Source organism: Bos javanicus, chromosome 5 (genome assembly GCF_032452875.1).
Source record: "Bos javanicus breed banteng chromosome 5, ARS-OSU_banteng_1.0, whole genome shotgun sequence".
NCBI classification, from domain to species: domain Eukaryota; kingdom Metazoa; phylum Chordata; class Mammalia; order Artiodactyla; family Bovidae; genus Bos; species Bos javanicus.
The window spans coordinates 100,274,374-100,335,321 of NC_083872.1; the positions used below are offsets into that span (position 1 = coordinate 100,274,374).

General features: G+C 38.4%; 2 protein-coding genes across 7 annotated transcripts; both read left to right on the forward strand.

Moving 5' to 3' along the window:
* Positions 1 to 19,278: 19,278 nt before the first annotated feature.
* On the forward strand, positions 19,279 to 39,947 carry CLEC7A (C-type lectin domain containing 7A). Of its 6 annotated transcripts, none has more exons than XM_061417904.1 (7): positions 19,296 to 19,589; positions 21,699 to 21,797; positions 23,016 to 23,153; positions 24,365 to 24,516; positions 29,476 to 29,594; positions 33,859 to 33,993; positions 39,859 to 39,947. In XM_061417904.1, the coding sequence occupies exons 1-6, from the start codon at positions 19,487 to 19,489 to the stop codon at positions 33,989 to 33,991; spliced, it is 744 nt and encodes a 247-aa protein (XP_061273888.1). In that variant the 5' UTR covers positions 19,296 to 19,486; the 3' UTR covers positions 33,992 to 33,993; positions 39,859 to 39,947. The 6 variants fall into 6 exon arrangements, with proteins under 6 accessions (XP_061273890.1, XP_061273888.1, XP_061273891.1 ...); XM_061417903.1 differs by lacking the exon at positions 39,859 to 39,947 and adding an exon at positions 35,899 to 35,988 and having other exon boundaries at positions 19,298 to 19,589; XM_061417902.1 differs by lacking the exon at positions 39,859 to 39,947 and having other exon boundaries at positions 19,300 to 19,589; positions 33,859 to 35,354.
* A 229-nt stretch (positions 39,948 to 40,176) lies between these two features.
* CLEC1A (C-type lectin domain family 1 member A) lies at positions 40,177 to 60,380 on the forward strand. The gene is made up of 6 exons (XM_061417901.1): positions 40,177 to 40,291; positions 50,808 to 50,906; positions 52,515 to 52,691; positions 53,879 to 54,030; positions 56,403 to 56,521; positions 58,531 to 60,380. The coding sequence occupies exons 1-6, from the start codon at positions 40,177 to 40,179 to the stop codon at positions 58,703 to 58,705; spliced, it is 837 nt and encodes a 278-aa protein (XP_061273885.1). The 3' UTR covers positions 58,706 to 60,380.
* Positions 60,381 to 60,948: the final 568 nt, after the last annotated feature.

Below are 60,948 nucleotides of genomic sequence, written 5' to 3' on the forward strand. Positions count from 1 at the left end.
AACCCCTCCCAGCATCAGAGTCTTTTCCAATGAGTCAACTCTTCGCATGAGGTGGCCAAAGTACTGCAGTTTCAGCTTTAGCATCATTCCTTCCAAAGAACACCCAGGACTGATCTCCTTCAGAATGGACTGGTTGGATCTCCTTGCAGTCCAAGGGACTCTCAAGAGTCTTCTTCAACACCACAGTTCAAGATGTCTAGCCTTGACTAGACGAACCTTTGTTTGCAAAGTAATGCTTTTGAATAAGCTATCTAGGTTGGTCATAACTTTCCTTCCAAGGAGTAAGCATCTTTTAATTTCATGGCTGCAGTCACCATCTGCAGTGATTTTGGAACCCCCAAAATAAAGTCAGCCACTGTTTCCACTGTTTCCCCATCTATTTCCCATGAGGTGATGGGACCAGATGCCATGATCTTTGTAACTTTTTTGCTCTCCACTTTCACTTTCATCAAGAGGCTTTTGAGTTCCTCTTCACTTTCTGCCATAAGGGTGGTGTCATCTGCATATCTGAGGTTATTGATATTTCTCCCAGCAATGTTGATTCCAGCTTGTGTTTCTTCTAGTCCAGCGTTTCTCATGATGTACTCTGCATAGAAGTTAAATAAGCAGGGTGACAATATACAGCCTTAACGTACTCCTTTTCCTATTTGGAGCCAGTCTGTTGTTCCATGTCCAGTTCTAACTGTTGCTTCCTGACCTGCATACAAATTTCTCAAAAGGCGGAGCAGGTGGTCTGGTATTCCCATCTCTTTCAGAATTTTCTACAGTTTAGTGTGATCCACACAGTCAACGGCTTTGGCATAGTCAATAAAGCAGAAATAGATGTTTTTCTGGAACTCTCTTGCTTTTTCCATGATCCAGAGGATGTTGGCAATTTGATCTCTCGTTCCTCTGCCTTTTCTAAAACCAGCTTGAACATCAGGAAGTTCACGGTTCACATATTGCTGAAGCCTGGCTTGGAGAATTTTGAGCATTACTTTACTAGCGTGTGAAAGGGAAGTCTCTCAGTCGTGTCCAACTCTTTGTGACCCGATGGGCTGTAGCCTACCTACCAGGCTCCTTTGTCCATGGCATTTTCCAGGCAAGAGTACTGGAGTAGATTGGCATTTCCTTCTCCAGGGGATCTTCTGGACCCAGGGATCGAACCCGGGTCTCTCGCATTGCAGGCAGACGCTTTACCATCTGAGCCACCAGGGAGATGAGTGCAATTGTGCAGTAGTTTGAGCATTCTTTGGCATTGCCTTTCTTTGGGATTGGAATGAAAACTGACATTTTCCAGTCCTGTGGCCACTGCTGAGTTTTCCAAATTTGCTGGCATATTGAGTGCAGCATTTTCACAGCATCATCTTTCAGGATTTGGAATAGCTCAACTGGAATTCCATCATCTCCACTAGCTTTGTTCGTAGTGATGCTTTCTAAGGCCCACTTGACTTCACGTTCCAGGATGTCTGGCTCTAGGTCAGTGATCACACCATCACGATTATCTGGGTAGTGAAGATCTTTTTTGTACAGTTCTTCTGTGTATTCTTGCCATCTCTTCTTAATATCTTCTGCCTCTAGTAGACCTAACAAAAGCAGAAGATATTAAGAAGAGGTGGCAAGAATACACAGAACTGTACAAAAAAGATCTTCACGACCCAGATAATCATGATGCTGTGATTAGTCACCTAGAGCCAGACAGCCTGGAATGTGAAGTCAAGTGGGCCTTAGGAAGCATCACTAAGAACAAAGCTAGTGGAGATGATGGAATTCCAGCTGAGCTATTTCAAATCCTAAAAGATGATGCTGTGAAAGTGCTGCAGTAATTATGTTAGCAAATTTGGAAAACTCTTCAGTGGCCACAGGACTGGAAAAGGTCAGTTTTCATTTCAATCCCAAAGAAAGGCAATGCCAAAGAATGCTCAAACTACTGCACAATTGCATTCATCTCACATGCTAGCAAAGTACTGCTCCAATTCTCCAAGCCAGGTTTCAGCAATATGTGAACTGTGAACTTCCAAATGTTCAAGCTGGTTTTAGAAAAGGAAGAGGAACCAGAGATCAAATTGCCACCATCCACTGGATCATCAGAAAAGTGAGAAAGTTCCAGAAAAACATCTATTTCTGCTTTATTGACTATGCCAAGGCCTTTGACTGTGTAGATCACAATAAACTGTAGAAAATTCTGAAAGAGATGGGAATAACAGAGCACCTAACCTGCCTCTTGAGAAATCTATATGCAGGTCAGGAAGCAACAGTTAGAACTGGACATGGAACAACAGACTGATTCCAAATAGGAAAAGGAGTATGACAAGGCTGTATATTGTCACCCTGCTTATTTAACTTATATGCAGAGTACATCATGAGAAATGCTGGACTGGAAGAAACACAAGGTGGAATCAAGATTGCCGGGAGAAATATCAATAACCTCAGATATACAGATGACACCACTGTTATGGCAGAAAGTGAAGAAGAACTAAAGAGCCTCTTGATGAAAGTGAAAGAAGACAGTGAAAAAGTTGTTAAAGCTCAACATTCAGAATACTAAGATCATAGCATCCGGTCCCATCCCTTCATGGCAAATAGATGGGGAAACAGTGGTAACAGTGGCTGACTTTACTTTGGGGGCTCCAAAATCACTGCAGATGGTGACTGCAGCCATGAAATTAAAAGACGCTTACTCCTTGGAAGGAAAGTTATGACCAACCTAGACAGCATATTAAAAAGCAGAGACATTACTTTGCCAACAGAGGTCCGTCTAGTCAAGGCTATGGTTTTTTCAGTAGTCATGTATGGATGTGAGAGTTTGACTATGAAGAAAGCTGAGCACTGAAGAATTGATGCTTTTGAATTGTGGTGTTGGAGAAGATTCTTGAGAGTCCCGTGGACTGCAAGGAGATCCAACCAGTCTATCCTAAAGAAAATCAGTCCTGAAAAGATCATTGGAAAGACTGATGTTGAAGCTGAAACTCCAATACTTTGGCCACCTGATGTGAAGAGAGCTGACTCATTTGAAAAGACCCTGATACTGGGTAAGATTGAGGGCAGGAGGAAAAGGGGATGACAGAGGATGAAATGGTTGGATGGCATCACCAACTCGATGAACATGGGTTTGGGTAAATTCTGAGAGTTGGTGATGGACAGGGAGGCCTGCATGCTGCAGTCCCTGGGGTCGCAAAGAGTCGGACACAACTGAGCAACTGAAGTGGGCTGAACTGAAATATTGCTTACTATCCTGTTTTATCTTCCTGGTGGCTTATTAACATTACTCTTTTTTTGTTGTTGTTATTTTAGTAGTTGTTTCAAGATTTATATATCGATTGTGACTTACTGCAATCTACTTTGAAGTGATGGGGCTTCCAGGTTTCTCAGTGGTAAAAGAATCTTCCTGCCAATGCCAGGAAATGCAGGAGATAGTGAGTTGGATCCCTGGATTGGGAAGATCCCCAGGAGGAGGAAATGGCTCCAGTAATCTTGCCTGGGAAATTCCATGGACAGAGGAGCCTTGCCAGCTACAGGTCTCAAAGAATCAGACAAGACAAGCAATTCAGCATGCATGCATGCAGTTGAAGAGATATTATACATCTTCATGTATAGGAATCATCTAGGAATGGAACCTTAAAATATTCTTCCATGTCTTTTCTCCCAGCCTTCACCTTAACATCGCCATACATTTTATTTTTATATCTGTTATCATTTTTGCTTAAATAGTAAATCATCTTTTAATGACATCTAAACAATAAGCAAAAAAATCTTAAATATTTACCCATGGAGTAAACATTTTGGGTGCTCTTCATCCCCCCCCCTTTTTTTTTTAGATCCATATTACATCATGTGTTATTTTTATTTTTCTTAAAGGACTTTTATCATTTCCTGTAGTGAAGGTCTGCTTGTGAGGAAATCTTTATTCTTTTCCATCAAGTTTGAAAATTTTTAAGTTGCTTGGCATTTTTAAGTTGCTTGGCATTTCAAATATTTTTTCTGCCCTGCCTCCCCAAACACCCCTGCCTCCACTCCACCTCTCTCTCTTCCCCTCTCCCTGCCCCTATGCACACACACACTGTTCAGGGACTCCAAATATATGAATATTGGGCTGCCACAGTGCCATCTGATGCAAAGAGCCAACTCATTGGAAAAGACCCTGATGCCTGGAAAGACTGAGGGTGGGAGGAGAAGGGGGCAACAGAGAATGAGATGGTAGGATGGCATCATCAACTCAATGGACGTGAGTTTGGGCAAACTCCGGGAGCTAGTGAAAGACAGGGAAGCCTGGCGTACTGCAGTTCACAGGGTGGCAAAGAGACTGAACAACAGCAATGGTGTACTTTCTTCTTTCTTGCTTGCTTACTTTCTTCCCTCCCTCCCTCCCTCCCTGTCCTCAAACCTTCCTTTCCTGCTTACTTTCTTCTTGCTTACATTCTTCTTTCTTGCTTGCTTACTTTCTTCCCTCCCTCCCTCTCTGTCCTCAAAACTTCCTTTCCTTTTTAAAATTATTTTCTCTCAGTATTTCAGTTTTGATTGTTTCTATTGTTATATCATCAGGTCCATGAATCTCTTGTATTGAGTGTCTCTCATTAATACACACATATTTCCCATCTCGCACTTCGTAGTTCTCATCTCTAGAAGTATGCTTTAAAAAAATCTTCCTTGTCCACAAATGTACAGAATAAATATAAGGATACCAAGGGGGAAGGTGGGACAGAGGAATTGGGAGATTGGGATTGACATATATATACTACTAATACTATGCCTAAAATAGATAACTAATGAGAACATACTAATAGCACATACTATCTATTCAACACTCTGTAGTGACCTAATTGGTAAGGAAGTCCCAAAAAGAAGGGATATACATAAACATATAGTTGATTCACCTTGCTGTACTGCAGAAACTGGTAAAACATTGTATAGTAACTATATTCTGATAAAAAACCAATTTTCAAAACCCTGCATTTACAAAGCAAAAAAAAAAAAACCAGAATCTTCCATGTCTCCATGGAGCACTTTTAATCTAGGGGTACCAGCCCTTCATGTGGTGGAAAATCCTCATATAACTTTATTTTTATTTTATTTTATTTTTAGTTGGAGGATAGTTACTGTACAATATTGTGCTGATTTATGCTATACATCAACATGAATCAGCCATAGGTATACATATGTCCCTTCCTTCTTAAGCCTCTTCCCCACCTCCCTCCCCATCCTGCCTCTCTACATTGTCACAGAGCACTGGCTTTGGGTTCCCTGTATCCTTGTATAACTTTATAGTCAGCCTTCTGCATCCTCCATTCCAAATGCAGATTGAGTAGTATGGTAGTATGGATTTAGTGAAAAAAAAAAATGCATGCATTTGTGGATTCATGCATTTCAAATCTGTGTCATTCAAGGGGCTACTGCATAATTGACTTATGATGTTATATCAGGTCAAAGCTAGATATTTTTTTGTTCTTATAAATCTTCCTGAGTTTTATTGTGGAGCAATTTAAGTTGCATAGAAACGGTGAGATGCTTATGGCTATTGCTTTTATGATTATCAGGCAGTACCAAAGAAGTTCTCAGTCTGGGGTTAATTATTCTCCATTGTGAAGGAAGAATTTTCTGAGTATCCTACCCAACAATCCATGAGCTGTGATCCTGTCTAGTCTTGTTGTTGGGAAAGGGCAGTGTTTCCTGCCCCATGTGAACTTTGGCATTATCTCCTTTATTTTTTTTTTTTAATGATTATTTATTTTTGGTTTCACTAGGTCTTCACTGATGCGCCTGGGCTCTCTCTAGTTGTAGTGAGCAGGGGCTACTCTTCCTTGCAATTCATGGGCTTCTCATTGTGTGGCTACTCTTGTTACAGAGCATAGACTCAAGGCACCAGGGTTTCAGCAGTTGTGGTATACAGGCCCAGCTTCTCCTCGGCATGTGGAATCTTCCAAAACTATGGATCAAACCTGAGTCCCCGCATTGGCAGGTGAATTCCAATCTACTATACCACCAGGGAAGTCCTCTTTTGTTTATTTTTGATGGTTCTTTCTTATGGCTCAGCTGGTAAAGAATCCACCTGCAATATGGGAGACCTGGGTTCGATCCCTGAGTTGGGAAGATCCCCTGGAGAAGGGAAAGGCTAATCTCCAGTATTCTGGCCTGGAGAATTCCATGGACTGAATAGTCCATGGGGTTGCAAAGAGTCAGCCATGACCGAGCGACTTTCACTTCACTTCTCCAATCCCTCTGGTAATTCTCTCACATTATGCTCTTATGTGTAGGAGATTCTCTGCAAGTGTATAGGATTCTTTCTGTGCAGCTCTCCCTTCTCTTGTACTTTCCTTTGAACTCTTGCTGCCTTTTAGTCTTTCTCAATTCAGGGGTTTTCCAGCAAATGCCTCAGTTCCCCTTTCCCTTGTGTGTGGCCTGCAAACTCTATAAACATGATAAGCTGGGCAGTCCCGGTACTCACCTTGTTTGTTTCCAACTCTCATGGATCTCTGTCCTTCTTTATCGATAGCCAATGTTTTAAAAACTGCTGATTCGTGCATTTTGTCTGTTTTGTTTGTATCTATCAGGTTGGAAGGTAAATCCTGTTGTCAACTGAAAAAAATTGCACAACATGAGAGTTGTGACTTAAGTTCTATTTGGGGCAAAATGAGGACTATAGCCTAGGAGGCAGCAGTTCAGGTAGCTCTGAGAAACTGCTTCAAAGAGGTAGGGGGTGAAGATCAGTGTTATGTATGATTTTAGAGAAGAGGAGTGTGTGCAGTCAAGCACACATTATGGCAGATGCTTGCTGCTAGTCACGAAGAACAGATGTCACCATTAATGATTTTAGTGTTTTTCTAAATACAAGGAGATGCAAGAATGGGGGTCATAAAATCTTCTCCTGACCTGTTCTGCCAGTTTCACCCAGAACACAGAGTGCCTTTTTCTGGATCTCCACCCTGAATTCCTTCCAGGGGGTGTTGAAGGTCAGCAGCTGCAGTGGCTCATGATTTAAACCTTGTTGAGGTAGATGGCAAGTGTCAATTTATAGTTGGCACAGCATTTGTTATTCCATTTGGCTCTAGGCAAATGTCCAAGAGAAGGATTTTCTAAGTAGGGACTTTAGTTTCTCTTTCTGTTGGAACTACTGGTATCTCTGAACAAAAACATGTTTACCTGAAAGGATCTTCGGGGCGGGGGGAAAAATCTGGTCAAGATTGGAAGATGAATTTCTTGCCTCTGTGTCTGGTATAGAAATTTCAAAGTTGATGACAGAGCTATCTTGTTTAGCCAAGCTGACAGGGCCTATGAGTCATTGTTCAGTCACTTCTACTATTTCTGTCTCTAATTCTTCCAGACGTTGGCAACTTGTCTTCCTAAACTTTAGATTTGGAGGAAACTGCCCTAATCTGATCTATTTTGGGGATATGTCTCTCAGTTTACGTACTGCTTCTTAATCCCAAACATAGAAGGCAGTGGCACCCCATTCCAGTACTCTTGCCTGGAAAATCCCAGGGACGGAGGAGCCTGGTAGGCTGCAGACCATGGGGTCGCTAAGAGTCAGACACGACTGAAGCGACTTAGCAGCAGCAGCAGCAGCATCTTTGTTATTATTTAAATTAGGGCTACAACCACAGCCTTGGCCTGCAGTTTATTTAGGTATGCCCTGAGGGTTAAGACTGGTTTCTACATTTTTAAAGTTTTATTAAAACAAATATGTTTTGTGGCAGCCTGGATGGGAAGGGTGTTTGGCAGAAAATGGATATATGTATATATAGCTGAGTCTCTTCACTGTTCACCTGAGATTATCACATCATTGTTTGTTAATCAGTTATACCCTAATACAAAATACAAAGTTTAAAAAAAAAAAGCAAAATAAATATACAGCAGACTGTAAGTGATCCACAGAGTCTGAAATATTTATTCTCTCGTCCTTTGTTGGAAAAGTTTGCTGATTCCTGATGTAAATAACTTCATGTTTATGCCATGTTTATTTTTCATTAAAGGAATGCACTCTAAATTTGGACTACCTGATTTGAAATCCCTTTTTAATATATCTTTGCTATATAAGGAAAGTTACTTAGCATCTTTATTAACTTGACTTCCTTAACTGAAAAATAGGAATAACTCTAATAGCTCATAAATTCTCATGTTATATCTAGTAGTTCATAGATATGTGAGGATTTAATGAAATAATGTTTATATAATAGCTCACACAGTGCCTAGGATTTGGTTAGAGTTCAAGAAATGTTAACTTATTTATACTATTAGTTGTTGCTGTTTTAATAGGCTCATACAAGTGTTTCTGTTTTTGGTAGAGGTTCTTAATCTCATACAGTAAATTGACCAAATAACTTCTTAACTTAGGTTTAACTGTGTTTATAAAAATTGCTTAGAATTATTTGTTGTTGTTGAAATAGTGTCCTGTGGATCTTCTCCTGACTTGGCATTTGTTTCCTGAACCATAAAGAGTATTGTTCCACAGTTCTTCAATTTCTTATTTGTAGAGATTTTCTGAGTTATTAGGGCTTGCAGGGCATTTGGGTTAATGGGAATAGATGGCATATAAATGAATATTATTTCAAATATAGAATTACTTTAGAGTATTTCACAGAGTTAGACTGTTCTGGTTTGGAGAGATGAGCAGAATATATATGCTGTCCTAGCTCTGTTGTTCAAGTTTTTAAATTTTAACAAGTACAATGAGCAAATTTAAAGTATCTAATCCTGGGACTTCCCTGGTGTCGCTAAGACTCCACACTTCCAATGCAGGGGGCTCAGGTTTGATCCCTAATCAGGGAATTAGATCCCACATGCTATACTTAAGACCAGGGCAGAGCCAAATAAATAAACAAATATTTTTAAAATACATAATTAAAATAAAACATCTAATCTTTATACCTTATGTCTCCAAATGTACCTTCTTTTCACCTTTATTTACTTCCAAAATCCCCTCAACCTCGGCCCCCATGATCAGTCAGATTCATTCCAGTGGTGTGCAAGGTATTAATCTGTGAAGGATGCCATAAACCAGAAAATTAATGAACCACTCATTTCCTGGAAGCAAATTTTTAAAATGAGACAGAAGAACATGGTCCTAAGCATATACACAGTTGGGAAAACTCAGAATTTTAAGTAAGGGTATTAGGCATTTGACTTCCATGGACCATAAGAAAATCTCAGGGACTTTGACAATTATTAAACTGGACATTTGTAGAACCCATTTAAACTTAATGGTCCAAGTTATACTCCAGTGAACATACCTCAGCTCTTCCCTAGTTTTTTACTCCATTAAGAAAGAGCACAACTGATAGATAATTTATAATTTTCCTTTTAGAGAACATAAATAATTTAAGTTTACTAAAGCATCCTATAAGGCTGACAGCAGGAAACTACCTGAATATATTCATAAGCATCAAACTATTTGTGTTTATTAAATTCTTTTCTGGGATACTCTTCTACAGCACTGTCTTTTATTTATTTATAACAAACCCCAAACATTAAAAAAATTAAGTGAACAGTTTTAATATTATGCCTATCTTATTAAGCATGCGGGTTATATATTGGAAATGAAGTAGGATGCCTAATATAGAATTTCAAAATACCTGCTTATATACCTAAGTGACCTAAACATCTGAATAATAGTTTCAGGCTGTTTTGTTTTCCCCAAGTTATTCTAATTTACTGTTACAAAGAGATGTCGATTAGAAATTATTCTCACTTTTGGGTGAGAATTTATTCATTTAACAAGTCTCATTCATATGTCTTCTTTCTTTAGTGCTAACAGAGTAGGTAGTAATTAACATACAGAGAGCTTATTCCCAGGATGCTTATAATCTAGTGTGTAGGAAGAAAATAAAAATAGCTACATATATACAGTTTTATTCTCTTAATGTATGAAGCACTACTTTACATGCTGGGAATTTGTAGTGAACAAGACAAGCTTCCTGCCCTCCAGGAACTAACACATTGTCAGGCATTGAAAATTAAATGTAAAATAAACATATTTGGTAATTACTGGGGCTTCCCTTGTGGCTCAGCTGGTAAAGAATCCACCTGCAATGAGGAAGACCTGAGTTCGATCCCTGGGTTGGGAAGATCCCAAAGAAGGGAAAGGTTACCCACTCGAGTATTCCGGACTGGTGAATTCCATGGACTCTATAGTCCATGGGGTGACTGCTCACAATAGAATAACTCCCAAAGCCATAACTTATTAGGAATAAAGAAACATAGATGATTTTAAGCAGACTGAAAACCACATTTTTTTTGAAAAGTTACTTTTTTATTAGGAGTCCGATGCAGCCTGCAAAAATTCAATTTCACTCACAAATGAGTAAAACATTAACTTCCTCTAACTTGCCTTGAAATTCATAATATAAAGCAGCAGAGGGCACCATCTCCTCATGCACCCTGCCCGATTTTGCTAAATTTTTTGATCAATTCATATTGACTCAGTTCAGATCACACACCACATGGAATCTATTTTCATTTTTTAGTTACCCTGTAACTAAGGGTACCTAAAAAGCAACAAGGTAAGATGATTGATTCATTAGATGGAATGCAGACTTTGAATCTGGTAGTTCTGCCCAAACTTGGAGATTGTTTTCCCCTCTCTGAAATTCAGTTGCCCTATCTCAGGTGGCCTCCCCTCTTAAAAAAAAAAAGAGTGGAATACACTGGGGGTGTGTGTGTGCTCAGTCGCTCAGTCCTGTCTAACTCTTGCGATTCCACACACTATAGCCTGCCACAGTTTGTCCTTTGTCCATGGGGGTTTCCCAAGCGAGAATACTGGCATAGGTTGCCATTTTCTCTTCCAGGGGAAATTCCCGACCCAGGGATTGAACCTGGGTCTCCTGAACCCCCTGCATTTTTTACCACTGAGCCACCTGGAAAGCCCATATAACAGATGAAGAACTTCCAAATATTTGATGAGTTCAATTGCTTTTTTTTTTTTCTAGATAAAATTATATATTAACTTTCCAAATATAAAACAATAAAATCAGAGATGCTCTGTTTGTAGCGGTACTGGGGCAGTCTAGACACTTTCCTATTTGACTTGTACTACATCACATTTTGCTATATTTCTCTTCCTTTTAAAGATGATACTGAGTTTAAGGGTATAGGAAAAAAAAAGAAAATATAGTAAACATAGCTAACCAAGACATTAATGGCCCATACAGCAACAAAAGCAAATACAATGGAGAAAGAAGAGCCACAGTGGGTATAAAAAAAGAGAGACAATGCCACATGTAACCTAAAATGCACAAGCAAACGTACATACAAGAAAAACCTCCCATTTGAAAATAATACCTGTCATACTTTGTTTTTTCCTTGCTCTCCAAAGGCAATTTAAGGACAACTTGATTGTGATTTGGGATTAGAAATTGGAATCGCCAATAGCTTAGCTCTTAGTTCATAAGAAGCATAACTGCTAGCCTTCTTATCTATTTCCCCCAATAAACAGGACTGTTAAGATGCTGACTTAGAAAATGGACACAGAACACAGATAAAGACAGAATGCTTATCTTTTTGGGGTTTATATAGGTAGTTTTCCGACTCGACTGAGCGACTTCACTTTCACTTTTCACTTTCATGCACTGGAGAAGGAAATGGCAACCCACTCCGGTGTTCTTGCCTGGAGAATCCCAGGGACGGGGGAACCTGGTGGGCTGCCGTCTATGGGGTCGCACAGAGTTGGACACGACTGAAACGACTTAGCAGCAGCAGCAGCAGCATAGGTAGTTTTAGACTATAGTATATGAAGGCACTTATATATATTTGTACATGTTTTATTATTTTTTAAGTATTTGTTTACTTATAATCTTTTTTATTGGAGTATAATTGCTTTACAATGTTGTGTTAGTTTTTGCTGTACAATGAAGTGAATCAGCTATATGTATACATATATCCCCTCCCTCTTGGAACTCCGCCCCCTTTAAGGTCATAACAGAGCACTGAGCTGAGATCCCTGTATATACAGCAGCCTCCCATTAGCTATCTATCTTACACGTGGTAATATATATATATATGTCAGTGCTACGTTTCCAATTTGTCCCACCCTCCCCTTTGTAATCTTTTATACATATATTTATTGATAACCTACAGTGACTCAGAAACGAGTCTAGTTTCTTGGGATATATGTATGAATGAGACAAGCAGATTTCTAATTTATGGGGACTTCTCCAGTGGTCTGGTGGTTAAGACTCCCTCTGCCTTCCAATGCAGGGAATGAGGTTTTAATCCCTGGTCAGGGAACTAAGATCACATGCTGTGTGGTGTGGCCAAAACAAAACAAACAAAATCCTAAATCATGGGACTTACAAACATCTGGACATGGAGAGTCTAAGTATAAACAGATGAGATATATTCAACATTGGTAAGTACTTCGAAGAGAAAAAGAAAAGCTATATGTTGTGATTAAGAGTGAAAGGAAAGTGCTCTGGCTATATTCTGCTTCATTATCAAGAAAAATCTCACCATGCAATGTTCTCAAGGCAAAGCATATCAGCCAACATGTATGTGCGAAGTCCCTGACCTTGATGTGTTTGTGTGATCACTTACATGTAGAATCTAAAAAATACCACAAATGAATTCATTTACAAAACAGAAACAGTCTCCTGGACATAGGAAAAAAAAAAAAAACTTATAGTTTCCAAAGGGGAAGGAATAGGGGAAGGACAAATTGGGAATATGGGATTAAAAGATCCATACTATCATATATAAAATAGATAAACAACAAGGACTTACTGTAAAGCACAGGGAACTATATTCAATATATTGTAATAATCTGTAATGGAAAAGAATTTAAAAACCAAATATATACATACATACATACATATATACACATATATATCTGAATCATTTTGCTATACATCTGAAATTAACACAGCATTGTAAATCAACTATACTTATTTTTTTATAAAAAAGCCAGTATTTCAAGACCATGGTTAATAGGGGGGAGACAGCTAAGGCATGAAGTTAAAAAGCTAGTCAGACATCAGATTATTTAGACCCGTATAGAATAGAGAAGATAAAGCCAATGAGTGTTCAGCAGGCAATAAGGAGGTGGTCAATTGTCTTAGGAGAATTAAAATAATAACATTTTCTAGAAGTCACTTTGCTTTTTATAATTATCACGTGTTAGCAATACTAAACAACATCAGTGATAAAATATTCCCTGAAAATGTCTTTGTCGCCCAAAGTTTTAAACAATTATGGTGATAACAGTTGAATTTTAGCTTTCCGTTTATCTATTTATCTACACAGTAGTTATTATTCATGGTTGTTATGTTGTATAGAGCCACAGAGAATACTGAACAACCATTGTTTCCAGGGGAAACACAAGATTAGTTTCCTCTGAGTGTCTTATTCACAACATTTTAATCAACAAATTTGTAACTGAAAGTAGAGTCTGGTTGCTTGCTGGCCAAAAGCTAATAAAGAGGTCAGTTTGGGGGAAAGGGAAGTTTGCTTAATTTTGGATGCCAGCAAGTGTGGGTGGAGGAGTGGGGGTGGGGGTGGTGAGACAGACGTCAGTCCAGAAGTCTTCGCCCAACCCATAACCAGTGGGCAAGAGCTTTTATAGGCTGAGGGAAGGGGCTACATGCAGAAATGGCACAGTCAGCTCAGACAGACCAATCCTGAAACTTGTAACTGGTAGTCTGACCAGCATCATCTTGGTTGTTTTAGGTTTGGTCCCATTTCCTTGAGGCCAGTTCTAGGAATTGTGGAAGCTTATGTCATGGTTACAGTCTCGCCATTATGTAGTTAACGTCTTCACATGGTGGGAGTTTCAGGATTTATTATCTAAGACAGCTCACAGGATATGGCCCAGAATATTATCTATAGTCCTTGAAAAGGAACTAAAAGTCCTTGACTTTGCTCACGGACTGAACAATTATTGTTAGGTCTCTTTGATTGTTTTCCTTTGTTTCTGCTTGTTTTCACTTCTCTGATTAAACTTATTCTTTGTCTCAAGTTTTCCACAGACAAAGGGAGGCTGAAGACATGTGGAATAAGGACCACAGGGTCTTGTTCTGTTTCAGGGAGGAGGTATATGTTTACGTATAGCAGATTCACTGTGTTGTACAGCAGAAACTAACACAACATTGTAAAGCAATTGTATACCAATTAAAAAAAAAGAGTTTTGCCTCAATTAAAAAATTTAAGGACTCTAGAAAGCGTTCTATGTTATTTGAAGTAAGCATAAATTTAACACTGGAAAGAGTGTTGTGAATAAAGTTAAGTGATTTTTGTGGTCTGCCCAAACCAGGGCATTCTTAACTAATTTAAATAACTTTTTAGGTCTTCACCCTCCAGATATAATCTGAAACCAGTTAGGATGGAGATTGGGCCTTATGCTTCTTTGTATCCTGGCTACTGGCTCAGTTCATGTTTAATTGTTTAGTGGATGAATGGAGGAAGGAAGGGAAGAAGGAGACCCAAGTTTGCATTCAAACTAGAGGTGAAATTTGAGGATTTTTTTTTTTAATTTGTGATAGGTAAGTTATTTGAAATGTGTCCTGAAGACATGTTTTCTTCTTCTACAAGGGTTCTTAAGTGAATGCCTAGTTTATTTTGAATAATCTTGTTTTCTATATAACTCATTTATTTCTACATATTTATATATTTATTTCTCTTCACTCATTTATTTACATCAGATCAGATCAGATCAGTCACTCAGTCGTGTCCGACTCTTTGCGACCCCATGAATCACAGCATGCCAGGCCTCCCTGTCCATCACCAACTCCTGGAGTTCACTCAGACTCATGTCCATCGAGTCAGTGATGCCATCCAGCCATCTCATCTTCTGTCGTCCCCTTCTCCTCTTGCCCCCAATCCCTCCCAGCATCAGAGTCTTTTCCAATGAGTCAACTCTTCGCATGAGGTGGCCAAAGTACTGGAGTTTCAGCTTTAGCATCATTCCTTCCAAAGAAATCCCAGGGCTGATGTCCTTCAGAATGGACTGGTTGGATCTCCTTGCAGTCCAAGGGACTCTCAAGAGTCTTCTCCAACACCACAGTTTAAAAGCATCAATTCTTCGGCGCTTAGCCTTCTTCACAGTGCAACTCTCACATCCATACATGACCACAGGAAAAACCATAGCCTTGACTAGACGAACCTTTGTTGGCAAAGTAATGTCTCTGCTTTTGAATATGCTATCTAGGTTGGTCAAAACTTTCCTTCCAAGGAGCAAGCGTCTTTTAATTTCATGGCTGCAATCACCATCTGCAGTGATTTTGGAGTACAGAAAAATAAAGTCTGACACTGTTTCCACTGTTTCCCCATCTATTTCCGGTCCCATGGGGACCGGATGCCATGATCTTTGTTTTCTGAATGTTGAGCTTTAAGCCAACTTTTTCACTCTCTACTTTCACCTTCATTAAGAGGCTTTTCAGTTCCTCTTCACTTTCTGCCATAAGGGTGGTGTCATCTGCATATCTGAGGTTATTGATATTTCTCCCGGCAATCTTGATTCCACCTTGTGTTTCTTCCAGTCCAGCGTTTATCATGATGTACTCTGCATAAAAGTTAAATAAACAGGCTGACAATATACAGCCGTGACATACTTCTTTTCCTATTTGGAACCAGTCTGTTGTTCCATGTCCAGTTCTAACTGTTGCTTCCTGACCTGCATACAAATTTCTCAAGAGGCAGATCAGGTGGTCTGGTATTCCCATCTCTTTCAGAATTGTCCACAGTTTATTGTGATCCACACAGTCAAAGGCTTTGGCATAGTCAATAAAGTTTCCAAAAAGTCACATTGGACTTATGTCTCAGAATCTCCTGTTTCCTTTTCCTGATATAACACTCATTCTGGTAAACCTATCAAAATAGGTACTTATTTAGGAAGGTTATTTTCAAGATTTAGTTCTGAGAGCAAACACTAGCGTTAACAACAGTTTAACATATGTAGAAATGAGAGAACTCTCATGCACACTAAGTCGATTCAGTTGTGTCCAACTCTGTGCGACCCCATGGACTGTAGTCAGCCAGGCTCCTCTGTCCATGGGCTTCTCCAGACAAGAATACTGGAGTGGGTTGCCATTCCCAGGCTAACTCAATTGTACTGAATGTATGTTGTTTTCTTGGTGCAGTAGTCAATTTGACTTGGTTCAATTAATTGTCTTTTTATTTTATAAAGTATATTTTCACTTCTAATAAATTTTCTCAGATTTTTCATTTTTCTCGAAGAAAAAACTTGCTGTATAAACACAGTTTTTCATTAACTCTCACTAAGATTGTTGCTATTTACTGGGTTTTGTTTGTTTATTGGTTAGGTGCTTTGTTGCATTAATGTTTAACCTGTTTCTTACATTAAAGTTTAACCAGGGGACCAGGGGTATTTTTCTCTGAATATGCAAACTCTCGGGCTTCCCGCTGGCTCAGATAGTGATGAATCTGCCTGCAATGTGTGAGGCCTGTGTTTGATCCCTCGTTATTTGGGAAAATCCCTGGAGGAGTGCATGGCTGAGAGTAGGACTCGACTGAGTCACTAAAACACAGCACATGCAAACTCTTACTCTCTCCTGCTCTTTTTTTTTTTTTAATTTGGCCATGACTTGCAGCCTGCAGGATCTTAGCTAAGCTGTCAGGGACTGAACCCGGGCCATGGCAGTGAAAGCTCTGAATACTAACCACTGAACTGCCAGGGAATTTCCCCTTCTGCCTTTTAAAATGCTGAGGGATTATTTTTTCCTAATTGTCAATGATTTGTGTATTCACTGTTTAATTGTTTCAGTCCCAGACAAACGAAAAGACTAATGTTTACATTTATGGAAAATTTTCTTTGATAACTTAGAAAGCCAATTGTTTCTGTAGGATTGTGATTGAATAGAGGGTAGCAGTTACAGAATCTAAAAGCTAATCTGTAAAGATTCTCCCACTGAGTGTGCGTGTGTGGCATGGGGGGTGGGTGTTGGAATCAATAGTAAAATCTTTTTGTTACTGTCTAGAATATTCTCTCCTCATTTCTATGCTCTAGCTCTATTTAGTTAACTGAACTTTCTTCTTTGAACCAATTTATTCATTCAGAAAAATCCTATGTTTTCTCAAGGGCTGCATCATAGAGCTGGACATCTGATGGAGGTTGAGATTAGCTCCATCCCACTACTTTGCAATGTGTCTTGAAAAGTTAGTAAACTTTTATGGCAAGTAGGTACGAGGGAGAAATGTCTCTCTCTTTTTTCTTTTTCCATTGACCTCTCTTCCATTTTGCTATGTATTGATGAGAACTGTAGAACTCTTGGAATAGAACCATTCTATCCAAACCTCTGCACTAAGGGATTTGACAGACTGTAACTTGGTTTCCAGCAGTTTAAGGCTGTGTCCTGCAATGATCCCAGGTCCCTTAAAATGCCTGCCTGAGAAAACTTAATGTTTCCAGGAGAATTTACTGCTTGCTCCAGTCAAAACTTGGTAATAAACAGATAGACCTCTGAGACCCCTCGTAGAGCAGTTACTTCAGAAATCCTGCAAATAAAGTCCTCTCTCTGCCCTTTGACATGTAAATCTACCATCTAAAATGTTCTTCAGGGTCCTGACAGCCATCTCTGAAAGCAAACATGTAGGAACCTAGGGAAACAACACGCCCAGTCCCCATGGGAGGGAGGAAAGTGTCTAACTTGGGTAGGAACACCACCCTGCTTCAACACCAACCACTGTCTCCTGTCAAAAAGGGAAGTTTGTTTCTCTTCTGAAGAAGCAGCAATTAACAAATCTGAATGGTCTAGTCACATGGATTAACCCTCAGAGCCTGTTCCTTAGCACACTCCAGCCTTTAAAAAGTCTCTTGTCTTCTTTTTTGGGGAAGTTGAATTCAGTTTATTCTGGCCGCTTTTCTGTTGTAACCGTGCTACTGAAACAATTACTGTCCTAACTGCTTTAATAAAGTCTGGCTTTATCTTTGATAGCAACCAGATGTCTGCTTCTTTCTGCCTGCCTCCAATTCTTGTGAACAGATGGTACCTCTCTAGTTTCTAGCAATGACAAGTGTTTTCCGTATCTCATTAACTTGGGCATTTCTGTGGAAATTGGAAAAGAGGAAACATTAAGCATGTAACACAATATTTCATTTCCTGAATTCTCCATAAGCTGTCACTTGTAATTTAAGTGTACAGAATGGTGAAGGAGGCAGTATAGCATAACAGGAAAGATCATGAGTTTTACAGTAAGAGTAAAGTTTGGTTTGATTCCTTGCATCAATATTTTTATTAGCTTCTTAAAATTATACAAGGAACTAAAATTTCTATGTCTCAGTTTTGAAAAGAAGACTAAACAACAAGGTCTGACAGTATAGATCAGGGAAGTACATTCAATATCTTGTAATAAACCGTAATGGAAAATATTATGAAAAATAATATATATTATATGAATATCTTATATATGCATATATAAATGAGTTGTTGTAAATGATAAACTAGCTCAACATTGTAAATCAACTATGCTTTTAAAAAAAGAAAATAGTTCTAATTTATAGGTGCCTACCTCCTAGACTTATTGGAAAACTGAGATTGTATAAGAACATGTGCAATAGATAGTATCAAGCTTATTATTGAATAAGTAATTTTCTACCTTGTATCATTAACCTCTGACCAGCACTGAAGAGATTTGCTTCCTCTCTCTGTTGTTACAACAATGTATCTCCTTATGGCATCCTCCATACACCCATCTGTGGGTTTGCTCTATTATTCAGTGAGCTTCTTCACAGGTATCATTGATCCCTTTGTCCCCCAGCTACTGTCAATTTAAAATATGAGCATTTGATAAATGTTTATTGATAGAGCCAGTACATGAATGAATGAATGGTTATAACACTGTATTGGTGAACTCAACGAACTAAAATTGTTTTAGGTTTACATAGGTCAAATCCTTTAATGATGTCCAATTCAGATGTGAGAATAGTGAAAGCAGCATAAAATATTAATTGGTTTATTTTTCTTACGTTTGGTCTGAAACAAAGATCTATCTATTGTGCTGCATTATAATTTTTTAAATAATTAAAAATTTATTTTATTTTATTTATTTTTAGCTACACTGGGTCTTCATGGCTGCACAGGCTTTTCTCTAGTTGCAGAGAGCATAGACTACTCTCTGGTTGCTGTGTGCGGGCTTCTCATTGCAGTGGCTTCTCTTGTTGCAGAGCACGGGCTCTAGAGCTTAGGTTCAACAGTTATGATAGGTGGGCTTGGTTGCTCCTCAGCATGTGGAATCTTCCTGGATCAGGGATCGAATCCATGTCTCCTGCATTGGCAGGTGGATTCTTTACCACTGAGCCACTAGGGAAGTCCTACCTTATAATTTTCTGAGGAGTCATCAGTCTCTGAAACAGGATCTAAAGGTACCAATGGGAAATTACCACAGTATAGTTTTTCATTTCCTGCTTTTGGGTATCTGGTTGGACTACTTTAGCTCAACTTGTTTAAGCCTAATAAATGCATCTCCCACATGATCTGACTCACAGATCCTCTTTTGTCCACAGGCAGTTGTCTTAGGAGAGAGAAGAAATCTCTCAGATGCTGTGTCAATTCAGGAACCCAGTAGAACAATGGAATATCAATCTTCAGTAGAAAATTTGGATGAAGATGGATATACTCAATTAGACTTCAGCTCTCGCAACATCACCAGGAGATCTGTAGTCTCCGAGAAAGGTATATATATTTTTGTTTCTGACTTCAACATTCGCATTCTTATAACTAAAACTAGAAGTGGAAAAAATTGGACAGACTTCTGATTTTCCAGGCTTTTATTAATGTATTTTAAAAGGTTTTCAGAAGTCACTGAAGATAATTTGAATGAGCACTAAGACTGTTCTCTGGGCAACCATTCAATGGCTAGTCATTAGCACAGTTGATCTTTGGATAACACGGGTTTGAACTGCACAGATCCGCTTATACATGAATGTTTTTCAAAAGTAAATAGCACACTACTAGATGATATGTAGTTGGTTAAATCCATGGATGCCAAACTGTGAATATGGAGAAACTGCAGATATAGAGGGCCAACTATAAGGTAGAGTGTGGGGAGGACCAGTGCCCCTAAACCTTGTGTTGTTCAAGGATCAACTGCATTGAAGTTAATTATTATGATGATAGAAAATACTCACACTTTTTCTGTTCTATAGAGACAGATGTTTCAAAAGTAAGGAGTTGATGATAAATGTGATGAAATGCAAAGATGAAGGAATTTCAATAAGAGTGACTTGTTTGACAGAAAATAGTAAATTGTAGAATGAAGGTTAAGGGAATGTAAAGAAGTGCATATGAACAACATCAGGATATTGGAGTTAGAAAAGAAAAGAAAGAAGACAGGAAAAACAACAGGATTTTGTGGAAAAGGCCAAAGGGTGGTCAGAGGTCAGGGTTTAGATAATAAGAACCTACTGTATAGCACAGGGAACTCTGTTCAATGTTATGTGAAAGCCTGGACTGGAGGGAGTTCAAGGGAGAATGGATACATGTGTAGATATCGCTGAGTCTCTTTGCTGTCCACCTGAAATATCACAACATTGTTAATCAACTATACTTCAATATACTTCATTTTTTTGTGCTTAGTCGCTCAGTGGTATTTGATTCTTTGCAACCTCATGGGATTTCCCAGACAAGAATAACCCCCACCCAGAGATCGAACTCATGTCTCCCATGGCTCCTGCATTGCAGGCAGATTATTTACCACTGAGCCACCAGAGAAGCCGTACTCCAATACAAAATAAAAAGTTTAATTAAAAATAAAAGAAGTCAAATGGTTTAGAATCCCAAATCTGATTTTTTTATGTGTATCATGAGATTGATTTGGGAAAAAAAAATTTAAACAAAAAGTTCTAAAAAAAAAATGTTCTTTGTGTAACAGTGAAGAAATATATATGAGTTAGATAAAAGATTCCATTATCAGGACATGAATCTTAGACATTATGTAAAAAAAGTGAAATCTGGAGAAGGGCGTTAAAATATTTCTCTCTTCACTGAGTGAGCAATTTAATCTCCTCTACGAGTCTTCTATTTGACAGTTCTCTGAAATGCTCTTATTGCTTATTCTCAGTCTTGATGTGGTGATATTAATATAAAGTGAATTTCCTGTTATCAAGAAAGAGATTATTCACAGGTTTTGACATCAGCATTTGCTTTCTTCTGCTTTCTGGTCATTCCCATTGCACAATTATTTTCCTCTTGTCACACAGTTTTGTTTTCTTGGGCAACCTACTGGGGAAGAATGGAAAAACATGGTGAAGCAAGAGATAGGAAGGCATGTGTGTGTTTATAGGTGTGTGTGGACAAACTGTGGGTTGCCTATAATGTGCTAGTAGTCTCTAAACTAGGTGCTTTTACTTGTGTTGATTCTCACAGTCATTCTTTGATGCATCATTACCCTAATTTTTCACAAAGAGAAATGGAAAAATGGAAGAAGTAATTTGCCCAGTGACAGGCAAGAAATAAGTGAAAGAGGAAGATTACCCTTCCTAACCAGTGTTATTTCTGTTGCATTAAGCTGTCTCTTCTAAGAATGGATGGGCATCCTGGTAGTGTCAAAACCTATAGATATCAATGTGGAGCTGAAATTAGGAGTGTACAGCTCTCAAGGCACTGTGCTCAAATTACAGTTGCTGACCCTGAAGAGGTACACTAAAGAGGGAGAAAAATTCAGACTAACCCTAGATGAGTAGGTTATCTGGGTATCAGATTTTGATGAACTGCAGAACTGAAGTGCTCAGTGATTAGTCATCCTGTTTCTTGATTCAGTTTCTGCTCCCTTTGGCTTTCTAGGGCTTTGTGCTGCATCCTCTCATTGGCGTCTGATTGCTGTGACTCTGGGCATTTTATGCTCAGTGATGCTGGTGATAACTGTGGTCCTGAGTACCTCGGGTAAGTATTGGTGGGGAAGATGAACAGCAATAGACATTTAATAAGCATTTATGATGTTTCAGGCGCGCTTTTAAGGAAACTTTTTTTTTTTTTAATGTGGGCCATTTTTAAGGTCTTTATTCAATTTGTTACAATGTTACTTCTGTTTTATGTTTTGTTTTTTTGGCCCTAAGGCATGTGGGATCTTAGTTCCCAGAGCAGGGATAGAAGAATTCATACCCCCTACACTGTAAAGTCAAGTCTTAACCACTGGACTACAAGGGAAGTCCCTCAGGTACTCTCTTAAGAGTATAACATAATCTACCTGGATCTGAATACCGACCCTTTGAATTGATGTTATGAGTTCTAACTTTATTTCTAGGGTCATAAACTAGTTAACATTAGGACCATGATTAGAAATGCAGGTGATCTGTCTTGATAACTCATACTCTTATCTACAAGATCTGCTTGAATAGCTGGTTTCAAAGCTGTGAAATTCCTAGGATAAATTAATGAAAGGAAACCAGTGGAGGTGAAGGAAGTGCAATTGGTGCTTATCTTCCTAAGAGATTAATTCCCTAAAGAATTTAAGCTATTTTTTACATCTCATGAATTAAGGAAATTGTTTTACACCTGTCTTTAAACTCCTTTGGATAATATCAGGAAATACTCAAAGCACTTATGAAATTCTAGGTAGTTATTTTGTAATAGATGAATACATTTCCTTAGATTTTATCATTCATGAATTCCATTTTGGATAAAGTATTATTGTGCCTTTGAAAAGGGTATATGAAAACATGAAAGATTTCTTAACTAGTCATGTGTTTATTGAATACATTCTATGTTATAGTCACCTGGCAGATTCTCAAGGAACTCTCATTTTTAAAATATTATAATAAAGAAGATTTATTACTATTTCAAATCCATCATGGTACCAAAGGACTATATTCCATTTGCCTCTTACTTTCCCCCATCCTCCTATCTACTTCATTTTTATCTTTTGTATTAAATCTTCTTTATGGAAGTTATTTCTTTTTTCCATCTATTCAAGCTATCACCTATATATCTACCATCTGTCTCTACCTCTCCATCATCCTCTCCATTATTTATCACTAATCAAGAATTCGTCCCTTTATATTCCAACAAAAATATAGGTTTTTGAATTTTAATTCTCAAACATAGTAAAAATGACTTTTTTTTTTTTTTTTCTGTCATTACTATTGTTGTTGGTATATGAAGGTATTTGGAGATCCAGTTCAGGGAACAACCTGTTGAAGAGTGACAGCTTTCCATCAAGAAATAAAGACAACCAGAGTCAACACACACAATCATCTTTAGAAGATAGTGTGATACCTACCAAGGCTCTCACGACCACAGGCAAGGGCAGAATTAAGGATTAATAAAATCCTTGATTCAGAAGGCTTAATTTTTGGTACCAAGGCTTGGAGCAGGGGATGAAGAAAGTACTTTTACATGTGGTGATTCTGCATTCTAATAAAGCCCACAGCAATATTATCTCAGTAAAATAAGTCTTCTGTAATATACAAGGGCTTCTCTAGGGGCTCAGATAATAAAGAATCTGCCTGCAATGCAGGAGATCCAGATTACAAAGTGATAGCATAAATACCTTATGAACTTAGCTGAATCTCCAACTTAGTTGGATTTTTTTCACGTCACTGATTTTTCACATATTTAAGCTTTTAGAGGTTTGTGTAATTTGATTTGAAGAAACATAATGTGTTCTCACACCATAGGGAAAAGACGTTTTAAAGTGATATAGTTAAAATAAGAAATAGGACACCAGAAAAGGTTAAAAAAAAAAAAACAGAATAGAAAAAGGAAAGAAGGTAAAGTGTTGCTAAGAATTTAAAGGTTCATAGATATGTTTAATATCTATAAACCTAAAAAATGTTTCTTTTTTATGTAAATTTATTTATTTTAATTGGAGGCTAATTACTTTACAATATTGTATTGGTTTTGCCATACAAAACCAGTTAAGTTTGTTTTTCTTTAATTATGCAAATTAATTGATTTAATTACCATTTTGTATACAGTAGACTTTAATTCCTAATTGCACTGTTATTGAGTATGACAATATTTGGACTTTAATTTTCCATCTCTGGACACATACCTCTTCACTGTCTTTATCACATTACTCTGTAATGTGAATGAGTGCTCTAATACTTTTCTTATTTGGTGAATTGCATTCTGAAATAGATGTCACACTTGTAAAATAAGTCAACATGAAATTATTGTGTATCTCAATGACTGACATTGCATTGGTTTATTTTGAGAGTTATCATGGAGAAAAGGAGTTCTGAGCTGACTGTAAAGGCATGCAAGACAAGACAAGAAAGAAAGGAGAGTTGATAGTCTAAAACACTGTAGCCACTCAGTTATTTTTTAGCTGTAAATGAATAAGGGGTTTTAATATGATCCCTTCTGTAAAGTTATATCTATATAGTTTGAATTGAAAATGAAATATATTCATGGCAATTTATTGATTATTATGTCCTTAGGATTAATGGTACCTGTACTGAAGTACCATTCATAGTATGAAACTCACTGTATTTATCTTTTATTTCCAGGAGTTTTCTCTAGCTCTTGTCCCCCTAACTGGATCACACATGAGGATAGCTGTTATCTATTTAGCACACTATTAGATTCCTGGGATGGAAGTAAAAGACAATGCTTTCAACTGGGCTCCCATCTCCTGAAGATAGACAGCTCAAAAGAGTTGGTAAGTGTAGATTTTGGTTGTAATATCTGTGGTCTATACTGAGCAGAAAAGTAGAGGTAGTTTCCAGATAACTATTTTCCCTAAGAGAAAGTAACTTTACGTATTCTCCATAATTATAATAATAGCATATATTGAGTAAAGTATATAATACACGCTTTTCTTTTTAATTAATTAAAATATGAATACATTTTGGATTTCCCTGCTAGCTCAGTTGGCAAAGAATTCACCTGCAATGCAGGAGACCCAGATTCGATCTCTGGGTTGGGAAGGAAATGACAACCCACTCCAGTACATTACACTTTAAAATTAATCCTTTAAACACAACTCCAAGTTGACTCTAATAATCAAGCCACACTCATTTTTGTGGGTTTGGACTTTAGGTTTTAAATGTGGTACAGTGAAATAGAAGGTTCTTCCCCTTATCACCATAATTATCAAGCTATGATAATATATACTTATAAATAATTTATTCCTTGCAAGATACTGGGAAAGGCAAAGAGGTTTAAACTTCTAGCCATGCTCAAGTAATTTTTAAGAAAATAGAAACGACTCAACAGCTGTTAAAAGTTAAATATCTTGTATTGGCACCAAATGCCATAGAAATTCAGAGAGAGAAATTCCTGTAGACATAAAAATTGCACAGAAAAAGAGCAACTTACAATGCATCTTGCCTGAAGGATAGAACTCAGATGAGATACGAGGAGGAGTTAATAGTCAGGGAATATTCTACCTTATAAATCTGAACAACCTACAACTTCTATACTTACTTTTACTACTCTCAATTTTTGTGTTTCTGTTTTGTTTTCCCCACAGTTGTAGTTGACATAAAAATTAATGGAAGTAAATGTATGGCAAAAAAAAGGGGGCATGGGACTGGAAGTCTGTCTGGCTTTTAGACCTTCCTATAATTGCCACTTTGTTGAGTTATATTTGTCAACAATTCAAATATGATCATTAACCCCTAGGTTACTTATTCATAAAAAGTGTAGTAGAACTAAACTGTTTTAAGATAGTCATCTGGGCTTTCTATTTTGTTCCATTGATCTATATTTCTGTCTTTGTGCCAGTACCATACTGTCTTGATAACTGTGGCTTTGTAGTAGAGCCTGAAGTCAGGTAAGTTGATTCCTCCAGTTCCATTTTTCTTTCTCAAGATCGCTTTGGCTATTCTAGGTTTTTTGTATTTCCATACAAATTGTGAAATTATTTGTTCTAGCTCTGTGAAGAATACTGTTGGTAGCTTGATAGGGTTCCTTAAAAAACTGGAAATAGAACTGCCTTATGATCCAGCAATCCCACTGCTGGGCATACACACTGAGGAAACCAGAAGGGAAAGAGACACGTGTACCCCAATGTTCATCGCAGCACTGTTTATAATAGCCAGGACATAGAAGCAACCTAGATGTCCATCAGCAGATGAATGGATAAGAAAGCTGTGGTACATATACACAATGGAGTATTACTCAGCCATTAAAAAGAAAACATTTGAATCAGTTCTAATGAGGTGGATGAAACTGGAGCCTATTATACAGAGTGAAGTAAGCCAGAAGGAAAAACACCAATACAGTATACTAATGCATATATATGGAATTTAGAAAGATGGTAACGATAACCCTGTATATGAGACAGCAAAAGAGACACTGATGTATAGAACAGTCTTATGGACTCTGTGGGAGAGGGAGAGGGTGGGAAGATTTGGGAGAATGGCATTGAAACATGTAAAATATCATGTATAAAAAAAAAAAAAAGATAGTCATCTAACTCTGCGAAGCATTTCTTGACAAAGGCTATATGAACTTATATTTTCAATTAAAATTGTGGCGATGATAGTAGCCTGTCATCCATGAACATGGCCTACAGACTCTGTCGTTCTTGGATTTATTCTGGTAGATTGAATGCAGGAAGCACAATTTTGACATCAAGGATTTATTTATTTATTTATTTATATTAAATTTTATTGGAGTATAGTTGCTTTAGGATGCTGTGTTAGTTTCTGCTATAAAACAGAGTCCCCTTTTTTTAAGATTTCCTTTCCATTTAGATCACCACAGACCATTGAGTAGAGTTCCCTGTGCTATATGGTAGGCTCTCATTAGTAATCTCTTTTATACATAGGCATGTATGTATGGGACTCCCCTGGTGGCTCAGTGGTAAAGAATCTGCCTGTGATGCCGAAGATGCAGGATACCTGGGTTCCTTGGGTCAGGAAGATTCCCCTGGAGAAGGGCATGGCAACCCACTCCAGTATTCTTGCCTGGAGAATCCCATGGACAAAGGAGCTCAGCAAGCCACAGTCCATAGGGTGGCAAAGAGTCAGACACGACTGAGTGACTGAGCACGAGCATTGAGCACAAGTATATATTTATATATCAATCCCAATCTCTCAAGTCATCCCTCTCTCCTTTCCCCCTTGGTATTCTTAAATTTGTTCTCTATGTTTGTGTCTCTATTTCTTCTTTGCACATAAGTTCATCTGTATCACTTTTTCCAGATTCCCCATATCAGCAACATTATATGGTATTTATTTTTCTCTTTCTGACTTACTTCATGGTGTATGGCAGTCCATCTCTAAGTCCATCCATGTCTCTGCCAATGGCACTATTTCATTCATTTTTATACCTGAGTGATATTCCGTTGTTTTTACGTACTACATCTTCTTTATCCATTTCTCTGTTGATGGAAATTTAGGTTGCTATAATGTCCTGGCTATTCCAAATAGTGCTGCAATGAACATTGAGGTGCATGTGACATTTCGAATTACTGTTTTTTCTGGGTATATGTCCAGCATTGGTATTGCTGGGTCATATGGAAGTTCTACTTCTAGTTTTTTGAGAAACTTCCATACTGTTCTCCATAGTGGCTGTACCAATTTACATTCCTACCAACAGTGTAGGAGGGTTCCATTCTCTCCACAACCTCTCTAGAATTTATTGTTTGTAGTTTTTTGATGATGGCCCTTCTGACTGGTGTCACCTCTGACTGGTGATACTTCATCGTAGTTTTGAATTGCATTTCTCTAAGGCAATGGCACCCCACTCCAGTACTCTTGCCTGGAAAATCCCATGGATGGAGGAGCCTGGTGGGCTGCAGTCCATGGGGTCGCTAAGAGTTGGACACGACTGAGCGACTTCACTTTCACTTTTCACTTTCAAGCATTGGAGAAGGAAATGGCAACCCACTCCAGTGTTCTTGCCTGGTGAATCCCAGGGATGGCGGAGCCTGGTGGGCTGCCGTCTATGGGGTCACACAGAGTCGGACACGACTGAAGCGACTTAGCATAGTTAGTGATGTTGAACATCTTTACACGGATTTGTTGGCCATTTGTATGTCTTCTTTGGAGAACTGTCTCTTTAGGTCTTATGCCCATTTTATTCTGTTGTCTGTTGTGCTGATACTGAGTTGCATGAGCTGTTTGTGTATTTTGGAGATCAACCCCTTGTCAGTTGTTTTGTTTGCAAATTTTTCTGCCATTCTAAGGACTGTCTTTTTGTCTTGCTTATGATTTCCTTTGTGGTACAAAAGCTTTAAGTTTAATTAGGTCTCATTTGTTATCTATTTTCATATGTTTTTATTTTCATTATTCTAGAAGGTGGGTCAAAAAAGATCTTACTGCTATTTATGTCAGAGTGTTCTGCCTATGCTTTTCTCTAAGACTTACAGTGTTCAGCCTTACATTTAGGTTTTTAATTCATTTTGAGTTTATTTTTATATATAGAGTTAGGGAGTGTTCTAATTTCACTTACCATTGCAATAGAAAGGATAATACCTCAGAATAAACCTAACTTATGGAGGCAAAGAAAGTGCAGAAGAATTGATGCTTTTGAACTGTGGTGTTGGAGAAGACTCTTGAGAGTCCCTTGGACTACAAGGAGATTCAGCCAGTCCATCCTAAAGGAAATCAGTCCTGGGTGTTCATTGGAAGGACTGATGTTGAAGCTGAAACTCCAGTATTTTGGCCACCAGATGCGAAGAGCTGACTCATTTGAAAAGACCCTGATGCTGGGAAAGATTGAAGACGGGAGGAGAATAGGACAACAGAGGATGAGATGGTTGGATGGCATCACTGACTCTATGGACATGAGTTTGGGTAAACTCTGGGAGTTGGTAATGGACAGGAAGGCCTGGCGTGCTGCAGTCCATGGGGTCACAAAGAGTTTAGACACGACTGAGCGACTGAACTGAACTGAACTGATGGAGGCAAAAAACCCGTACTCAGAAAACTATAAGATACTGATGAAAGAAATCAAAGATGACACAAACAGATGGAAAGACACACCATGTTCTTGAATTGGAAGACTAGTACTGTGAACATAACTATACTACCCCCCAAAATCTACAGATTCAATGAAATTTTCCTATTAAATTACAAAAGGCATTTTTCACAAAATTAGAAGATTTTTGCAATTTGTATGGAAACACAAAAGAGCCCAAATAGCCAAAGCAATCTTGAGGAGAAAAAACAGAGAGGGAGGAATCAGGCTCCCTGACTTCAGACTATACAGTCATCAAGATAGTATGGTGCTGGCACCAAAGCAGAAATATAGATCAATGGAATAGGATGGAAAGCCCAGAATTAAACCCATGCACCTTTGGTCACTTAATCTATGACAAAAGAGCCAGAAATATACAATGCAGAAAAGACAATCTTTTCAATAAGTTGTTCTGGGAAAGCTGGGACAGCTATATGTAAAAGAAGGATCTATTCTTTGTTGGCAAATTAAATGATAAGGACTCTGAAAAAATGAGATATGCTTTTTGAGACAGTGAGTGGCATTCAAGAATTGGCACGTCTATCTAGGCTGATGCCAGTATACGCATGCATCCTCCATCAAGGTGATTCAATCTCTGTCTCTCAAAATCTCCTAACAGTCTTTCTCTGTATCTTACCTGTCTCTATCATCTCTGTCCTTCACTGTCTCTCCTTCTTTCTCCTTGACTTGTATTTATGTTTCCTTACAGGAGTTTATATCAAGGCAAGTGTCTTCCCAGCCTGATCATTCATTTTGGATAGGGCTTTCTCGCCGTCAGACAGAAGAACCATGGCTCTGGGAGGATGGCTCCACCTTGTTGTCTAACCTGTAAGTATCCAGAGAGACAAAGCTTCATACCTTCTCTCAGAGAGGTAAGAGCATGTCACACAGTTAAGGATCCAATCTGTTGGCCATAATAAGGAAGAGAGAGAAAAAGAAACATAGGGAAGAGACACCAAGCCAGGGAAAAAAAAAGTAAAACAAGAGAATAGAGGAGGACTTACAGGTCAAAAAGTGTTGAGTGGTCACTTCAAGATATCAACACAAGTGGTTCCTCAGCCTTCTTACCAGGAGGGCGTGTGTTCGAAGCTTCCCAGGAAGGAGCAATCACTCAGTGTAAAGATGTGGTTAAGAGCAGGGCTTTGAAGTCAGTTTTCAGCCTAATTCTGGTCCTCTCACTGTGTGGAACCGGACAAGTTGCTTAATCTTATTTGTGTCCCCCTTTCCAAATCTGTAAAGGAGAATGAAAATAATTCCTACCTCTATAGATTTTGAGATAAAAGTAAGATCACTTGGCACAGTGTCTGGCACATGCTTTTTACCATGGGTTCAGATAGAGAAATTGTATGAGTAAGCAGCTTGGGGTTCATCATCCTGGGGATATAATTTTTTCCTCCCACCTTCCACCTTGCCTGGTGGCTCAGATGGTAAAGAATCTACCTGCAGTGCAGGAGACCCGGTTTAGATCCCTGGGTGTGGAAGATCCCCTGCAGAAGGAAGTGGCAACTCACTCCAGTATTCTTGCTTGGGAAATTCCACGGACAGAGGATCCTAGTGGGCTACAGTCCATGGTGTGGCAGTTAGACACGACTGAGTGACTAACACTGGCAATAACACTCCACCTGGTGGCAAGATTGAGAAATGCACATTTTTTGTTAGTCTTTTCTGTTGGGCAGTTTTTTTTTTTTCCATTTACCCCTGCACCAAAATAGTCATTTGTTTTCCAGCTTCTGCTGGGTTTTCTGCTACATTCTCATTTCGGATGCATTTATTTCACAGTATTAAATTAAATAAATGGGAACCAACCAACAATTGATGTCATCTCGGAGTCAATAAAAATATAGCCCTAGAAAACAATAGAGATCTATGCAGTTTATTAGATTTTCCCCACAGATTCATGGTTTTCACTGCTTCTTATTCCTCTCTGCCTCTCCTACCTTCCATTTTGAATCATTTTTAAAATCTGAAGAATACATTTGTATTTTCTTTAGAGTTGAAGTTTTATGGTTGAATTCTCTGTGCTTGTCTAAAACTCTTTATTTCAACTTTTCTAAAAAATATTTTGAGTATAAAATTAGAAATCTGTAGCTTTTTTCTCTTAGGCATTCAAAGATATTATTATAATGTATTCTATTTTTATTGTTGTTTTTGAAAGGTCAATTATTTGAAAGCAATATAAGTTTTATGTCTTTTCTCAGTTTTGACGTTTTCAGCCATACTTGCTTCAAATGTTGCTCTTTCCTGACTTTCTACCCTTCCATAATTCCAATTAAATGTATTATAGACCCATTCACAATATCCTATACGTCTCATTTACGTTTTCCTATAGTTTTGTCTTTTTTCTTTAACCTATTTACCTGTCGTACATCTTTCAGTTTCGTTATTTTTCCTCTTCTTCAGTTAAACTGCTGTTAAAAGCCTTGATTAAACTTTTAACTTTGTTTAATGAATTTTTAAGTTTTATAATTTCTCAAATCTATCCAGTTGCAATTTATAATTCTTAGCTTTTCCAAAACATTCTCAATATTGTCTTTTCACTCCTAGAATACACTGTATAGTTGCTTTACTATTTGTGTTTGATAACCTAGTGTTTTTTACTCATGTGTATCTATTTCTGTTATCTTTTTCTTCTAATTAAAAACATGTATTTATCTGATTGGGTGGGGTCTTCATTGTAACATGCGGGTTCTTTTTGGTTACAGTATGCATGCGAACACTTAGTTGCAGCATGTGGAGTCTAGTTTCTCAAACAGGAATCGAACCTGGGCTCCTTGTATTGAGAGCGTGGAGGCTTAGCCACTGGACCACTGGGGAAGTCGCATTTTTCTTCTTATTTTTATTCATTTATTTATTTGTTTTCGTCTATGCCTGAATTGTTTTTGTTGTTGTTGTTGTTTTTAATGCACTTAACATATGTTAAACTTTTGTAAAATTAATTTGAATTTTACAGAGTGGCTTTTCATTTGCTTCTGGCAAGCACTATTGGGTGTGAATAGTACAAACTGTTGAGTATGATCACACTTTGATTTTATACCACTGAACTATCTCGCTTTGGCCAAGCACATTGAATTTATTAACGAACGACCTTGACAAAATATATGTCTTATTTTTCTATAGCACTTGTTTGTGTTGAGTTTTCGTTTGTTATTTTAAAAACTGACTAGTGGACTCCCTAAAGTCGTAAGAGTAGGTCCAAATTAACATCTTGATGTGTAACTATTCATCAGTGACAGTCATTTTAATCTGGCTCTGTACATTCTCCAAAATCTCTTAGATGTCAAAAAGATATTTTGGAGAAGAACACTGGCCAGAATTCTCCCTGAGGCTGGATCAAAGTTGTTTCATGACCTTGGCCTAATTATTTCAACAGAAGAATTCTCTCAATCCTCCATCCTCAGTACCAAGAAGAGATATATGTACAGAATGTACAAGATGTACAGGATGAAGATGTACAGACCTTAGCTTTTACACTGAGGCTCAGTAATGCCCTTTGAGCTTGACTAAATAACTAACACTTCTCCCTTATGAAACTAAGGGCAAATAGAACAGAGCCATGCTTCTATTTACTCATGGTAATTCTCATAAGTGAAGTTGCTCAATCGTTCAGGACTCTGCAATCCCATGAACTGTAGCCTACCAGGTTCCTCCGTCCATGGCATTTTCCAGGCAAGACTACGGAAGTGGGTTGACATTTCCATCTCCAAGGGATCTTCCCAACCCAGGGATCAAACCCTGGTCTCCTGCATTGTGGGCAGACACCTTACCCTCTCAGCCACCGGGGAAGGCCAATTCTCATTGTCTATCATTATATTGCAAAACAATACAACCTTCAGGATGTATTAAAAAATATAGGGTTGTTTGGGACTTCTCTGGTGGTCCAGTAGCTAAGACTCTACATTCCCAGTGCAGGAGGCCCGGGTTCAATTCCGGGTCAGAGAACTAGATATGTCTCAACTAAGACTTCACATGTTGCAACCAAAAATACTGTATGCCACAACTAAGACTCAGAGAAACCAAATAAATAAAATAATAAGTATTTTTTTTTTAATATAGAAAGTTGTTTGAATTGCTTTTCAATGGTCTTGATATCTGTGATTCTTCACTTAATTCTCAGTCACCATTAGCAAGAACTCTTCTACTTGGTCTACTCACTAAATATACCCAATAATAATTTTACTAAACTGCTACTTTATTTAATAAGTATCAGTTCAGTTCAGTCGCTCAGTCGTGTCTGACTCTTTGCAAACCCATGAATCGCAGCACACCAGGCCTCCCTGTCCATCACCAACTCCCGAAGTTCACTCAAACTCACGTCCATCGAGTTGGTGATGCCATCCAGCCATCTGTCGTCCCCTTTTCCTCCTGCCCCCAAACCCTCCCAGCATCAGAGTCTTTTCCAATGAGTCAACTCTTCGCATGAGGTGGCCAAAGTACTGGAGTTTCAACTTCAGCATCATTCCTTCCAAAGAACACCTGGGACTGATCTTCAGAATGGACTGGTTGGATCTCCTTGCAGTCCAAGGGACTCTCAAGAGTCTTCTCCAACACCACAGTCAAAAGAATCAATTCTTTGGCGCTCAGCCTTCTTCACAGTCCAACTCTCACATCCATACATGACTACTGAAAAACCATAGCCTTGTCTAGACAGACCTTTGTTGGCAAAGTAATGTCTCTGCTTTTGAATATGCTATCTAGGTTGGTGATAACTTTCCTTCCAAGGAGTAAGTCATAAGTATACCTCTAGGTAAAAGGTTTAAAGATAAGTAAAGAATTAGTATGTATTATAATTTAATATTATAAAGTATTAAATGATTTTTCTTTTTTGTCAGAGTAGTAGTATTTAATTTTATTTTCAACTAGTAGTATTTCTTAAAAATTTTTTGAGTCCTTTTTATGCCTTAATAGTGAAAGTTGTTATGCTACTATTTGGAAAATTTGAATTTAAATTCAAGGTTTTTTTTCAATAATATGCACTTCGGAAACTCTTTTTAACCCATATCTTTACCAACTATGCCAGTATTGTGGAGACAGTAGATATTAACAGTATTCCCTATGCTTGTACTAATTATCATATTGCATTTTATTTTAACAGGTTCCAAATCAGAAGTACAGTTACCGAAAAAGACTCATCTCACAACTGTGCATGGATCCATGTGTCAGACATTTACGACCAACTTTGTAGTGTGCATTCATACAGTATTTGTGAGAAGAAGTTGTCAGTATAATGGTGAGGAGCAGAGAGATGTATGTAAGATACTAAGGAGGGTATAAATCCAAACAGAAAAGAGACATATTTGAGGTCAAAATAATTGCTGAAAAAAATATCAAGAGAGCTCAGCCAACTTCAATCTTAACTGAGAAACAGGATGGAAGGCTTCGATTTCCATACTCCCCAAGTCTATCGTCTATCCGGTAATCAGTATTGTGTTCTAATTATTAGAGTCCTAGAAATGGAGTCAGAACACCTGACCTTGAATTTTCATTCTATCAATGGTAGAATTTTCATTCTGCCATTCTATTTACCTGGATTAGCTGTGGATTCTTGGTGTTTCAGGAGATCTTAATTTCTGACTATACCAGAGTTGTATTTTGTCCTAAAAAGTGCCACTGGAGTACATGTGCTGTGTTTCCACTACTTATTCTTGCACTTTTAGCAATGAATCAGACACAGATAGAAATATATTTTGAATAGCTAAATGAAAAAAAGAAAAAAACATGCTTTACTAAAATCAGATCCATTTTATTATTTTAAACATCATGATTATGATCAAAAGCATCATAAAAACCATTAGTTGCATCTTTTTTTCCTTAATTAAATAACCGAGATAATATGTCTGCCATATCTCTAAGAGAATCTTGTATAATGTGAAATTGTAGGGAATCTGCTTTGGTAAGAAAGATTTATCTTTTTAAATACTATCAATCAAAAAAAAGATCTGATTAATAAATATAAAAAAGTAACCTGTCCTATTGACTAAGGTATTAACATTTTGTAATGCTGCTGCTGCTGCTGTTGCTAAGTTGCTTCAGTTGTGACTCTGTGTGACCCCATGGACTGCAGCCTACCAGGCTCCCCCATCCATGGGATTTTCCAGGCAAGAACACTGGAGTGGGTTGCCATTTCCTTCTCCAATGCGTGAAAGTAGAAAGTGAAAGTGAAGTCGCTCAGTCGTGTCCGACTCTTAGTGACCCCATGGACTGCAGCCTACCAGGCTCTTCCATCCATGGGATTTTCCAGGCAACAGTACTGGAGTGGGGTGCCATTGCCTTCTCCTTTGTAATGCAAAACGTTTTATTATTTTTATGATGACTGTTTTGCAGTTTTCAGCAATTTTTCAGAAATTACTATAAAAGGTATTATTGGAACATAAATAAGTTTCCTCGTATGATGATTTGTCTCTTTCTTATTTTTTTTTAAACTTTCTCATTGGTGTTATTTATATTTCCAGTGGGGATTTCCATAATTACTGGAGATATTCTAGTGTTTATTAATATGTGAACAGAAACTGTGTCAAGTTCACTGAATTTTTCACTTTAAAATCGTTACTGTTATGCGATTTCACTTTAATAAAAATGTTAATTAAAGAATCTTTGGCATTTAAATTATGTGCCATGTGTAATTAACACTATTATTGTTTGCCTTTTCCCCCAAAATGACGATAAATTTGGCACTGGAGACAAAGTAGTATAGTAGGTAGTTTTGTGCTGAAGAACAAATTGTAGATTTTAAATATTTAAAAATCTAAGAGAAGGAGAAAAAATTTTCATGAAGTGACTATGACTTTTCTAATACACTAACTGGGGTTGTCACTATCTGGAAAGAAATGTGAAAATGAAAATGTTATTAAAGCTGAGTTAAATTAAGGCATAAGGTGGGATTTTGAAAAGATGCCATGTATTTTTAATTTTGTTTTTGGTTTAATTTTTTTCTCCTGTATCCTTAAAATGGAATGCATGAGTTGAAGAAATCATGATAATCAAAGAAAATAGTTCTGGATGCTGAATGTTCAGCTGTACTTATCTAGAACAGATGGGCTAGGCAACAATAACCTATAAGTGAAAATTGAAAGCATGATTTTAACAAGAGCTAGGCTGTCTAAAATATGCCATACATTCCTTGTTACTATTACAGCCAATGTGGAATCGTGCCTGATAATGAACAGAAAACATCCACGCTTTTCCAAGTGACAGAAAAATGAAAAGAGCAGCTAGTAGACCTTATGTCTCAAGGGTAATTCAAGATCAGGAATGATCATGATACGGAAAACACTTGCGTCTTCAAGGATCACCATCTCCTCTTGCTTGAGTTATTGCAGTAATTTCAAAGTAGTCTTCTAGCACCTACAAAGCAGCTGTTCAGTCGCTAAGTCATGTCTGACTCTTCACGATCCCATAGACTGCAGCACGCCTGGCCTCCCTGTCCCTCCCCATCTCCCAGAATTTGCTCAAACTCATGTCCATTGAGTTAGTGATGCCATCCAGTCATCGTCTTCTGCCTACAATCTTTCCCGGCAAGGGTGTTTTCTAATGAGTGGGCTTTTCGCATCAGGTGGCCAAAGTATTGGAGTTTCAGTTTAAACAAGTCATACCAGCCCTCTACTAAAACTCTCCTTGACTTCCCACGTATCTGAGTTAAAAAAAAAAAAAAAATCTAACCAAAAAACTAAAGACCTTTACAATTATATATTGACCAAGACAATTGCTGGCCAGTATAGCATGCCATAATCTTGATTGAAAGAAGGGTGTTAGTCTCCCAGTAATATCTGATTTTTTGCAACCCCATGGGCTGTAGTCTGACAGACTCCTCTGTCCATGGAATTCTCCTGGCAAGAATAATCTGATGTTCTTTGCTATTAAATCTTTAGTGAGCTTAGGTGGCCATGTCTTCTTATGTCTTTTGTCTTATATATAGATTTTATTTTTACCCAGAAACTGAATATTTAATGCATCAGAAATATTAAATAAAAATAACCGAGTATTACTCTAAAAAATTTTACTCTTTCAAGCTGAGGGTCTCTTCTCATCACTCATTAGATTTATGACAATGGTTTCCTTGCAGTTTCTCCGTCACAGCCAGCATGCTTGCCTCTCGGGGCCTTTGAGATTCCTGGTCCCTTTACCTGAAGTATTCTTACCCTAGATTTCTGCAGACTCTTTCAAGTCCGTGTGCAAGTCCTTAATGAAGCTGACTCTCACTACCTTATTGAAAATGTCCAACTCCTTTCCGGTACATTCTATATTCTTTTTAACATTTGTTTATTTTGGCTACGCTGGGTGTTAGTGGTGGCTCTCAGGTCTTCATTGAGGCATGTGGGAAACTGACCAGGAATGGGATCCAGATCCCCTGCATTGGAAGCACAGGGTTTCAGCCACTGGAACACCAGGGAAGTCCCTGTATGTTCTTCATCTTCCTCATTTTCTGTATTTTTCCGTAACTCTAATCATAGTGTAATATATTCTACAGTTTACTTACTTACTATCTTTCTTGTATAGCATCTGACTTCCTCCATATCATGTAGGCTGTATAAGTACAGAGAGTTTTGTTTTCCATTGATGTGCCTCAGAATCTGAGAATAGAACCTACAATGAAGTAAGAATCTTTGTCATGGTTGAAAAAAATTAAGCATTTAAGGACAAATAGTAAAAATCTTAATGTAGATTCTTTGGTAAAAATTATTAAGGATCTCCTTGAATAACTAATTCGTGTTAGTCGCTCAGTCATATCTGACTCTTTGCAACCCCGTGGACTGTAGCCCACTAGGCTCCTCTGTCAATGGAATTCTCCAGGCAAGACTACTGGAGTGGATTGCCATTCCCTTCTTCAGGGGGATCTTCCTGACCCAAGAACTGAACCTGGGCCTCCTGCATTGCAGGCAGATTCTTTACTGTCTGAGTCACCAGTGAAGCCCTTGAATAACTGAAGTTCGAGAAATAATTCGAATGACTATTTCATTAGAATCATAATTATCAGCATCTCCTAAATTGTAACATCTCAACTGTGACTATTTCTGATATTCTGTCGTCTTGCTTCATTTTCATATGTAGCTTCACTTACCTCTCCCTTCCATTTTTTTTTTTTTACTGTCTTTTCTCTTGTAACATTTTCTAATATTTACATCAGTCCAATGCAAATGGCCAAATACTTTTTGATCTTCTGCTTCTTACAGGGCATTATGCAAGGGAAAGGTCTCTTCATATTTGTTTAATTTAAAATAACTTGATGAATAATACACAGCTGGAGACACATAATGAATTCAGGAGATATGTTTCCTGGCTGCCCCAGCCCAATTGTCTTCCACTCTCCTCTGCATTTAGTATGTTTGATTTAACCAAGTTATTTCCCCCAAATACAGAAAAGCATTGGTAGAATAATGTAATTCTATTGTACTTATTTGGGAAAACAATTTGGATATTATCTAAACCAATCTTCTTGTTTCCTTCTCAGCTTAGTAAATTTAGGCCAAAAAAAAAAAAAAAAGGTTACCTGGCTTTCTAAAGTCATAGGTAGTAATAGATCTAAAATTTCTGACTTGCAGTATAATATGTGAATGTTCAAGATAAGGTACCAAATGTTTAATTATATAATAAAATCTTTAATTGAGTCCATATACTGTACATAAGGGCTTCCCTTGTGGCTCAGCTGGTAAAGAATCCACCTGGGTTTGATCCCTGGGTTGGGAAGATCCTTTGGAGAAGGGAAAGGCTACCCACTTCAGTATTATGACCTAGAGAATTTCACGGACTGTATAGTCCATTGGGTTGCAAAGAGTCGGACAGGACTGAGCAACTTTCACTTTCATTGTATGCTATGAAGAAAGATCATTGAATTAACTAGTACAACAGAGTATTTTTAAAGCTCACCAGCGATGTGTCTTTAGAGTAATCGCTTCGTCTGGCTGGACTCAAATCTCCCTTTTTGTAAAATGAAAGTGGAAGACTTCCACTTCCCAATTTAAGTGGAAGTCAATCTCTATCTTTTTTCTCTAACGCTAACCCTGCAAAGCAGAATTGGAAGGAGGAGTTTTGAGATTAGTGCCACATTAAATTCATAGGACTTCTCTGGTGGCTCAGATGGTAAAGAATCTGCCTGCCAATGCACGAGACACACATTTGATCTCTGGGCCAAGAAGATCCTCTGGAGAAGAAAATGGCAACCTACTCCAGTATTCTTCCCTGGGAAATCCCATGGACAGAGGAGCTGGTGGGCTACAGTCCATGGGGTTGCAACAGCAACTAAAACAGCAACAATGAAAGGACCCTCCTAGGCTGACATTTGCTGTACTTGATGCTTTACCGTGTAAAGCCTATAGGGTGAAGTCTCCCCACTTTCCATGTACACACTGGTTCCCACACTAACCTTTTTGACACCAGAGACCGATTTTGCTGAAGATAATTTTTCCATGAACCAGGGGTGCAAGGAGTAGTTTTAGCATGATTCAATTGCATTACATTTATTGTACACTTTATTTATTTTTTTTAATCATTTTACTATTTTCTTTCTTTTTTCTTTTCTAAATTGTGAAAATATGATAACAGATTTACAGGAGACTTGGAAAATATAAAACAAGGTCATATATCGCAATTATTTTTAAGTAGATAAATTAAGATTTTTAGTTGGAGTTTCAATATCAAACTCTCAAAAATTAATAGCATGAATATACAGAGAAGTAGAAGGATACAATAAACCTGAAAAATATTATGAACCAATTCAGCATAATTAAGATTTATATAATTTTTACACAACGGTAGGATACAAATTCTATTCAAGTTCCCATAGACAATAAACTGGGAGATACTGGAACATATCCAGAGATCTAAGACCAGGTGTGTACTTTATTTCTAACCTAATGCCAAGGCTGATCTGACAGCAGGTACCAGTCCATGCCCACAGGTTGGGGACCCTGCTTTACCTTATGCCCTCGGAGAAAGGAAGAGGCCAGTCCAATAATTTCTTTTCACAAAGGCACAGGCAGACTAAACTAGATCTGAGTAACTCAGGGAGTGTGTGGTGGATAAGAGCCCTGTGAGGTCCCTTGCGATTATTGCTGGGAACCTTCCTTCTGGCGATTGTAAATTCTTGCCATTTTTTTAGGTTGTAGTTGCACAGGAAGTACTAACAAATAAACAAAAGAGAACCGAGAAGGGCAACCCCTCGGATGATTGTTCAGATGGAGACCGCCCAAATAGAAAACACACGCTGTTTCCCCTCGGCCTGACAGATTTGGCAATCAGAGCTCAAGTTCACAGGACAGGGGCCGGGCCTCTGGTGGCAGGAACTGGAGTCGGAGGCTTCCCCTACTACTTGCTCAGGGAGGAGAACCTCAGGCATGCCTTTCAGTGCCTCGGTCTCTGAACCGTCTCACTTGGGGAAATCCAGCCACAGACCACAGTCACCCGTGCAGGAATCCAGATGCTGGCCAAATACAGCAGCACGCGGGACATGCTGGATGCTGATGGAGACACCACGATGAGCCTGCATTCTCAAGCCTCTGCTACATCCCAGCGGCCAGAGCTTGGCCATACAGGTACCAGTAGTCCAAGTTGGTCAGACCCTTGAGAAATGAGATGAGCTAGGGTACCAGCTTCCTAGCCTAGGAGGGTACGAAGTGGAGGAAAGAGAGAAAATGTTTCTGTGGTTTACAATGACGCATATCTGTGCACTTAACTACAACTTGCATGCCACGTATATGAACACGTGAGAAAATTAAACTCAGTATATGCACAGAGGTTTTTCTAAGAGTCTGTCTCTGGCAGAGTGGTTTGCATTTGAAAGTGTGTTACTTTTACCGTTTTGTGTAGCACACAGGCAAACATGAGACTGAATGGACAGTTAGAGCAATGTCTTTTCTCCTTCCTGTGTTCAGATCCAATGCTGTTTTAGTTACCATCTGTGATCTGATCTGGAAATTTAGATTGATAAAAGCTACCTTTCTGCTAGTTTTGAACTCATGGCTTTAGAGAGGCGTTTCCAAGCAGATACGCCAACCCTGATAATTTGTTGTAGTAATTCTGCTTCTTGAAGTTGTGAGGCCTAGGGACAGTCATGCCAACATCAGGGGTTTGGTTTTATTACCTGTGAAATGAGAGGGGATCAAAACAAATGCTTTCTAACATCCCTTCACCTCTGAAATTCCATGATTTGGTGGTATAAATAATGGCTGCAGTTGCAATGACATCCCATCTCGTTCCCTTTTATTCTCTTGACTCCTAGAATGTTATTGAAATGATTGGATTAAATTGTGAAAGTAATTTTTGTCCTATCTTATGCTATTTCCGATAGTTCACCTTTTTGCATAATATATATGTATATATTTATATTTGCATTTATACGTAACTATATATACATACGGGCTTCCCAAGTGGCTCTAGTGGTAAAGAACCTGCCTACCAATGCAGGAGACATAAGATGTGGGTTTGATCCCCTGGGTCAGGAAGATCACTTGGAGAAGGAAATGGCAACCCACTCCAGGGTCCTTGCCTGGAGATTTCCATGGACAGAGGAGCCTGGCAGGCTACAGTCCATGCAGTTACACAAAGTCAGACACAACTGAAGCGGCTTAGCAGGCACACATTTATACATATGTATTTTTCTCAGTCCAGAGAAGAAGGATTCTATTTCCCAGAAAACTCAGACAACCCAAGGCAGAAATGCAACCTACGTTCTGGTAAAAAGATCTCAGAACTGTAGTAGAGACAGGACTAGGTTCTAAAACCACAAGGTGTTATTCAGTCGCTCAGTTGAATCCAACTCCTTTGCCAACCCCTTGGACTCTAGCCTTCGAGGATCCTCTGACTATGGGATTTTCCAGGCAGGAATACTGGAGTGGTTTGCCATTTCCTTCTCCAGGGGATCTTCCTGACTGAGGGTTTGAACCCATGTCTCCTGCCTTGGTAGGTGGTTTCTTTACCACTGTGCCACCTGGGATTCTTGTGGCAGCTTTTTAGATTTTATTCATTGATTTATTTATACTAATGTATCTAGTTTCTGGTACTAGATCCTGGAAATTTTCAGCCTCCTTGATATGAAACAAACCGATAACTTTGAGATGTCAGTTTCTGTAGCCACTGGATATGTGTAATAGGATATTGTATGTTCCTCCAACAAATCCTGTGAAGAGTCAGCTCTTAGGACTGTGGTTTCAAGTAGCTTGTATACAGCTTCAGTTTAACCTTTGACTAGAGCTGGGAACTAGCACAAGGCTTGGTCATCAGCATGATCAGGAACAGGGTGTACCAATAAGTTCTGCTGAGGTTAGAGGGTGGAGAGAGGGGTGGAGCAGGATAAAACACCAGCTGAAACATCTGACAACCTTTTTGTAAGAATGGCAATTGAAGCAGGAGGAGTGGAGGTCAAAGTGTCTTGAAGGCAAACATCTGATAATAATTGTCTTACCCTACATGTCTGATATTTTGTTTCCATCTCATGATAATGCAAGTATTTAGAGGAATGTCACAATAGAAGCCTCATTATTTATTAAAATAGACCTGATATCATTTTGCTGCTAAAAATAATAACAACTACTACTTTGGAAGTTTTTCAGCAATGCAGAAGATTCAGATTCAATTTAAGATTGTGACACAATTATGCCTGGGAAAATTTAATATTTTCTTTAGAATGAATAAAATAAAGTCTACATATTCACTTTATTTTCTAGTTTTCAATTTTTGATATAAAATTCACATTTGTGTTTAAAACATGTGAAATAATTCAAAGGATACAAAATAAAAATGAAAGACAACACTCTCAGACCTCCTTTCCCTAAACTTATGCTTGAGGTCTGTGTCATGCCAGGCATGTTGCAAAGTACTGAGGATATAATTTCAAATATGATATGATCCCTGCTTATGAGGAAATTTAAAGAATAAGAAAGTTTTTAAGTGAACAGCATGTGTGATGCAGTGCTGTGATGGAGCATGCTCTCCTAGAGGAATTGGTCATTTCTGTCTGGTAAGGGTAGAGATCAGGAAAGATTTGAAAGAGGGATGACCATTGAGTGGACTTAACTTTAAGGTGTTTCTTGTGATATGGGAACAGAAATGGGAAGGTTTAAGGGGCTGAGGTTACTACAGGCAGCCGTACACATAAGAGGAAAGCCATGGCAGTCTTATGTAACTGTATTACAGAGAACGAAATATATTATGGCTGAAGGGTAGAGTTGGAGGGGGATGTTTTGAAGGAATATGAAGCTGGATAAGCTAATACCCAGCTTTTTCTTTAGTCTGAGCATGAGGTGAGAAGAACCTGAGCTAAAGTAGTGTGGGAATGAGGAGGAGGAATTAGATATGAAAGATACTGAGAAGTGAGAGTTTAAAGTATCGGTGACTGGTTACAAAGGGGGAAGGCAAGGAGGAGCAGAGCGTAGGTTGACTGGGTTTCATCTGACGTTATGTAGATGATGCTTCTAAGAAAGCTACAGGAGGACTAGGAAAGAGGATGGATTCAGTGTGAATGTGACATGCTTGTAAGAGAAGGCACAAGGAGTTGGAGTTGCCTAAAGGCACTTGTATGTATCGCATGTGGGTCTGAGCTAAACGTATGAAGTGAAGTGAAAGTCGCTCAGGCATATCTGACTCTTTGTGACCCCATGGGCTATACAGTCCATGGAATTCTCCAGGCCATAACACTGGAGTGGGTAGCCTTTCCCTTCTCCAGGGGCTTTTGGATTCTTTCCCAGCTGAGCCACAAGGGAAGCCCATAGGCTTGGCCAAAAAGTTCATTTGAGTTCTTCCATAAGATGTTACAGAAAAACTTAAACATTTTGGCCAACCCAACACACGTGAGAATTGATGGCTTTTAGGTAGGGATTAAACTTTCTGAGTGAGATCACTGAGGAATGTAAAATGAAAACAAAGTAAGACAAAACACAGGAGAAGAGTGCCAAGGAGAGAGAATCTTGGGGAATATAATTGGAGGGCAGGCTGAGAAAGGGACCCAGTAGGACCCACTAACATGAGTGACAGACAGTAATGGATGTGGAGCAGGAGAGAGAGGCTTCTAGAAAGCCAAGAGACACTGACTTTGAGAGAAACAGACAAGCCAGTGGTAATAAATAGCAAATTTTAAAAACAATAAACAATATGGCAGAGAGTTCCAAGCAAGAGGAAGGTTAAAAACAATTTATTAGAAATAGGAAGCAAAATGGATTATTGGTCATTTTTCATAGCAGGGGTTTGAAAGGAACTAGTAGTTAAGAAGGAAAATACATAATTTAAGTAATTTTGTCTTCATTCCTTTTTTTCCCCCTTTCTGTCTTCTTTTTTGAGGAGCCTGGCTGTAAAGAGGAAAGGTAAAAAGTTAGAGCTAATGTGTTGTGCGTTTGTATGAGTGCTGTCTAAAATTATTTTTTACAGTGTAGGAGATTCTAACTTAATTGTAGATTGGAAAGAGGTGCAATTACAGCACTTCCCAGTAATAATGTATCAGAGAGAGAGAATGAAATAATTATGGGTCAGATTTCCTGTCTAAATATAGCCTTATCAAAAAATATGAAAACGTATTTGTGTTTAAGGGGAAAATAATAGTAAGAAGAGAACCTTTATTAAATTCAAGTTCCATTTTTTCCTTACTCATATTAATTATAATATTTTTGAATTTTTCCAAGATTTTTAGCTTCATTTCCTGAACCACAGCACAAACCCTTCATTCAAGAGACATGGCAGAGGAACCTCTCTGGCAGTCCAGTGGTTAAGACTCCGCTCTTCCAATGCAGGGTGCTTGGGTTCTGTCCCTGGTTGAGGAACTAAGATCCCATATGCTCTGCAGCCTCCCTCCCCAGCAAAAAGCAAAGGGCTCCATGACAAAGTAAATAAAAGAAAAAACTGTATAGAAAAAGAGTCATGGCATAAACCACTTCTAATTGTTTCAACACATCTTTAATTCATGCCTACTAAAAGTCAAACATTATGGTAGGCACAGGGGAGGCTCTATTTTTAGGTGCTTGGAGAAGTGGAAGGAGTGATCTTAATTGCTGATTAGAAGAGCATGTCATGTACTGCTATTGAACATATGTAGGAAGTCACAGAAGCGAAGAGGAATGCATAAGTTACTGACAGTGTTTACACATGTGGGTATCTTTGAACGAGGTGACATTTGATCTAGTCTGTAAGTCTAAGTTCAGGTTTTCCAGGAAGAGCAACTCTGGCCCTGGGTGGCCTTTCCAGAGTGACGACCACATGTGGAAAGACAAAAGCACAGAGATAAGAGCTGGCTTGGTGCGGTATATTCATGGATAAAAGAAGGAAGACAAAACTACAAAGAGAGGAGATGAGGTGTTGATGTCAGATTGGGATTTAGATCCAGACAATTTTGGGAATCATCAGCAAAGTCAAACAGGATGGCAAGGTAGACTGTTGGTCTGAAGAATGTGTGGTTCTCAAAAGGAAGGAGTGATAGGGGAGAGGTTGGGGCAACTGAGGCTGAAGAGTAGGAGGGGATGCTTCTATGCAGGACCTTTTATAGCTGGAGGAACATTTTAACTTTAGTGAAAGTGAAGTCGCTCAGTCGTGTCCGACTCTTCGCAACCTGTGGACTATAGCCCACCAAGCTCCTCCATCCATGGGATTCTCCAGGCAAGAATACTGGAGTGAGTTGCCATTTCCTTCGCCAGAGGATCTTCCTGACCCAGGGATCGAACCCAGGTCTCCCGCATTGCAGGCTGACACTTTAACCTCTGAGCCACCAGGGAAGCCCATCTTAACCTTAAGGGAGACTTAAATTTAGTAAGCTCACCTTGCTGGTAGAGTAGAGAATATATGAATTTAAGCTGACTCTTATTAAGATATTCACAACACAGATGTGAAAAGTTGCAAGTGGTGAAATGCTAGTGTTTCTGTAATTCCATATGGAGCTCCCTTATATAGGCAAATATTAATGTGGGATTTGTTGAGAGGATTGGGAAATGATTTAAAATATTCAGGTCCAGGACTTCCCTGGTGATCCAGTGGTTAGGACTCTGTGCTTCCAGTTTTAGGGGACACAGGTTCAACCCCTGATCAGGGAACTAGGATCGCACATGCTGCTCAGCCAATAAATAAATAACAAAATAAAATCACCCTTAAAAATATTCAGCTCTAGAATGAATGCTTGGATAGCATATCTGGTTCCATCATTTACTAGCTGTGCAACCATAAGAAAATTAAGCAGCTCTTGGGCACTGCAGATTTCTTATCCAAATAAAAGTTTAAAGTAGTGCCCTCTTGAATAATTATTGGGAGATTCAAATGAAATGCTAAAACATATATAACACAATAAGTACTATTATCAGTAGCTGTGTATCCTTGCCTTACTAACCTCTAACTAATTAATTGCCTTACGAACTTCTCTAGGACTCAGCTGCTTATCTGTAACACTGAGATGATAATAGTATCTACCTCATAAAGTAGTTGTAAGGATGGATGATATTAATTCCTATACAGTATTTACCTCAGTAACTCAAGAAATGTTAGCAATTATCATTAATAGTAATGTATTTTTGAAATATATTTCAGAAACCAAACTCGATTGGACATATAAATTGTTGTTTAGTGTTTAAGTCATGTCTGACTTTTGGGACCCTGTGGACTGTAGCCCATCAAGCTCCTCTGTCCATGGCATTTCCCAGGCAAGAATACTGGAATGGGTTGACATTTCCTTCTCCAGGGGATCTTCCCGACCCAGGGATCGAACCTGCATCTTGTGCATTGTCAGGCGGGTTCTTTCACACTGAGCCCAGTTTACCTGGGAAGCCCAGTTTGCAATGTGATTTTATGCAAATTATTTAAATTCTTTGTGTCTTTTCAAGCTTTTAGGACCCTTCTTATTTCAGAGGCATTTAAAAAGTCTACATTCAGCAATGCTGTTTTATTTCTTGGAGGCCCTGGGAGAGGAGGTGTACAAACTCTTCCTTGGTGGCTGATGAAGGGCAGTTGTTCAAGTAAGACAACTGTTTTCACCAATGACGTTTCTTGTAACTGCACAGGGATTTTTATTCAAAACTTGACCTTAGCACTACAGCCTTTTATGGCATATTATAGTGAGAGGTTACAGGAAAGAGGTGTTTTTTTCTATATATATCTTATTATTCCTAGGGATGTTTGGTATCATTCCTTGGCCTGACCACACCTTTTTCTAAACAAGCCTCAGGAGACAGCATCGGAGCTGTCTTCCAAAAAATAAAGCCAAGCTAAACCGAAGCACCTCCAGGCAGCTTATTTTTCTTATTTTAAGGTGGGAGTGGTCCCCAGAGAGAGACTTAATTATGATCAGGGTACTTGGAACAAAACTCGGGAAAATTAAATTCACAGTTGGAAAAAAACATACCTAGAGGAAAAATAACTTCAAAGAAAAGGAATAAGTAAAACTTTCAATACTATAGTCTCACCATCATGGAAGTCTGGTTTCCTAGTGCTGGGTCAGTTCTCCCACAGTTCTTCCCCGCTACCCCAAGTAAATAGGATATATAATATATTTGATGGTAGGAAAGCCTGGCGTGCTGCAGACCATGGGGTCACAAAAAGTTGGACATGACTAAACTGAATAGATAAGAGAGAAAAATAAAGCTACCATGGTGGTGGGTCTACATATACACTTGCCTCTGGAATCTAGAAACATGCATCCAGTTAATTTTCTTGAGCTACATAGCCTTATAGAACTTTAAAGAGACATAGAGTTTGCAGGAGGATGTTTAGCTTAAGCTGTATCTCTGATCTTACTCTTTCATGTTCTGCTGATTTGAGATATGCTTAAGGATGCTGTCATGAGTAGCTAGCAATTTCCAGAAAAATTTAGACCAAACCGGATAGACCAGCCACTTGAAAGAAACAGAGAAGAAAGCAAGTCTCTGCTATATCTGCTTATGTTTCAGAATGTCACTTAAGTCAGTGTCTAGAAACCAGTTTGGCCAGGAGATGAATTTAGCTGAGTCTGCCCTCTGCTGACAGAAATCTTGCTGAAAAGTCAATAGATTGAAAAAATAAAAAATCAACCCGTAAAGCTTAATGTTAGACAATGCTCTGTGCCTCTGTAAAAATTACATAATTTAGATAATATTAGTTTTTCATAATTTCATCCTTCATGCATTTGCTCCTTCAAATATGTGGTGGTGATGGTTTCATCGCTAAGTCGTATCCAACTCTTGTGACCTCATGGATTGTAGTGTGCTAGGCTCCTCTATCCAGGGGATTCTCCAGGCAAGAATACTGGAGTGGGTTACCATTTCCTTCTCCAGGGTATCTTTCTGACCCAGAGATTGAACCTGGATCTCCTGTACTGCAGGCAGATTCTCTACAGACTGAGCTGTGAGGGAAGCCCTCAAATATGTATTCAGCCCTTATGTGGCCAGGCACTATTTTCAGTGGTGGAAATACACTGATGAACAAGATGGACAAGATCATTGTTTTTATTATTTGTATTATCTTATTTATTTGGATGCTTCAAGTATTTGCTGTGGCACCCAGGCCTCATGTAGGGTCTTACACTGCAGTGCACCGACCATCCGGTTGTGGCATGCGGACTCAGGAGGTGCAGCCCCCAGGCTTAGTTGCTCTGCAGCATGGGGGATCCTAGTTCCCTGACCAGGGATCAAACCTGTGTGTCCTGTACTGCAAGGTGGATTCCTAACCATTGGACCACCAGGGAAGTCCCGACAAGATCACTGTTTTAATGCAATGTACATTCAAGCAGAGGAAATAGACAAAAGCACAGAAAGGTGATGGAATATCACTTAGTAATCTTTTTTTTTTTTTGACATACATACATAATGGGATGATGTGCTAGAGATGAACTCCCAGTGACATCTTACAAGGATGCACCATTTAAATGGGAACCTCGATTGCAAGTAGGCTACTAGTAACCCACCTGAGGATTGATTAATGCAGGAGTATAAACAGAGCTAATACAAAGGTACTAAGACAGGGACACTTGTGGCTTCCCTGGTGGCTCAGAGGTTAAAGCGTCTGCCTCTAATGCGGGAGACCCTGGTTCGATCCCTGGGTCGGGAAGATCCCCTGGAGAAGGAAATGGCAACCCACTTCAGTACTCTTGCCTGGAAGAACCCATGGACAGAGGAGCCTGGTAGGCTACAGTCCATGGGGTCGCAAAGAGTCGGACACGACTGAGCGACTTCACTTTCACTTTCAAGACAGGGACACAGCGGTTTGAATCAAGGATAAACGGAAGGTCACTGTGACTAGACAGTTTGAGTGAGAAGAGGATAGCTCAGAAATGGATGAGAGACCTAGATAGGCTCCAGATGAAAAAGATGCTTGTAGAATTTTATTCTAAGTGCAATAAAGCTATTGGCAGGTGTTGTTTTTTTTTTTTTTTAATTTTTATTTATTTTGGCTGTGCTGGGTCTTCATTGCTGGGTGTTGGCTTTCTCTGATCGAACTGAACAGGGGCTACTCTCTAATTGTGGTGCATAGGCTTTCCACTGTCATAGCCTCTCTTGTTGCAGAGCACAGGCTCCCTAGGGCAGGGCATGCCAGGCTTCAGTAGTTGCCACACTCTCAGGCCTAGTTGTCCCACTTACGTGGGATCTTCCTGGACCAGGGATCAAACCTGTGTCCTCTGCATTGGCAGACAGATTCTCAACCACTGGACCACCAGGGAATTCCCCCTATTGGCAGTTTTTAAGTTGAGAAGTACAATAATAAAATGCCCACTTTTTAAAAAGAGCCATCTATCTTTAGGAAAACTGATAATGGATTTTATCCTAAAAATAATGCACACCATTGAAAGTTTTTGTGAAAAGATACGATCATAAAATTAAAATAAGATTCACATTTTAAAATATATCAATATCTGGATCCTGATTTTTACTTATTTTCCCTCTTTGGTGGTAAGTTTCAGAGGATATTGATCATATTTTCTACTTCTGTATTATCTTTACTATTAATAGTTACCATTCCCCATTTAGAAATAATGCATAGTACAAATCTCTGTATCTGAAATTTATCATGCAGGGGACTTTGCTAAGGAGGAAATGAATTTATATGTCTTTAATCTTTCTGCTTTTGAACTTAATTTGAATTCCCAATGAAGTGAAACTCATAGGTCATGAAGAGACCAGGGTTTGAGAGTTTAACGGCCCTTTAATTTTTATCAGAATGCTAGAGGATACTTGCATCTGACTGTGGGTTTTCCTGGTCAGATATTGCTAGTTATTCAGATTGATAGCTGACCTCACAAGGTGATGAGCTTATCTCTGACTCAGCAGAATCTATGCAATCACCAGAAGGCAAGCTTGTGGGCTGTGGGCAAGCAAAAGATGCTGGCTAGAGTTTTGTTTTGTTTTGTTTTTCCCATTCCTTAATGGGTACAAGGTTGAGATTACTTAAATCCGTCATTGAAAAACTGATGGTCATGTTGCATTTATCATCTATTTTTGGAGCTATAAAATCAAATGAATGAACAAGCAAAATAAGAATGACTTTCAACAAAGAAATTCCAAAACGAAACAGTAAAACAAGAACTTCTTATTGTGTGTGCCTGTGTTCAGTAGCTCAGTTGTGTCTGACTCTTTGCTGCCCCAGACTGTAGCCCGCCAGGCTTCTCAGCCCATGGCATTTTCCAAGCAAGAATATTGGAGTAGGATGCCATTTCCACTTTTCTTGCATTGGCAGGAAGGTTCTTTACCAATAGTGCCTCATTACTGACAGGCAATTTGCTTTTTCAAACTGGGAAAGGGAGTGTTTTGCAAAAAGTAACAACACATTACTTCTTTTCTGATGATGTGAAAAATTGTTCTTTGTTAAGGCATTTTCGTGAGAGTCTTCTGCAACTTTAATTTTGACAAAAAGAAGGTTAACAGTAATGCATAAATTGATTCAATGCAAAGTAGGACTGAGTAGAGGAGGAAGGTAGAAGTGAGCAGGGTTTATGAAAGAATCTAGCAGAGATTAAGTCAGGCCTGGCCTGGAGCTTTGTTACTATTTCCCAGGACCAAGGGAATGGTAACTAGACCCTGAAACCTGTTAGAACGAACTCCTCTTACTTCCTTGCTACTGATGTAGATCCAAGAGGAAGAAAAAGTGAAACCCTGTCTTTGCTTCTCTTCCCCGCAGAGCACCAGCGTCCCTCTTCTGCTTGGCGTCCAGTGGCCCTGATCCTGCTGACTCTCTGTTTGGTGCTGCTGATTGGCCTGGCAGCTCTGGGGCTTGTGTGTAAGTCCGCACTCTGACTTGGGGGAGGATCCTGGTTTCAAGGTTTGTCTAGGATAAGAAACACTTATTATTTTTTTTAACTTTGATTCTGGAGCCTGTGAATAAGTCCTTATTCGGATGAAACCCTGTAAATGATGAATATAGTGGAAGAAGCATTAAAATACGACAATCACTTTCCAGCTAAACATTTACATTCTGTTTGCGATAAGAAGGTTTTTGCCTGTTAATATATCAATATTTAACATCAGCAATTTTTAATGAATGTACACATCAGCCCTTTTCCATTTCACAAAAGACTACAGCTGCAGTGATTTTTGTTTCTGGCATTTATGGCTCAGTGGGCCATGCAGAGGGAAAGATTTAATTTATATCCAATCTCTTCAAGGTACAGAGAATAGACCAAGTCTTTAATCACTATAATATCTAATATTAAATATTATTTTTAAAAGGGGGCTTCCCTGTGGCTCAGATGGTAAAATATCTGCCTGCAATGCCAGAGACCTGGGTTTGATCCCTGGGTCTGGAAGATCCTCTGGAGAAGGGAATGGCAATCTATTTCCGAGAATATTTCAGTATTCTTTCCTGAAAAAGTCCATGGGCAGAGGAGCCTGGCGGGCTACAGTCCATGGAGTTGCAAAGAGTCAGACACGACTGAGCGACTAATACACACTCACACTCACACACACACTATTGTAATAAAGAAGTCCAAGAAGTTATATAATCATTTTGCAGAGACTTGTGGAAATCAAATAAAGAAGAATTCATGTATAAAAGTCTTTAATTTTCAAACTAGTAAGAATAAAGTTTAAAACTCAAAAACCAAAGGGGATAAATTTATTTCAACAGATGGGACCCTTTAACAATATGTCCTGAACAGTTGAAGAAAGTTGTTAACAGTAAAAGCAGGTTTTAATGTCAAAAATTTCATTTTTATAGGAAATTTTAGACCTTGTTTGTAATCTTAAATTAAATTTTTTTTAAAAAATGTATCTTAATGTTTCTACCCTGGCTCCCCAATTTTGATATAACTGTTGTTTTGCAGGCAATATTCTTTTCAGTGATAGAAAGTGACTCTCATGATTCATAGAGGATGTTTCTACTTAGATTTAGAAACTTGGAATTTAAAGCTAAGTTGAAATTTTCTAGCCTAGTCATATTGAGAAAATTACTTGTTCTCGCTGAGCCCAGTTTACAAAGCTATAAAATATAGAAATGATAATATTACTATGAATGTGATAAAAATATATGGTACATTGTCAATACTCAATATAATGATTAATAGATAAATGATGTATACTTTTAGGTTGAGTAATGGTTTGACAGTATACACAGAAAGATTTATTGAACAGTAAATATATTTAAGGAGTTTATCCCTGAAGCTGGGAACAGTTATTATAACTCTACATTTTCAGATAAAGAAATAGAGAAATTCATTTGCCCAGGGCAATACAATTTATTATAGCTAGAGTCCAAACTTGAATGTAGGCAATTTGAGATCTCAGAGCCTGGGATCTCAAACAGCATACTGTTTTGTTTTCCCCAGGTGTAGACAATAGAAATAAAAGTGAAGAAATACTCTGTCCAGCCTCACTTGGTAATTTGATTTAGTTTTTCAGTTCTACCAGCTCTCCAACACTCAGCAAGATAGCATTTTGCAAAAGGAGGAAAAACTGGGGAATCTCTCCCGACAGCTGCAATCTCTCCGAACCCAAAACAGGAAACTTGCAGCAACTCTGCATCACGTGGCTGAGAAACTCTGTCGTGAGCTCTATAACAAAACTGGAGGTGAGTGCTGATCACTGAGCTTCTCTCTGTTCTCAGCACATCTGTCCATACAGAGCTGATTCTCCCATCAGAGTACCTGGGAACCATGTATTATTCAGCAAGTCATCTGGCAAACTTAATAAAGGGTTTGAACAGCCAGGTCATCCCCAGTTATCGAGATCATGTAGTGCAACTGTGTCTGTTTTACAGTACAGGATGGGATTCATCAAGTTCAGACATTTTTAAATAATAAGTACAATTAACTTTGAATAACCAAAATAACACTACAAGTAAATAAAATACAGGATTACCTTATGAAATATTTCAAATAGAAAAATACAAACAAGAATATAATAACCATTTTCGTGTTGACCTCAGATTTTAAGATGTCAACATTTGACACTGTATTGCTTTTAAAGTAAAGATATTTTTGTGGAATGATGGGATTTTCATCTCACTGCATACCCACAAGGGACTTAGTTTCAGATACCCAACTCTTAAAGGCCCAGGACCATGTGCCCACATAGGTGTTAGACCATGGCTCTGAGAGCCTAGTTCTTATATTTATAGTCACTACCCACTCAGTCCATCTCACCCTTGGTCTGTGCACTTACTTCTCTGACTTTGATGTCCATCTTAACTTCTGACTCATGGAGATTTGCTGGTTTAATTCATGCATGGCTTAGTATTTATGTGGTCTTTTTCTAAAATTTTATTTATTTGAGTGAGAAAATAATCCATATCCTATTGCTATATATTTCATTAAAAAAATCCTTGTACTACTGTATAAGAGGATATTGAGGAAGAAAATTATAGAAACTTCAATGGTTTCTCAAATCCAATGCATATTGAGTTTCTGAACAGGTAAAAAGGTTCTTTATGAAATTAAATATACTTTTTTTGTGCTGAATTACACAGGGCAAGAAATTTGAAGTTCTAACCACTTACAACTACAGTGCATTGCCCATGAAAGCAGATCATGTCTGTTTTAACTCCCACTGTGTTGTTTTTGTTCCTGCTGTAAACCCAACTATAATTCCTGGCGTACAGTGGGTATTCAGTAAACATTTGTAATTATCATTGCCTGGGCAATTAAATATCTAAGAGAGAGAAAGAATCAATTGTTTCTTGGGTCATCAATATTATGTGATTTTAAGAGAAGGAAGACAGGGTAGAAAATAACTTACTAAATTTGGTTTCTTTTCAAGAACACAGATGTAGCCCTTGCCCAGAAAAATGGAAATGGCATGGGGACAAATGCTACCAATTCTATAAAGAAAGTAAGAGTTGGCAGGGCTGTGAATATTTCTGCATTGCTGAGAACTCGACTATGCTGAAGATAAACACACAGGAAGTGCTGGTAAGGTCCTGAGGCTTGGTGAGCGTTTGAAGTATTCTCAGAAAGAGGTATTGGGATTGACATATATATACCGTTATATATAAAATAAATGACATATACACAGTGTTATATATAAAAATCCCTCTATAGCACAGGGAACTCTATTCAGTACTCTGTAATGACCTATATGGGAAAAGAATCTAAAAAAAAAAAAATGGGTATATGTATAACTGATTCACTTTGCTGTATACCTGAAACTAATGCAATATTGTAAATCAACTATACTCCAATAAAAATTAATTTAATAAAAAGATTCTAAGCAATCAAGGTCCACAGACTCTCTCATTTATTGTAATCAAGGCTTAATCTTATTTTTATTGCTCTGAGTGATCCCCTGTGGTCATCATTTGTGGAACGATCTCCACAAATACCCACTCCTTAGAAACATGAAAGAAAGCCTTTCAAATTCACCATCAGTCAGGACTCAAATAAAGAATGTCTCAATTTCCTAACCTCTTTTGGCTTATGTAAGAAGGGAGCAATATTGGTGCCATACCAGAGGAACGAAAATTGCACTTCCTGCCTTTCTGTGAAAGTGACAAAACTTTTGATTGAAAACCATGCAATTAAATCATTTCCATAATCTGCAAATAAATATCTTGCCTTCTGGAAGTTTATAACCCTAACATAGAGTGGTCAAGAAAAATATGAAAATAAAATTGGCATTTATTGATAGGTACATACAATTCAAATTCACTATTAAAATGCTGTGGTTGTTCCCTTTTCTCTTACATTTGTTATTGACTTTGAATTAAATTCCTCAAGCAGTATGACCATTGTTTACCTATCATTGTTTCAGCAGGGATCATGGCACAGAGTAGTTTATCAACAGAGTTATTTAATTAAAATTAATACTCAACTAAGTCTGCAAACTCTTAACATCTTTCTGTAAACTTGTCTGTATGCATCATGCTCAGTCGTGTCCGACTCTTTGCGAGCCCAAGGACTTTAGACTGCCAGGCTCCTCTGTCCATGGGATTTTCTAGGCAAGAAGACTGGAGTGGGTTGCCATATCCTTCTCTAGGGGATCTTCCAGACCCGGGGATTGAACTCGGGTCTCCTCCTGCATTGCAGGTGGATTCTTTACCCGCTGAGCCACTGGGGAAGAACATCTTTCTAGTTGCATCTTAATTCCTTTCCACTTCCTGAAATCTATGATTATGATGAATGAAACTCTGCAGTCTCTCTCATCTACTAAAATAATCTTTTTCATCCTTTCTTGATGGCTTAATTTAGGCAGAAAATGAGGTAATTTATTTGGCCAAGCCAGTGTAACCTGGCATAAACTCTGTTAATTTTTCTTATTCTCTTCTTTTCCTCCACCTCCAGCATATACCGAGGATTCAGATATACCACTGAAGAACACTATATTCAGTGGTTGGAAATATTATTATGAAAGTTATATAGTAATTTTCTCTCATGTACTTTGTATATTTATATATATTTAAATCACTTTCATATGATTTATTTATAGAACTTTTAACATGAAGGGATCACGATTTATTTGGTGATAATATTTTCAGCTACAGTTCCTTTGATATGCCTGTTTATGACTGTTGCTTAGCAATAGCTTCATTTATATTTGCAATAAACTTTTATTGAACCATTATGTGCCATTAATTATCTGAGGGGTTAAGAATGTGAAAATAAATAAAATGAAATGTATGTCCTTAAGGAATTCATAGTATTGTGGAAAAGAAAGACATAAAAATGTATAACAGATTTAGATAAATTTCACGTTAAAGAATGAGAATAGATAGAGGGAAATAATCAAACATTTTTCAATATGGACAGTAGAAAAGGAGTTCTATATATACAAATATATGAAACATTTTCCTTCTTCATCTGAGACATGAATCATCCTTATAAATTCCTCTTTTACCTTTTTTTTTTTTTTTTTGCATTATTCTTTTCTCCTTCCTGGTTGGTCCCTGTCACATATATTTGTGAAGATTCTTCACATTCCTGTACTTTTCCTTCCAGATTCTTCCATTTCCCAAATGTCTCCAAATCTGTCTCCCACATTTTTTTATATCAATCTTATTGAATCCTGTGACTTGAAAATAGTGGATCATTTCTAAATCTCGGCTGATGTGTTTCTTGGTTTTAGCACATCAGTATTCAGTCCATACTTACTAAGACAAAATAATTCTTTAACTTGGGCAAATTAGCTGACTTCAGGATGGACACTATTTTTTGTAAATGTCCTATTAGTTACATGGGCAGGACTCGTGTTGTTCTTGTATTAAAATGCAAGCCAGCCAATATATACACATTTCCATGTATATATTATAACATCTAAAGCTAAAGGTTTTCTTGTGTGCCTTTCGCAGGAGTTCGCCATGCCTCAGAGCTACTCTGAGTTTTTCTACTCTTATTGGACAGGGCTATCCCGCAACAGCAGCGGCAAGGCCTGGCTGTGGATGGATGGAACCCCTTACTCCTCCGAACTGTAAGCCTTTAGCATGTTACATGGGAAAAGCATTTAATAGATTTTTCTTGAGTGACAAGATACTGTGTAGGAGGACATCAAAGATATATACAGAATATAGTCCTTACTCTCAGCTGTTGCTGCTGCTGCTAAGTCGCTTCAGTTGTGTCCGACTCTGTGCGACCCCATAGACGGCAGCCCACCAGGCTTCCCCATCCCTGGGATTCTCCAAGCAAGAACACTGGAGTGGGTTGCCATTTCCTTCTCCAATGCATGAAAGGAAAAGTGAAAGTGAAATTGCTCAGTCATGTCTGACTCTTAGCGACCCCATGGACTGTAGCCCACCAGGCTCCTCCGTCCATGGGATTTTCCAGGAAAGAGTACTGGAGTGGGTTGGCTCGTAAATCAGTGAGAGAGACTAAATGGGATTCATTGACAGAGAGCAAAAATGAGAGAGGGAGAGAGGAAGCTCTGCTATAGAAGAATAAACTGAAGCCCAGGTTGTAATGGTGACCTGTGTAAGGTCACACAACTCTACAACTTGTTAATACCTAGAGATAAAGTAAAACCTTAGATCTCTTGGTTTTCTGTGCAATGAAATGGGGAGCACGTTTTTCAAAATACAGTCTCTGAGGATTTACAATATAAACAATTATATTATCAAAAATTAGTTTAACTTATATGTGCGTTTAGATAGGAATAAGTATGGTATATTCTTCGAGATTGGTAAATGTAATATCTATATCATCAAAATATATTACAAATATCATATGTTAATGCATATATGTGGAATCTAAAAAGATGGTATAGATGATTTTATTTGCAAAGCAGAAATAGAACACAGACATAGAAAACAAATATATGGATATCAAGGGGGAATGGGAGGGGTGAATTGGGATGAATTGGGAGATTAAGATTGACATATATACACTATTGATACTAATGTGTAAAATAGATAACTAACGAGAACCTACTGTATAGTACAGGGAACTCTGTTCAGTGCTCTGTGATGACTTAAATGGGAAGGAAATCCAAAAAAAAAAAAAAAAAGATATATGCATGCATATAGCTGATTTGGGCTTCCCAGGTGGCTCAGTGGGTAAAGAACATGCCTGCCAATGCAGGAGATGTAAGACATGTGGGTTTGATCCCTGGGCTGGGAAGATCCCCTAGAGGAGGGCGTGGCAACCCACTCCAGTATTCTTGCCTAGAGAATCCCCATGGACAGCAGAGCCTGGCAGGCCACAGTCCATGGGTTGCAATGAGTCGGACATGATTGAAGCGACTTAGCATGCACGCGTGCATAGCTGATTCACTTTGTTGTACAGTAGAAACTAACACAACATTGTAAAGCAACTTTACTCCAATAAAAATTAATTTAAAAATATATAACAATTTAAAGCCATGTTTGAGCAGACATCTTTCTGTATAACTATAATGAAAAGTGTTAGTCGCTCAGTCATATCTGACTCTTTGCAACCCCATGGACTGTAGCCCCCCAGGCTCCTCTGTCCATGGAATTCTTCAGGCAGGAATACTGGGGTGGGCTGCCATTCCCTTCTTTAGGGGATCTTCCCAACCTAGGTATCAAACCCGGGTTCCCTGCATGGCATGCAGATTCCTTACCATCTGAGCTGCCAGGAAAACCCCTATAGAAGTATATAAGATTTATTTTTCCAGGAGAAAGTATATATTCAATGTGATTATTTTTTATTCTACAGTTAAATAAACTGAGTCACAGAGAAGATAGATAATTTTTCAGATGGCAGTAAAATCATATGATAAGCTGGATGACAATGTGTATTTTAATTTTAGTCATAAATAGCTTTTGGTGTTTTCAGTGACCTGATGCCCCTGGAATGTATGTGGAAGTTGAGGGGCTGAGAAGAGAGGCTGGTGACCCCATCTTTTCAGTAAACTCATTCTGGGTGTCTATTCTATAAGTTTATCTAGCTTAGGACCCTCCCTATGTACTTTCCTTATTTTAGAAATAAACTATGATAAAATAACTTTTTTCTTTCTTTTTTGAGGTTTGATGTTATGATAGATTTGACCAGCCTGAGAAGCAGGGACTGTGTGACCATCCTCAATGGGAAGGCTTTTTCCAAAGACTGCAGAGAGCTGAGACGATGTGCCTGTGAAAAAGCTGCAGCCATGGTGAAGGTGCAGAGTCTCCATGAGCCTCTGAGTCGGAGGTGGAGGTGAACGGTTCTCCAGCTACAACCGCAACAGCAGGCCCCCTTCAGAGAGCTGGAAGCTTCTGCTCTGCAGATCACAACTCTTGACTCTTTATGTGCACCTGGCCTAATGTGGGTCCAGTTCCTATTTCTGTCCATTTAGTCGCTGTTATACCTTCCAGGTGTTGCTGTGGTTTAGTCACTAAATTGTATACTCCCCCAGGTACTGAAGATTTAATAATAACAAATATAAATAATGGAAAGTGTTGGCGATTTTAGAATGGACTTATGATTTAAGGAAAAACTCAACTTCAAGGTGCTCTTCCACAAAATATGATAGCAGTCAGTGTTGTGGTTATACGTGTCTTATTGAGAGTTTGTAGTTGCTTTTGCAATAGTACTGATTATTTCATTATTCGAGGAAACTAAGAGGTCTGGGAGAGGCATGCTTTCTTCAGGAGGATAGTTTTAACATTCTAAATTTTAAATCTTTTTAGTTATGTGTGTTTTCAGCATATGGCTAAGGATGAGTCAACTGAATTGTGATAGGGTAAGTTATCTAATCAGATTGTGGCAAATGAAAGGGACACTGTGACATCAGACACAGCTGGCTTCTTGCGCAGGTGTCCCCTGCTCAGAATAACAATATACACACACCTAGCCGAAATTCCAAATAACACCATCACGACACACTGACTTCATTGGCTTAGAGAGAAGTCAATTTTAGGAGTTTAACACTAGAAGGGATAATCTGTTATCATTCTTTGTTTTTCAACAGTGGAAGCTGGGATTCTTCACTTTTATTTTTCGTAAACATCTATCTCGTGGTGAAATGACATAAAATTGGCAAATACACAATAAAAGAAGATGGTTGTATTTACTCCCATCATACTGTGCCACTTATCAATCGTTGCTTGTAGATTTCCTTCTTATGAATTTTCCCTTCAGTTTTCCATTGATTAGCTAGGAAATTTCTTCATTGTTGAACAAATTTTGCATTAATTTATTGTGTCATGCAGAAAGAACTACATTTGTGGCCATAAAATGAAAGTTAGAGACCCCTTATTGTAATTTATTATCAGACAAATCCCTTTGCTCTTTTTTTAAATTTTAAGAATAGGAAATCATCATAACATGACTTTGAAAATATGACTTGTGAGAACAATTTTCTGTCAAAAATCAGAGAGGATAGCTCCCTGTGAATGGGTTTTCTAAAACGGGAAGACTTTTTATTTTCTAGATTCTTGCGCATTTAGGTAATTCTGAAGAAATTGCAGGGAAAAGTCAAATGAGGAACATGACCTTTCCTGGTAATCTGAGTTCCCCAGGGTACGCAGTGAGCTATTTCTTTTCCTGAGGATATTGAACCGCTCTTAAAAACTTATCAACAGGAAACAGGTCAGGAGCCCTGTAGCAGCAGGAAATGTGAGAAGTCTGCTGGGAACTTTTGCTTTAGAGATAGTAGCTGATTGTGAAATATGTAGGAAGGTCTAGAAGACTGTCTCAGAGTTGGCCTCAATATTTGGAAGTCAGATACTTTCTAATGGAATTCTTCTAGTTTTCGAAGAATACAAAAAGCAGCATAATCTGATTTAAGATATATGTAACTTCTGGTACAAGTTTCATTGTATGAATACATTTTTGGAATCTAATGTATTATTATTCTTTCAATGTTACTAAAGTTTTTCTTTTCATACATTTAATGGCGTTTGAATAAAGCATGTTAAAAAAAAAGCATCTTTACATTTGCAGGATAGGGTTTTATTTTTCCTATCCTTTTACTTTTTAAAAACTAATCTGAAAAATGGTACTGATGAACATATTTGCAGGGCAGGCATAGAGACGCACATGTAGAGGGCGGACTTGTGGGCATAGCTGGGGAAGAAGAGGGTGAGATGAACTGAGACAGCAGCATTGACATACCTACACTGCCGTGTGTAAAACAGATAGCTAGTGGGAAGCTGCTGTATAACACGGGAAGCTCAGCTCAGTGCTCTGGGATGACCCAGCAGAGTGGGATGCGGATTGTGGGAGGAAGACTAAAGAGGGAGGGGATATATGTATACTTATAGCTGATTCATGTTGTTGTACAGCAGAAACTTAACACTGTAAAGTAATCCTCTAATTAAAAATAAATCTAAAAAGAACTAGTCTGGAACTCAATGAGATGGATCAGATACCCAGTTCATTATTTGCTGGGCATCAGCGACGCAATGGACATGATTTTGAGAAGGCTCCAGGAGTTGGTGATGGACAGGGAAGCCTGACGTG

Coding starts and splice junctions, on each gene's coding strand:
- CLEC1A (XM_061417901.1), top strand. CDS start 40,177: ATGCTGGCCAAATACAGCAGCACGCGGGACATGCTGGATGCTGATGGA. Junction 50,907..52,514: donor GGCAGCTCTGGGGCTTGTGT/GTAAGTCCGCAC, acceptor AATTTGATTTAG/TTTTTCAGTTCTACCAGCTC. Junction 52,692..53,878: donor GCTCTATAACAAAACTGGAG/GTGAGTGCTGAT, acceptor TTTCTTTTCAAG/AACACAGATGTAGCCCTTGC.
- CLEC7A (XM_061417904.1), top strand. CDS start 19,487: ATGGAATATCAATCTTCAGTAGAAAATTTGGATGAAGATGGATATACT. Junction 21,798..23,015: donor TGTGGTCCTGAGTACCTCGG/GTAAGTATTGGT, acceptor TGGTATATGAAG/GTATTTGGAGATCCAGTTCA. Junction 29,595..33,858: donor TCCACCTTGTTGTCTAACCT/GTAAGTATCCAG, acceptor TTATTTTAACAG/GTTCCAAATCAGAAGTACAG.